The 72,089-nt window shown below is 40.4% G+C and overlaps 1 long non-coding RNA gene across 1 annotated transcript; it reads right to left on the bottom strand.

Annotated features, from left to right (window-relative positions):
* Positions 1-14,666: 14,666 nt before the first annotated feature.
* On the bottom strand, positions 14,667-43,691 carry Gm40736. The gene is made up of 3 exons (XR_871947.1): positions 43,541-43,691; positions 43,091-43,147; positions 14,667-15,047 (listed from the first exon to the last, which is right to left on the bottom strand). It is a non-coding gene; the product is annotated as a predicted gene, 40736 (long non-coding RNA).
* Between the last annotated feature and the right edge of the window lie 28,398 nt (positions 43,692-72,089).

Raw genomic sequence — 72,089 nt, 5'->3', positions numbered from 1 at the left:
AAATCCCATCAAAACATTACTCATAGACAATAAAATTTTAATATGTCATCCCCTATGGAATGAGCTTGGGGATTTTCCGTTCCTGTGTTCTCCTGTTAGTGCAGGCATGTGGGGCAGCACTGGAAAGGCACTCTGACATAACTGATCTGAGACACTCATAGCAGAGTTACCTGCTCTGTTAAATGCTGGCTTTGATGAGATTTGACAGCACTTCTTAAAAAGAGAGGAGCTAACGTTTCCCAAGGTTTTTCTATGTGTCTGACACAAGTTTAATATTGTCTTATTTTTATGCAACAAAAAGCTAGGGTGAAAGCCAAAGTTATACAGACCACTAGAGAATAACCTTGCTGATCTTTGTCCACTATGACACTCCGCTGCTTGGGAACAGAGGCAGGGAGGTTAACTCTCCTCTCTTAGGGGTTTCCAAGCATCCAACACACATTGTGTGCTGTCAAAGGAATGGATTTGAAAAAAATCTTGAAGTAGATGAGGAGATGCTGATGAAGAATAAAACCTGGTCAGGGGTTGGCCCAAAACACTCAGCTGGGACACTTTCTTGAAGGTTTGGTAACTCATAGTCTGAATCTCAGACATGACATAGAAGATATTTTGAGTCCATCATTCTAGAATAAGATATGGTTCTTGAGAGAGAAAACCTTGAGCTAGGGTGACCAGTTGGGAAGTTACACTGTCAGCTGGACAAGATCTGGTAGCAGGAAAACTATACCCAGAAAGCAATGTGGGTAGAACTTAGTAGCCATTTGGATACGAAAAGAAGAGAACAAATGTGTGCATTTTCCCTTTATGTTATCCTTATGTCCCATATACTTTTTAATTCAAAGGAAGCTATTATATTAAAATGGAATGTTTAGAGCCAATCCTCATATTAAATTTATAAATATGTAGGGCTGGCAAAATTATGCCTAACTTGACTGATAACACATTTGGAAAATATAATTTTTGATCAGAAAAATATTGCATCCCACACAATTAAGGTATAATGAATCTCTAAGATAGGGCAAGGATTCTAACTCTCATTTTCTTCTCTCTTTTCCTACCTCTAGAGGTGTTCCTAACAGAGACGGTCTTTGGAGGTCTTGCGTATTTTTACTGCAATTTGATTTAAGCCAGCATTTGAAAGACAAATATTTCCACAGTAAATATTCCCAACTGCCATCTTCGGAAGGGGTAATTTGATCAGTGGTACTATGTTGAATTGCATTACAATCGGTTTCTTCAAATAATGTCTATTACCTAGGCTTTTTTAAAAGGAAAAAGAAATCATAAAGTAATGTTTAGGTAATCTGCTTTGCAAAAAGAGCCCTGATATCAGTCTGCAGTGAAGCTGTGTTTATGGAGACGTACCACGGTATGATGAGTTCCCAAGTTTTGATGTTTATTAAAGAGTTTATTGGAATCTCATAGAGCAATAACAAATGATCTAATAAAATAAATAAGATTAAGCAGTTCCAGTAAACAAAATTATAATAAAACTCCAGAAGAGCAGAAGCAAACCATTTTTATTTGTTTAATTCCCACAAAAAAATCATATTAATATTTCCAAATCTTATAAGAGGTTTTGGGATTCAGAACCCATTTGCGCCTGGGCATAACTGCTGGAGCCATGATTCATGCTGTTCGTGAATTCATTTATTGGACTATTTAGCATGTTAGCAAACTTTTGAAAAGAAAATCACTTTTCCTGGCACAAAATAAAGGGGGAAACAGTGGGATTGAGTGGCTTAATGTGGTACCATTTTATGGGAAATAAAAAGGAAGTGAACAGGAGTCAAGCTAGAGAGAGAAAGCAATGTTTGTTGAGTTGGAAAAAATAATGACATGGAGGCAGAAAGGGAGAGTGCTTATTGAAGGGAGTTATGAGATAAATATGCTCCTAGCACCCTCCTTTTCTCCAGATCCCTTTAAAGGCAGCAAGTGAAGGCAGAGTAGAGAGAGGCAGGCCAAGCCATGGTCAGCCTCAGGAAATCCTCTCTCTAACACAACCCAGGAGCCTTGAAATGATGACTTTGCTAAGACCAAAAACCTGGATTGTGGAGCATCCAGCTTGAAAGAGCCAGAGCCAGGCTGACAGTTCAAGAGGCACTGGAGATTCTTTAAAGGGATGCAGCCGTGTCTGCCAGTAACAGACATCTCAGTGGGCTTCTCTGTGCACAGACAGAATTGCAGACAATGTCCATATATATATATATAGATAGATAGATAGATTTTATGAGATGCTCCCCAGAATCTAGAAATGGGCACTACAATGACAGAGCTTCTACTCCTCTGATACAGTGAAGACTTTGACACTAAACCAAGCTATAAGAAAACAAAGACCACTCTAGTTCTTGCTCTCTGAAACAGTTGACTGGGACTCACACAGGTACAGGAAAAAATGTGAGAAGATGGTTTTGTACCCTGCAGCCAGTTATAGTAGTCTCTTAGACACCACTGCTGATTTGAGAGCAATTTAGAGATTCTAGGGAGATGGAGTTTTAAAGAAGACCACAGAACTCTTTCAGGGGTGTGAATGGGCAGGCTGGTAGGCAAGAAGGGAAGGTGGCCACAGCTAAGTCACAGATGAAGGAAATTTCTTGAGCTCTGAGATAGTGCTGAGAAAAGGTAGTGGTCATAAGAGCAAATTTTTTCTCCCCCACCTCCATCCTCTGGCTCTCACAATATTTCCACTTCCTCTTCCACAATATTCTCTAGGACTCGTGTACAGGAATATTTTATAAAGGTATCCTTATATAAGAACCACAATTCTGCATTTTGACTTGTGGTTTTCTATAATGATCTCTCTAATAACAATCTAAACATTTGTCCTCATACCCACAGGTAAACATGATACCCGTGCCCCATCAAGAGTAATTTTCAAGGTCTTCTCCGTGACCTGGGGTTCCTAAACTTTTTTCTGTATGGTGAAGGGTTTTATGAGTAGCATGTTTGTATGCCCTGAAACATTTAAATATAAAAACTCTCCCAATGAGATGGCATTATGATGGAGGGCCTTGGGAAAATAATTAGGTCTGTATGAGGTTATAAGGATGAAACATCTTGAAGAGAGTAAGGTCCTCTACCATGTAAAGGCACAAGACAGCATCCATCGCTAAAGAAGCCCTCCTGGATACTCAGGCCACACTGACACACTGACCCTAGACTTCCAGTCTCCAGAGCTGTGAGACACAAGGCTTGCTATTAAAACCACTCTTCCACTGGACTACATCCTCAGCTAGACTCAAAGCTTAAAAAAATTTAGCAACACACCCTGAGAATTAAAGAAATACATTATTTTGTCTTTATTCCATGGATATTGCTCCAAAGATACAAATCTTTCAGGATCAGAAAAGCTTCTTTTCTGGGGTTGGTTGGTTGGTTGGTTGGTTGGTTAGTTAGTTGGTTGGTTGGTTGGTTGGTTGGTTGGTTGGTTGGTTGGTTAGTTAGTTGGTTGGTTGGTTGGTTAGTTAGTTGGTTGGTTGGTTGGTTGGTTGGTTGGTTGGTTGGTTAGTTAGTTGGTTGGTTGGTTGGTTGATGTGGGGTGTTTTGGGGTTTTTTGGTTGTTATTTTGCTTCGTTTTGTTTTTCAGAGAATAATGAGAAGAGTTCTGAGAGTTTCTTTTGTTAAAAACCCCTGGTAAAATCTTACATCTTACCATTGCCATCTGTCTCTGCCATGGCTGGGAACACATCCTTTGACTATATCTTCTGAAGAATCTATCACAAGTCTGTAGAGCAGTACATGTGAAGGCTTCACCAACGTGTCTTCAATGGTAAGTGATACGTTGGGATTGCTTATGATGGAGAGAACACGCCAGCCTTAAATAATAAATTCCAGATACATAAACTTGGGTGATCTGTCTTATTCAGTTCTGGCTGCTGTAGCAAAATGCCACAGATTATGTAGCTTAAACCAAAGGCTTTATTTCTCACAGTTCTGAAGTCTGATCTCAATGTGCCTTGAGATTTTCTTGGTAAGAGCCCTCTCTTTGGCTGGTAGGTTACTCTCTTATTGCTGTATCCTCTCATGGTGAATAGGGAAGTCTAGTGTCTTTTCCTCCTCTCCCAAAGGCACTAATCCTATCAAAGAGGTTCCACCCTGGTGACACCATTTATAGCTCATTCCCTTTCAAAGTTCTCACCCAGTAGATCTCGTTAGGGCTTCGGACCTTGATATGTGAATCTGATTTAGTTTCGGTAAGCTTTGTTCTGTTTTATTTTTTGAGACAAACTCTCATGCAACCCAAGTTGGCCTTAAATTCACTACGTGAGTGAGGGCAACCTTGAAAACGCTGATCCTCCTGTCTCTATCCCAGTGCTAGGATTACAGACATGTGATGTAACTACTGGATTTCAACATGTAAATTTGCAGGAGCTACAAAAAGTTATAGCCCATAATAGGATCTAACTTAAGCTACCAATAAAACCTAAAAAGAGGCTTTCTAGATAGATGGCTATTCTGAAACTATTTTTCCCTTTTTGAAATATTACCTGGAAAAGGTGCGCTCTTAAAACTTAGGAAATAAATAAGTCTTAGGAAGCTCCTGAAATTTACAGAACTGACTAGCTTTCTTTCCCCTTCCAAAATAATATAAACAGTAACAATTTCTAGAGCAAGGACACTCTGACTGAAGAAACCAACTGTGATTGTTTCAAAAAGTTCCCTTTTATAAGTACCCCATGAGCTTTTCAGTGGTACAGCTGCTTATAGTTCCTGCGAATAATCTCTCAACCATACTCCTGTAAGGAATCTCAGTTAAACATATTGGTTCACTAGATTAGACTAAATGAACTCATTTTTGGTCTGTTGTGGGTGCCTTATCTGGTATGAGATATGTCTGTCCACGTTATCGCAAAAACAATCACACAACAATAGCTTTTTTAGGACACACTAATCGGGACACATTATACATACAATTTCTCATGAATAGGTGTAGGGATATTCATTAATTTTTCACTAGGCTATGATCTAGAACTATTTCCCTGCATTTTGGGGGGGGGGGTGGATATTCTTCTTCATACAAATCTTGGGCTTGGTTGGCTGTGTGCCAGGGAAATATTTATGGGGTACCTGCAATTTTAGGAAAACCCAAAGTTTTCAAGAGCCATTTGTTTAGTGACACTGAACAAAACACTAGACTATCATCCTATAATATATGTAAGTGGAGGAATTGGATTTGGTTTCATTATTATCATCCTCATCATCATCATTATTGGTTTGGTCTCACTCTTAAAGCCTAGCACAGCCCCTGGTGAGACCTTTTGTAACTAAATCATCTTTGTAGCTCCTAAAATTGTGATTTTTAAAAAAAATCACCTGATTGATCTGCAAACATCATCTGAAAAACATGTAAATAACATTCTCATAAGCTATTTGATTGTAAAGAACTTCAATTCTTGGAGGAAAGAAAGATACTTGAGTCATTTCCGTCATTTGTCAAATTCTAGTAATGGTAAGGAGCAGAGAGCGAATAAATAAACAAATTGTAAAGTTGATTTCATTCTCAAAGAGCTTTCTAGAAGCAGAGCTGTACAATCAGGACTATCTTTGCTCAGGTAGTAATTAATTTTTTAACTATTTACACCACCTAGACAACCAGGGTAGATACACAATTTCATCCAGATTTTCCCAATACAATTAAATGTTGGGAGTAATGAGGCAGTGAAAATATTTCCTTATACAAAAAAATTTTTTTTCAATTATACAGGATAGTAGCACCTAACGACTGCCACCAACACCCAGTCGCTGGGTGGTCAGCTTCTATTTTGTGCAGTGTGGTTAGCAATTATTCTGTAACACTTAATTTCCTGTTCCTAATGCTTTCCCAGAAGCACTTAAGCATGACGGCCTTATGAATATAGTTATTAGTGGAACCTCACTCAGTGTTTGGATCCTTTTGGAAATCTGATAAAGATAATCTTCTTCCAAAGGTTTCTGTCCAGATAAGAAGTCATTTTATCAGCAGGCCTGAGCTTCAGCCGGCTGTCATTAAGAGTGTCTCGTTAGCCAGTGAAGGACTTTGTAGCTGGGTCAGGGCTGCGGAAGTCTGGGGCAAGGTTGCTAAGGTAACGAATCTGTCCGAAGACTTCTCTCAGCATCAGCCTTTCATCTTGTTAAATGTCTATAAGCAAGCACCGTGAGGAGAATGCTAATATAGCAGATGACAGGGACAATTGTGTGGAGGTATTTCCAAGCCTGTTAGGTAGGTATGTGTTTCAGCTCTTTTCTAGGACTACAACAGTATTGTGTGGGCTTAGTGATGTTCACGGAAATGAGTTAAATTATCCTGGGTCCATCTACTGTTTACATTAACATGAAATACATACACAGTGCTACAAAGCAGGCTTTAATTCAACAATACACATTGGTTGAGTGCCTGCTTGGTACCTGAAATCATTTCTCACTATAATATGCAAGCCTGCGAAGAATTAAATTCTAAAGAAGATGAAGCTTAGCCTGCCGTCCAGAGAATCTAGATTCAGTCAGACGGAATAACTTCAGTTTTTGTGTTGGAGGTGGCACCGAGGTGGTATGTATCTCAAAGTACACAGGGCATCAAAGACTAATGAGATTATGTCAAAAAGGCATCACCATCTTGACCAGTTCCCTCTGGTCTGGAATGGGACAATTTGAACATTAAGAATAATAATGACAATAATGTATTGGTGCAAGTTAAATATATAAAATTCCATGAATTCATAACTATACTTAAAAGATAGTTCCTGGCAACTAGCAGAGGTCACTAAGATCATTACTGAAATTTACAAATAATGTCAAAAAAATGACACAAATCTCTTTCTTTTCTTTATGCCTTGCAGTTCTTTATAATCAAATAAAATACAGTTTGTGAGAACAGGCTCTTTTTTTTTTTCAGATTATCTTTACAAAAGAAGTGATGTGACTGAGGAGATGGCTCAGTCTGTAAAATTCTTGATATATAAATGGAAGGATCTGATTTGCTTCCCTGGCACCTGAGTAAAAAGCTGGGTACCATAGCACATGGCTACAATCATAGCAATGAAAGACAAAGACAGGATGGTCCCTGGGGCTTGCTGTTCAGGCAGCAAAGCCAAATCAGTGAGCTTCGGGCACTATGAGAGACCCTGTCTCAAAGTGTGAAGTGAAAAGAGATCAAAAAGGACATCAGCATCCTCCTCTGGGCTCTGAAAACAGGCGCATACCCTCATGTATGTGTGCAGAGGCATGCACACAGGCGCGTGTGCGTGCATGCGCGCATGCGCGCGCGCACACACACACACACACACACACACACATACTCAGGATTTTGTGACTCTTAATGAAATGATGAGTCTTGACAAAATGCATCCACGAATGTCAAAACTGGTAAGAGAAGTACCCATGGGAAATTTGGGGTGGTAAAAAGATAATGTTGACAACCCCAGAACATTCTAATCACTATCATTTAAGATGAAACCATCAGACACAGGATACTTATTGGTGTAACACTTGGTAGAAGTACACACATCATCTGGAAAGTAGTTTTGCTTGTAAATATTGAGCCTGACTTTAACCAGTTCTTTAGTCCTGACTACTAAGAAGAGAATCAAAGCTAGACAACAACAAAATCCAGAAATTGGGACATTTTAAAAACAAATGACCTAGTTTCTCCAATGAATCAGTAGTATTTAAAAAAAAATAACTACTTTGAATCAAACCTTTAAGAGACAGGTATAATGGGTGGAACTTTTTGGATCCTGAGTTGGATAAACCTAATTAAAAACAAAATATGCAAAACAGAGAGAAAATAATATAACAGATTTGTATGATATAAAATCTTCTGTTGTTTGTGTGTTCTATGACTAAATTTATTGATTATGTTTAGTATGCAAACATGCATACTCAAGTGTTTGCACATGAAATTAAATGGTAGCAGTATTTTGCTTTAACATATCAGGGGGGAAACAGAGACATTGACTCAAACAAGATTGGCTACATATTTATAACTGGAGAAATTCTGGAAACAAGACACCTATGGAAAACTGTGTTTGAATTACAGTGTGGAAACAGCCTGGATTACAATTCTGTGGCTTAAATTACAGCGCTGTGAGCTTCGATATTGAGAGAACCAGAGGGTCCTGTCTATTGTTTATGTAAAATGTGTTTGCTTCAAACAAGAGTCTATGTATATGGAACAGCCGAACTGGTGAGTTTAAAAGTTTATATTCATGCTAGTTTTATTCAGTTCTTAAGGAATCTCTAGACTTTAAAACTTGCCTTTATCTAGAAATGGGAACAGAAAAAGAGTTTGGCTTGGTGAAAAACATTGGCCCAATGTAGCATCAATGCTTTGGGATCTCTGTGGACACACAATGTAACTGTGATGAGTAACTCTAATAGTCCCATGCTGTCTACTTCTTTGGCTCCTACCAAGCACTCATGAGTGATACTCAGGCCTCTACAACCAATCAAAAATGTGATAGGCTACAAGACCAGAACCATTCTTCTTATCAAGGTAAAGTGAAATTTCAGAATAAATGCTCATGAGTTGTTTATATAGGAACAAAATTTTGTAAAGAATTAACCTGTGTGTATAATGACTTTGTTAATATATAAGGCTCTAATAAATCAGTAAAAATATGAACACCCTGTTAGCAAAGTAGGCAAAGTACACAAAAGAGAGAGAGATAAAAATAACCAGTTCTGGAAGGCCCCACATGCCCCCAAAAGAGCACAGAATGTTTGCATTGATCTCGGCTGTACACCAGAACTAACCATATTGTTGAAGATATCACAGTTTCTTAAAGAAATTAATCTGAAGTTTAATAAACTGAAAGTGTCCTCCCTGATGGCTAGCTTTTATAGTACAGAAGGTACTACACAAGTAGCTCAGAAAAATAAGTGATAACATGGTATGATAGTGTCATGATTGTCATGGGGACAACCAACAGATCTTGGGTGGATCTGAGAATGGCCCCTCCATGGACTGGAGTTCGTGCCTGGTGCTGTGGACCTGTTAAGTGCCCATGGCTGAGATCATAGGACCCAGGAGGGCTAAACCTGCTGCTTTCATTTTGCTAAGAGAACATGTTATTAAACTACCTTAAAATAATTAGGTGTAGATCCATAAGCATGTGCTGCTCTCCACCTTGATGGGGGAAGATTCCTTTTGCAAAAAAATGATAGCTAACACAAAGACTCATGGCTGCTCAAGGTGCTAAGAATAAGAGACTGTAGAGTGGTCATCTGTAAATGAGACCTCCGAGGTGTAGACAGAAAGAACATAAGAGCTAGATGATGAAGAGAAGAGCTAGGAGATCCTATCTTCTGGGTATGACCACTGTAATCATAGGAGCTGAAATAGCCTACACTAGGTCTGCATAAGACTGAGCCTGTCAACATCCAGTCATGGGAGGGGAAGGGGGCTCACAGACTCTGCAGGAACTATTGGCCACTGGGGATCTGTAGAACAAGAGAGTAATCATGGATGAGTTGACCACACTCCTACACTCATGAAGTTGGCCTTCACAGTGGGTCACAAGAGAAAGAGATATGAACGTGGGGGATAGAATTATGGCATTGTTGGAAGGATGGGGTGATGTCAGAGGAAGGAAAGGGATATGAGGGTGTAAGGGACATGTACGATCCAACTGCATAAAATACATATATAAAACTGACAAAAATAAATTCAATTTAAAAGAAAGTTATAAATGATCAGCAGACTTTTCTTTCAAATGCTGGAGATCAAGCTCAAGTTTCTACTAAATTCAAGTAAGTGCACTACCACGGAGCTACCATTCAGTCCATTCAAATTCGTTCTAATATTGAAAATACCAACCCTGGTAATAATCAATTAATGAAAAACCAAGATAAGCAAATACCATTCATTCTATTTAACTGGCAAATAATTTTAATAACAAACAGTATTTTTCTATAATAATAAAGGGTCTTTCTCCTAAGAAGTAGTTTTAAAATTGGCTCAGCACTTCCAAAGGTCAACTTGTCAGTATGTATGAAAATTATTATCTTGAAAAATGATCATTTGACTTCTCTACGTTGATCCAAGAGAAATAATGAAAGATATTAATGGCTATTTAGATAGAATATAGTCTATCCTAGCATTTCTTACAGTAGTAAAACATGTATGTGTGTATAACATATAACATGTATGTGTACATAACATGTACGTGTGTATGCATATATATATATGCATATATAATAAACTAGATATCCAATAGCTGAATTTAGTTCAATAAATGTTAAGTAAATAGACTACTATGTTGTCACTGAAGATACCCATACAAATAAGTAATTATCCAAAAATATGTTTATATTGTACTGCTTATATTTAAAACAAGGTAATTAGGAATATGTATCAGCTTTGTTATATAAATATATACCAAATATTTATCAAAATTAACTTACTAAAAATGAAAATGTACACCCTCCTTAATTAACATGAATGTAATTATTTTTATTTTCCTATGTATTTGCCAATATCCTTTACAGCTTTTAAAAGCAAACACATAGGACAAGAACTGTGCTTTTAAAATCAAGAAGAACTTTCCAAGCAGTAACTTCTACTATTCCAACTGTGCCCAATTGTTCTTTTACTCTATCTGGGTTTATTGTACCCTATTTCCTCCCTGATGGAGCATAAGCAGGAAGCTTCCACCCTGCAATTTCTACCTGCTGGCGCCACCAAGAGCCCTGGAATGCAGACTTGCTGAGAGCCGGTGACTAAGTGTGGAAAGCCTTTATCACTCAGGTTGCTATACTTAGTGCTTCATTTTACCTCAGGACAATTCCAGCTGTATCAGCCACTCTAGTTTCAGTGCCTGTCTGAAACTAAAACAGCCAACACAGAGCCCTGTGCCCTTTCATTCCCTGCCAGTGGTCCTCTACCAGAAATAGCCTGCCACCAAAAGACTGGTCCACCTAACCTGACTTTCATCCCAATGAATGTTTAACCTACTGGTTACAATTTTTTCATAACCTCAGTGCTTCTATATCCGGGGCAGATCTATATAATCTCTTAAATATATCCATTTGGTCTCTTTTTTTCCATAATTCTTAAGTTTCCTATAAGCCTAAGCGATACTAGATTAAATGAAATTCAACCCATTTCTTTTATTATTTCTTGTTGATTTGTATGTGCATGTGTGTAGCAATGCCCATGTGTGTGAGGGTGCATATATGTATGTCAAAACATGGGGACCACCTGCCATTCCTAAGGAGACATCAACCTTTTCTCTTAATTAAGGTCTCCCATTGGCCTGGGGCTTAACAATGACAGCTAGCCAGCAAGCCCTAAGGATCCACCCAAGTCAGCCTCTACAGAGCCAAGATTACAAAAGCATACCACCATGCCTGGCTCTTTTACACGAGTTGCTCACCTTTTCTACATAGTTTCTGAGGTCTGATGTCATCAGTGAGAGCAAGCACTTACAACTAGGCTATCTTCCTGATGCCCAAATCAGTATCTTACTGTGTTATGTGTAATATCAGAGCTTCTGCTAATGAGTGTTCACTATGAGTTTCCATGGATAAATTTCCAAAGATAGTCAGTATGGCTTTCTCAAGCTTGTTAAGCACAGAACCCTGACTTCACAGGTCACCTTGATGAAGAGTTTTAGAGGCTGGGAGTATAGCTCAGGTAGAACACTCGCCTAGCATGCACAGGGCCCTAGGTTCAATCTCCAGCAATCAGAAACAAAGCCTTCCCATTTACAAGGTGTGTACCTCTGCATTGCTTAATGTTATGCATCTGAGAGTATGAGACTCTTCAGAGGAATCACAGATAACTAAGCTAATTGAATGCAATGATCACCACACAAAGTACTCAGTAAACAGCTGATAAAGCCATGACAGAGGGCATGTTCTTATTTGCCCCTCCACAACATGGTTCAAGCACATAGTATCCTCATGTTACCAGAGAGAAAACACAGACCAGGCACATTAAGTGGCTCAGACAAGATCAGGGTGGGTTAGGGATATAGCTGGGACCAGAAACCAGACTCAAGTTTAATATTTCTATTCTATTTTTTGTTGTTGTTTCTTTATTTCCTTTTTTGAGACAGAGTTTCTATGTGTGTAGCTCTGGCTATCCTGGAACTCGTTCTGTAGACCAGGCTAGCCTCGAACTCAGAGATCCACCTACTTCTGTCTCCCAAGTGCTGGGATTAAAGGCATGAACCACACTCACATGACCACATAGCCCAGGATCCCATCCAAAGTTAACTTCAGATATTCTGTTCCATTTAATCCAGGCAAGGTAAGGTCTTGTTTTGTTCTGTTGGGATTTGGAATCTGGAATTTGAATTTCTCTCTGTGTAAAAATCATCCCCAAAATTTTAATCTTCTGTAATTTATGCTTCTGCTAATGATTACTGAACCATGAATTACAACCATAAGTGAATTCTGCATGGTATCAAGTATGAGTAATTAAGATTTACTTATTTATTTTGTGTGTACGAGTGCTCTATCTGCATGTCAGAAGAGAGCATTAGAGCACATTATAGATGGTTGTGAGCCACCATGTGGTTGCTGGAAATTGAACTCAGGAAGAGCAGCCAGTGGTTTTTATCAATGAGCCAACTCTCTGGCCCCCAAGTATGACAGATCAATAAAGACCTTGGCTATGATTTGCTTATTGAGAGAAGGGTACTGTATTAGTCAGGGTTCTCTAGAGTCACAAAACTTATGGATAGTCTCTATATAGTAAAGGAATTTATTGATGACTTACAGTCTGCAGCCCAATTCCCAACAATTGTTCAGTAGTAGCTGTGAATGGAAGTCCAAAGATCTAGCAGTCTCACACAGCAAGCAGGCGAAGGAGCAAGAGCCAGACTCCCTTTTTCCAATGTCCTTATATTGTTTCCAGCAGAAGGTGTAGCCCAGATAAAAGGTGTGTTCCACCATACCTTAAATCCTGGATGACCTTGAACTCAGAGATTTAATCTTCTGGAATCCATAGCCACTATGCCTCAAGATCTCCATGCCAAGATTCAGATCAGAAACTTCTATCTCCAAGTCTCCATATAAGGGTCACTGGTGAGCCTTCCAATTCTGGATTGTAGTTCATTCCAAATATACTCAAGTTGACAACCAGGAATAGCCACTTCAGGTACTCTAGATGTTGAGAAGGTTTGTTTCAGTGACAATTCCAGGCAGGAAGGGTCACCAGCTGGTAAGAAGGCTGGAGGTTTCCTCCTGAATAGACAACAGCCAGAATGTAAAGATGAAAGCTGGGTGCAGATCCCGCAGGGACACCACAGCCACATTTTTTGCCTCAGCCATAAGCCCATGGTGCTCAAGGCTGCACGTCAGAAAGTTAAATACAAAATGAAAGCAGACTGGCTAATGCCCTAAATCATGAAGTCCCCTAAGAGGCTCAGGCTCCATGGATGAACAACAGAACCTAAAGAATAGCCATTGTCTAGCACTGACTGTTTACTCAGCTGTGTGAGCTTGTAGCTACCACTGGCTTCCAGAAGAGGACAGGGATGGCCATCAGAACGTCCTCAGATCAGAAGTCAGAGACATGAATTAGACCCCTGCTTCTTCTAGGATAGTTCAGTCAAGTAACTTAACCTCTTTGAATCTGCATGTACAAAATGAGATTAAGAATGTCTTAGAGACTGATTTCAAGATGGTGGCAGCTGCTGGCACCCAACGGACCACAGAGCAGCTCCAAGGAGCCTGAAGGACCCTCGGAGGTGTCAGGAAGAGACGCAGAAGCAGAGGGTGAGTCTGAAGAGTGTGCAGTATCTCTGGAATAATTAATTAACTAATTAATTAATAAGAAAATAAAACGTGATCTCATCAAATTGGAAAAAAAAGATGGCAGAGCAGAGCTTCTCAAAAAAAAAAAAAAAAAGCAAGATTGGAGTCACAGTGGAGGTGACAGGTATAGGAATATGACCTCAGAGGACAAAGGAACATGTCATTGCTGAGTAGGGCTAGTCCACTGCCTGCCAGGAGGCTTGGGCAATGAGTCATCGAGCAGAATGGAGCCACTATTGCTGCAGCTCTCAATATTTGTCCCACTGGAGGGAGGAGAATGTGGGGCACTGCCTACGGGCTCCAAGCACAATGGTCCTGCCAAATGAGCTGGCAGGGTGACCATTACCCATGACAAAAGGTGTCCGTCAGCCTGGAGCTAGCTAAGATCCTACCCAGGGACATGCTGCCCAGTGGCAAGATCATCCTGACTCTGGACAACAACTAGATATCTGAGATGAGTCTCAGATGTAGTCCAGTATCTATGGTGCTAAAGAAACCAGGGAACTTGAACCAGACCAATGAGTTGTTGCACCAAGTGTTTTCATGTAAAGCTGTTTGGGCAGTTTGTGTGTGTGTGTGTGTGTGTGTGTACATATACACACTGTATGACACACAGCAGCATGTATTACGACTTTGATGCATGTGCGATAGAGAGGTGGCAATGACAGGTATGGAAGACAAGACTTCTGTGGACAAAGGGGCATGTCACTCACTGCAGGATGATGTGCAGCAGCCTAGAGCTCCTGCAGGGTCTGCCCAGCTGCGTGATCACCCCGGCTCTGAGCAACCACAAGATAGCCAAGATGAAAAACAGTTCATTTTCAGAACTAAGTCTCCTCGAAAGACCTCCATGGGCCATGCTACGACCAGGAGGCCATGCAGGTGTCCGTGGTCTGTGCTGTCACCAGCTGTCATGAATAAGGAAGCTTCTTTTACAGTGGTATTGATGACAGAAGACTAACAACGGAGAACAAGAGATATTGAAGGCTTCTGTGACAACCTCTCTGCCCTCCTCCCTTCCTCATTCCCCATCCAATGAAAAAGAAAAAGAAACAGTCTGGACAGGAAGCCACTGAAGAGAGTTCTTTAGTTTGTGATAAAGCTGGTGAATTGTTGCTCTTTATCATTGATGGTTTCTGGCGGGGGAAGTGTCTGGGGGAGTGGGACTCGGGAATGACTTAGTTCTCTTTAAGGGGCTGGGCACTGGGAGCTGTCGATGCTCCATTGAGTACATGAGCAATGCAAAGTGGACTTGGTGTGTTTTTCTTCTTTTTAAGGAAGGGCATGGTTACCCTGGGAGGACGGACCTAGGAGGAATAGAAAACGCTTGTGAGATCACAGTGCTCTGTATAAAATTCCCAAATAATAAAAATATTATGCCAGGAAAGTAAGAGTCTTTTTAGATTCTTGACAGGATTTTTTTCCTTCAGTTTACATGAGATAAAGGGATCCGGTGTTCACCAATGACCTAGAACACAGTAAATGTTCAGGATCTGACCTGATTCAGTATTGGTTTGACAGATTCCCAATTCTGTTTTCATTGTAACACATATAGACTACATATTCTCTCTCATCACTGAGTGCAGCATGGTCAATCTCAGGAAAGCTCGCTGACCTCTCCATCATGTTCCCTGCTCAAGAACATTTCCATAAATCAATAGAGAAAAGGAAGTAAGTGGGTCTCTGTACAAGTGGTACAGTTGAGAGCCTAGCATGGTGGCCCACATCTGTATTCCCAGCAGGAGGGAGGTCGAGGCTGGAGGACCATAGGTTGGAAAGCAGCCTGTGCTACATAGAGAGCTCCTGACCCAAATGAAAACGAAATAAAATGAATTGGAATGTTATCGTAATAGATCCATAGGGAGTCGAACCTCAGAAGTAGCCAGGAGCCTACAGAACCCAGTATCAATAAGACTTAGCTCTGAGAGGAAATTCTGAATGATTAATCAATGCTAGTCTAGGTCACTGAGCCTGCAAATAGATCAGAGATGGCCTAGCTGGAATAAAGCAAAGGGGCTCTCTGGTAAGTCCCCTCAGCATCTTGCCTGTCAAACAGGGTTGCCATATGAGCAGTCAGACCATTTCTAAGGACAGCTCACTCTTGAGAATCCCTGAACCACGAGGTTCTGTCTTACTTTCATATACCGTGTGTTTTGTTTTTGCCCTCCTTGTTTGGAAAGAAATGCCTGACAAAACAACTTTTTTAAAAAATTTAAGGTAGCAGCCCGAGGAGCATAGCCTTGATCAAACAGCATATAATTCCAGATGGGTCTCTTAAAGCCAAGCCTAGAGTTGACTTGTAAGCGGCCCTGTCACATGCGACGGCTGTGTGCCTCCTGGAGTTATTTGCAAGTTAATATATATTAAAATCACATATGCCCACACACATTACTTCTGCGTGTCAGGAGACCTCAAGAGATCATACATCCATCTTCATTTGTGACAGTGTATGCATCCATAGTTCATAAATGGTGACAAATGAATTGTCATCTCATCCCAGTGGAATAACACTTATCCCCTATTCTTGCCATATTAATGTAAGTTCATTCCAGCACCAGAAAAATCTTTAAGTGAGTGGGCCAACATTTTGCCCCTCGTTGGTAACCACAGAAGAATGCTAATTTCACCTCTCAATCTCTAGCATAATTTATTCAGTATGTAAGCCAACAAGAGAATAGAGGAAGGGGGGAAGGTAATAATAATAATTTCAACTCATTACACCTCTTTGATATACTAAGACATTCGGGGGAAAAATGCTTACTTGACTTATATTTTAATAAATCCTAAAGGAGACAGCCCTGAGCACCTGGCCCGCCCTAATGCATGGACCAACGCAAGAAGAGGGTGGGCATTCCAGAGACCAGTTGATGATGAACATGCCTGTGGGCCACTTATAAGGCAATTTATTTGATGTGTTTATCACGTTAGCATCTGCCTTGTGCTATGAGATAATTCATTAATAATTGTCATCCCTGCCTTGCTCTGTAAGATCAAGTCTCAATTTTTCGGGGGTGATGGGAGATTGTAATTTAACCCTGCCTGTGGCTTTTTCAAGAGTATGATTACCTTCTGGCCATTTCCTGGCCCTTCTGCATCAGGGAGAACAGACAAGAGAGAAAAGTCTATAGCTAGGAATCAAGGGACCCAGGGCCTGGGGAGCTTGTGGCCTTCCCAGCCAGCTGGTTGTCTCTTCCACGTCTCTATCCTCTCTCTCGTGCTCTAAGTCCCCCTTCTCTCTATCCCTCCAAACTTTCTGACTGTGTAACTGGTAAAATGAACTTCAGGAATAAACTAGCATGACAAATGGCTGGAATGAAGGCTTGCACTAAGAGGGACTCTCTTATGAACCAGTTCTCACTAGGAAAGATGGGTCAGCACTAATTTTTTTCCCCATTTTTTTTTCTATTGGTCCATCTATCAGGGTGGGTCACCTGCCCAGACTACCTCCTTCTGGACTTACAGAAACATAAATCAAGTATGCATTTTTGTCTTAGCCTATCAAAGAGGAATAATGAATTCTAATTATGATTAGTTTTTTTTTCATTCTTCTACTCTGCCATTGATTGGCAAGCCATGCATTTCACGATTTAAAAAAAAAAAAAAAAGCAAAGTATATGCCAGATAGACTGATAAACTCTATGTAATGTCCCAATATTGTATCTATTTAAGCAAACAGCAAAAATTTAAGAAAATAAATTATTTTTTTCTTTTGTAAATACACAGGTTAGAGAGCACTGGCCTCGGTTAGCCACTCCAGGTGTTTTGTGAGGAAGACCTTTGACGAATCCTCCTTGGCCAAGCCCTGCAGACCCTACAATGCATGTGGTTTAAGTCTTTGTTTATCCTGGGTTTTCACTCCACAGCAATATTCTGTTTCCTGTGGAGGTTGGAGTGAAACATATTCAGAGTTGAACCTTCTAAAACTCAACACACATTAAATATGAATGCTTTCTCAATCACCTCTCTGTGCGGGACTAACAGGTGGCCCTGGGACACTGCCAGGGCTGGCTTCAAGCTTCAGTCAAAACCAAACAAAGAACAGGTGAGGCTCCTCAAGGGGGAGGTCTCTGGGGTCGCTGTCTGCACAGCTCTCTGAGAATAGAACGCTGGAGGAAAACACAGAGCTGACAAAAGTCAGTGATTTATAATCTCTCATTCCCATAAAATGACTCTCGTTATTCTTGGGAGCTTAGATCTAAAGCGTGCTGTAATGGGCCACTGGGCTAAAAATGAAGTGCAGATTTATTTCCGTAATCACTACCAGCCAAGCCCTTCCCTGGGAAATAACTAACTTGGCTTTTAAAGTGCCGAGATACCTTTGGAAGGCTGGAGATTTATCTCTGGAATTGAGCACTCGTGTTGCTCCGGGAGATGCTAACTATTTGAGTTGTAGATGCTCTGTCAGTGTACTGGGGAGTGTTGGAAAGACAACAGGAGAGCGAAGCTCTGCCTCCCCTTTCATACTCGCTTCTAAGAAAATTCTTGAGCCTAAGAGATGGGAAGTAAACAGCAATTGCAAACACATCAAACGCTGGACTCCAGGATGCCTAGGTGCCATCCAAGAGACCGGGGAGGCTCAATGTCAATGCCAATTTAATTTTTGAAATAAAATGTTCCTCAGGATGGTCAGAGAGCAAGCACCACACACAATACTGTATCTACTCAGGCTGGAAATAGGGAACCTCTCTTGCTCTTCTGAGCACTGTCAGGCCCAGGAAATATTCTGATATAATTGCAGAACTGCAAATATCTAGGGTTAAAGAAAAAAGAAAAAGCATGTTGTGATGTTGTAAAGTAAAACAACTAAATTAATATGAACCATGGGATTTTTAATATAATTCTGGCTGGCTGCATAATCTAGAATACTACCCCTGCTTCCCACACAGAGGTGACTAAGCAGCCATATCTGTCCTTGCTGGGGTCTCTTGGCAAAGGTCTTTGCTTGAAATATGTCTGTTTATTGTATGCATGGGAATTTCTCTTCTGACTTCTGTCATAAGTCTTCCAGGTTCTTGGTTTTGAACACTAGTGAAGGCAAGCTTACTTAGGCTCTGGGACTGAAAACACCCAGGCCCATTTATGGGGCTGCTATTACATTCAGAGCCTCCCGAAAAACTCAGAGAATTCCTAACTAAAAGGATTCTCAGGGAACTTTGACGGCCCGTTCTTTGACACTAACATTGAACCCTGGTGAAGAAGGAAAAAAAAAAAAAAAAAAAACTGAGTTGTTCAAGGTCACTGAGACAGTTGCCAGCAGGGTTAAGAGTAAAACAGGGTTCTTCCAGCTTTCCCATGACACCTCCTTAAAATAAAAGATTAAAGTCCCTGAGGAATAAGACAAGAAGAAAGATATTTCTTCGCTTTGAAGGCACCAAAGGTCCACATAGGTCAAAATGCTCCTAACAGCTAGAGCGTTCGCCTCTAATAAGATAGACTGCCAGTATTTGCTCTAAAATGGCCCCTTCTTGCACCAGCCAATTAATTTTTTTTAATGATTTATGGAGATTCTCGAAGAAAATGTTCTTCCTGCAAGAAGAATTAATATGCTGAACTTAAAATATTTGCACTAATTACTAAAGGTCAAAGTGGGATTGTGCAGAGATATTTATCAGGGAGGGCCCAAGGGAATGGCAGGCAGACATTGGACAAATTGTCTGAAATGCTAATCAAAATGTTGAAGGAGATTCACTCTGTTTCTTATGCAGTTACAAACTAATGCAAGGACATACAAAAGCCTTTAAAACTAAGCCATTTGCCACCCATAAGTGGCAGACAAATACCATAACATTAAAACCTTCAATGGCTGCGGAGGCCCTTCCAGGAACCTCCAGAGCTTCTAACATGCTACCTGAGGTCCCTACTGAGCCTGTCTGGTACACTCCTTCCCTTCACCATCCTATTTATTCTATCCCTCTGTTAGATCTCAGTGGGTGACCATGCTCTGTGGTGGGAAGCTACGGCTCGCATCTCTGCCCTTCCTCCTGTCCTTGTGTCTACAAACTCCTGAGACAAGGTAGTTTCTCCCACTGATGGATGATGGATTCATTCCCCTACCTTTACACTGGAGTCCATTCATGTGATTCGCTTCAACCCACAGGACTCTCTCCTCTTTACTAAAGAGTAACTGATAACCCTGAATTTGTGTGACTAAGCAGATATTTCTAAGGCTGGAAACTCATGCTGCCATTGTCCCTGTGAGGCCTGTACTGCTTAGGGGACTTCTCACTGCAGGACACATGTTGTCATTTGTTGTTGAACTTGCTTGAGATGCTTTCCTGGGTGTCAGTGATGACTGGACAGCTCTAGGAGGAGGATGAGCAGGCAGAACCATTTGAAGAAGCTTCATCACTGTTCAATTATTTCCCTAGGTGACCCAGAAAAGATCTGCAGAATCACACAGCCTGGGTCATCCAACCTACGGACACCTGAGAAATGACAAATGATTGCTGTTTCAAACCATTGAATGTGGGATGACTGGCTATGCAACAACAGTACTTTTCACACAGTAGAAGTTACCAAACCTTATTTAAAAATCCTTGGCTTAACTGCCTCTCCCCTGAGGTTTCTGTATCCTGCTACAATGCCCCTCTTATTCACCGTATTATTTAAGTGTGAACACAATCTATAGCGCACAGCAGATACCTACTAAATAAGTGATTATTGAGCGATTACCTTATCGCTGAAACACACTTTTTCTTCATCTCTCTCTCTAGCTCTGACAGCAAGCTGCCCACCTACTCTTTTCAAAACCTCTCATGTAGGTATGGCACGCTAACCTGACAACCATCCCACAACGTAGATTATGCTTATCTGATCGCGTGCCAGACAGAATGAGTGTGAAACAAGGCCCAGTTTCAAGAGGCTCTCGTTGCGGATCTCATTGTGGTTTCACAGTCAGTACTAAACAGATGGGTGAGCATTTACAAATAAAGCTTATTCTTGGGTTTGGCACCGTCTTTTCTGCTCTCCAAATCTCCCCAACCTGGATAAATTAAATCCAAAGCTGGTGTTTGAATACATGCAAACCTGTTAGGAATTAAAACCCTGCTCTGCTAAAAATGACTGTTGGAAACCAGAGTACAGTGGGGCACGTTGCCCTTAAATAGTCAGCAAAGATCTCATATAATGCACCTGTTTCCCCGTGGTACTTTGGAAGAAAGAGAGAATGACAGAGAGAGAGAGAGAGAGAGAGAGAGAGAGAGAGAGAGAGAGAGAGGCAGAGAATTTTACAATCCTTGCTAAGTCCTTCTATTTCATCCAAACTATTCATTTGCTCTGACAATGCCTAATTCTAAGTGTTTGGCATTCATTGTTAAGGGCTCTGATATGTAATCCATTTAGCCCATCTTTTAAACATCATCATCATTATTATTGAAACATTGTGGTTGTGTGTGATGCTGCTGTTTGACTGCACACTCACTGAGCTTGTCCTTGCTACTCAGTTGCTTCCAGTCCTTCCTCCATCCCATTGTTAAGTCAAGAGAAACTTCATTGTTCTTAACAAACACTTCTGAGCCCAACCAGTGGAGAAGGCAGGTGGTTTTTCTTTCTCTTCCATAATCTTTACTCTATAGCCTGCCTCCCACAGGACAGGGCAGTGGGAAGCAGACTTTGTGATAGAATATTCTAGCAAACTTTAATGGTTACATCCTCTTGATACAACCACCAACACCAGATACAAGGCACAAGGCAATGTGAGGGCTAATCTTCGTTGTCCTCTTGACTAAATTAAGAGACATCTAGATGACTGGCAAACTCTGTGTGCTTCTAAATGGAGTTATCCCTAGGTGGATTCATAATATAATTTAAAATAGAGGTGGGGCCTAATTAAGGAAAATAAGTCAACTCCTCCACCTTCCATCTCCCACCAAAATTCTTATGTGTACCTGGGAAGAGCACTGATAACTGTGTCATCATAAGAATATAAGAGTAAGACTACATAATATATATATAAACACTCAGAAACTTGCCTGGCATGTGGAAGCTCTTCATATATATTATTGTCGTGTGGGATTTTTATACATGGTCAAATGCTGAGGCATAAACAAGTCACCAACCTCTTCCAATCATGTGTGTGAGAAGGGAAAAGAAAAAAAAAAAATGGGCATCAGATCTGTTTTCCCCTTTAGGTGAATACCTCTTCTCCTTCACTTGCCTTGGGTATTGATTTTTCAAACTCCTTTCCACATAAGCCTCCTCTAAGCAGTGTCCCACTTCCCCACAGCAGGTCCTCCTCCCTCTGTGGTTGTCTGAGCACTCACACTTACTCTGCCATGAGCTCATTACTCTCTGCTGGAACACCCTGTGGATTTGTCTCTCTCCCTCCTTGATTGTGACCGGCTCCAAGCAAGGCTCATTATTTCTTTAAGCAAATACTCCCGGGTATTGACCTGTACATCCCAATTGCCCAGTACTGCACCTGGGACCCAAAGGTGCTCGGTAAATGTTTGAGGAACGGTGAAGAAACAAGAAAGGGCACTTACACGAAAGAGGCTTGGCGTCAGAATGGATGTAGCACGGGAAAGGATACAGGAAACTTGAAAATACTAAGTAGCAAGTCCAAAGTCTGTGTCCATAACCCAAAGGAGGACATAGATCAAGGCAGTATCTCTGATGTGGCATGGTGGTTTAAAAGTGGGGGCCTGGAACTAGTCTATCTGAGCTTAGCGATAGGCTCCGCCCCTTATCAGCTGTGTGATCTTGGCCTGCTCAGTTACATCTCTGAGCCTCAATGTCCCCATTTGTGAAGTGAGATTAAAACGTGGCCACACGGATAGGATTCAGGATAAGGCTAAGTTAATTAAATAGAATTAGCACATAGTTGAGCCTTCAGTAAAGGTGACCTGTTATAATTTCTGTTACCAAATGACCTAAATTACAAGGTTTAGAGTCAGACAGGCTTCAACATTTACTAATTTGTATGTTCCTGGAAGAGTTGGCTACATTTTGTTAGTCTCAGTTCCCTCATCAATAATTTAGTAACCATACCAGTGCTGGGACAATAGTATGTTTAAAAACTGCTTAGCATCACAGCCTGGTACCCTCCTTAAAGGGATACTATTAAGACCGTCACCGCAAAGTCAATCTGAGAATGGGGCAGAAAACAGAATCCAGACCGAAGCAAGGGCACGTGTTCACTGAGTGTCCTGATCTCCTTCATCCTGCTAAGCACACGGGGACAAGAATGGGTGGTGACTATTAACTACCACAGTGAGGTAGCACTGTGGGGACCTGACACCCAGCCCTGCTCCCTGGTGTGTTGTTTGTAGCCCCTCTCCCCCCACCAGCTCCTCCTGTCTGTCATAATCTATCTCTATCATAATCTCTTGGAAGCATTTTCATGGGTCAGTTTCCAGCCTCAGTTCTTGGGCACTCCAACTGCATGGCAGACTTAAAGAGCTCCACAGTAGCTGCCTGTCAGGTTGACTCTGATGGCTGAGTGGCCCTAAGCAGCCCTCAAGCCCAGCGCTTGAAGTCTTAGCCCTCTGTCTAACTCTTAGACTGCACTTGCATCGTTTCTTTGTCTTTAAGAATTTCAGAATGATCTCACAGAGTTTCAAGTCATCAGTCATGGACTATGTAAAACATCTCAGGTCTCTAAATCCAAGGGGGGAAAAACGACCACTATCACCTTCTCGCCTCCATTCCTCGTCTCCAAACCAAAGAGCTCTGCATGATCTCTTGTTAGCCAATTGATTATCAAAATGATGATGCAGTTTTGTTTTGTTTTGTTTTTTGTCTTGTCTTCAAGGTGGCTTTTTTTTTTTTTTTTAGACCAAATCTTACCATGTCACTCAAGCTGCCTTCAGGGTTCTGGGATTATAGGCAGGCCTCTGCCATCACATCCAGCTTTTAAAAGGATTACTTCTTTTATAAAGGATTCAAACCCATTTTTCCAAAGAATGGGGGAGGGGAAGAGACAGCCCTATGCTTCACAGCCATCTATGCATATATACATACAGGGAGAAGGAACTTAGCTCCTGTTAGGCAAGCCAATCTCTGTGTATTCTCGAAAACTCAATTTGCAGCTGAGGAAAGTGATATTTATTTGAAGGAGCTTATTGCCGAGAGTGAATCATGAGCCTGCCGGCTGTGGAGACTTTGAGGCAGGAAGAACGGGGGCAGTGATTAGTCTGAATGTTCCACGGACAATATGAAATCTTTGTCTTTCAAAGCATTTGTTTAAGTAAGAAAAAGTTTACCCAGCCTGGAGAGTATTCCAGTGTGGGAAATGAAACTTCAGAAGCCTTCAAAGCTTATTTATATATTTGCTAGGCTTCTTTCTGCCAACTTTCTCCTCTCCCAGAGCGTCCGTTAATGCTAAGAAAAGCCTCGGAAAAGTACACATTATAAGCAGGGAAAAATCTTAATGAATGTAATATATTTGGCAAATCTGTTTTATCTACTGAGATTTTCTTTCCTTCTTCATTTCCTCTCTCTCTCTCTCTCCCCACCTTCCCTCTTTCTCCTCTCTTCTTGCTTTGTCCTATGTTTATGTTTCTCTCCTCTCAAAGAATTAAAAATAGAAACTCTATCTCCTGACCTTCCTTTCCCTTGAAGTTATTTCTATTTCCTCCTCCTAACTCTTTTGGGAAATGCAAGGGACAGGAAAGGACCTTGAGAGCCCTGTCTTAATGTCCCTTCTCAAGTCTAACCAGAGAAGAGACATTCAATGCAAAACCAGCTCCCGACCATGCAGACGAGGGCCCTGGAAGGTAGAGATGACCCTTGGTCAGTCAGATGCCCGGCTCCTTTCCCCTGCTATCCAGAGTGCCCCTTTCTTCCACTGATGTGTTCTCAGGAATGATTAAGCCATCTGAACAGCCTGACATCAGCTCTCTGAGGGAGAAAGAAAAAAAATCGCAATCACACAAAGCATTCCAAATGCAGATCCAACAGATTAGGAGTTACCTGGACCATTTCCTCCTGATACTCGTGAGGTTAAATGAGAGCCGGGTAGCTTTGTATATCCCGGTACATAATTGTTCTCCTTGTGACCTAAGATTCTCCTAACGCCTTCCTAATCAGGGAAGCCTTAACATCACCTGAAGAACTCTAGCCCCAGACCTATTGAATCAGAAACCTCATTTTAACATCTCCAGGTGGCCCATATGCACATCCGTTGGCAAAGCTCTGTTAACAGCCAGTGCATAGAGGCACCTGGCGTCTGGGCTGAGGAAGAAAGGGCTGCACCTGCTAAGCCTACTTTGTGTACTTTCTGCAGGGGAGGTTTCTACCTCTAGGGTGTCACCAGGTTTCCTGTGTGCACACTCTTCCTCCTCTCTAATGGGCTTTTTCTCTCCATCTGTTTGCTTCTCTGAGCCAGGGGGCCTTAGTCTAGGTAACCACAGGTGAGACTCATGCGCGCCCCACCCCCACCCCGCCATCTCTAGCTTCCTGCCATGAGCATCAACCTGTGCCCCTGTGGGGTGGTTGCAGAGACTGATGGCTTGACATTTACAGTTCCTTGCCCAGAGAGGAACACATGACATTTCACCAAAGCTATACATAATCCCCCTTGATTCCTTATAGGATGCCGAGTGGAAGCACATTTTAAAATAATTCCATTTTACCCATCCCAACCCCATGATATTCACCATTGTGCTCAGTGGTAGGTAAACAAATAGCTAAAATACACTGTTCCCAAAGGAGTGTGTGTGTGTGTGTGTGTGTGTGTGTGTGTGTGTGTGTGTGCACAAACACACTCAGTATTTTTGCACTTAAGAAAAAGCTTGTAGTGGAAGCAACTGGGTTTCTTTTGACTGGCTGCGCATAAGCACAGTGAGGGGATTCCTTTCATCTGCATCTCAAGACCAGACGCCTCCCAAGAGCCCAGTGTCTACAATCAGGCATATTCCCAGAAACACTAAGACTGGAGACCACGTATGGTGGTGAACAGGTCTCTTGAGCAAGGTTGTCTCAACCATGCATTGAAAACACAAGCAGAAGCTGCCGTTAGCCTTTTAGCTACTACTGCGCCTGTTCTGAGCCCTTGCCCACACGCACAATTTCTATTCACTTTCCCACTCCTACCCCTCACGTTCCCAGCCCGTCGCCCACACGAGGAGTTGCGTTGGAATCCTGAGTTGCCCCTTTATCTTCTCTTGTGTTACACTTATTTCTTTGAGGTTGAGGGCACATGTGTGCCACTACGGAGGTCAGAGAACAATTTGCCCGGCTCAGTTCTTCTCCTTCTACCATGTGGGTTCTTACAATCAAACTCGGGTCACCAAGCTTGACAGCGCATGCATTTACCTGCTGAGCCCGCTCACCGCCATCTTCCTTTTCTTTTAGATAGTCAGGAATCCAGCAGGGGCAGCCGCTTCACTTGTGGTCAGGTTTCGGGAAGCTTGCTGTGGTTTTGTTCTCCTGAATAACCTCACCCATTCCTCAGAGGCCACAGCTCAACGGCAGGACAGGACGATGAACATTCTGCCTACCTCAATGAGCACAGCTGGATTTACCTCCTGTTAGGCCATGGTTAAACATCTGTACCTCCTCCTCGTGGCACTTATAAGTTATGTCGGAGTGTGTGTCTTCCCACCTAGGACTCTATAAATGCTTCCAAAATCAAAATCAGAGCTCTGTACACTCTTTCTACCTTAGCCCCATTCTGGGCTAGTGTCATCCTCGCAGAAGTAGGAAAACTGTAGGGTGGTACTGGGCATCACAGACATGGGTATTGCCAAAACTCCTTCTCAGGGAAAGATGTAAGCAATATCTATCCCTTCTCCTAAGGTCTCAGTGACAAAACAAGGCATGATGCGCCAAAGCTCACTCTAAAGAACCAATGGGTTTATCAGGCTTCTTTACAAAGCATAGGTTTTACAAAGCATAGATTACTTGCAGGGTTATTAATGCTACACACACACACACACACACACACACGAGAGAGAGAGACAGAGACAGAGAGACAGAAAGAAAGCACATCTGAAAATTGTTACCCAGCAGGGATGACAGTTCCCTATAGCCATAGGCCCACATGGAGGCCTTACACCCCAGCTTCTGAACCTATGTATGTAGAGTTATATACAACAAATGGGAGGACACAGCTGGATAATCAGTGAAGATCTCTGCCCCTCTATGGGGACTGTAAACAGTTGACATTCCGAGCTGAGGTCTTTTGCAAGGGAGTATAGCTGAATGTGTTTGCTTGGTCCTAAAACCGTCATTCATGACCATTTTCAGTTCCTTGAAAGAAGCTTTTGGAACTTCAAAGAACACAGCAACTCAGAGATGAGCTATTCAACATTTGCAGAAGTCTGGATTCCTGCCCCAGCTTCCCATAGGAAACACCCCCCCCCCCCCCGCCACAACCTCCATTCATAGTTCTCAAATGTCCTCTTTACCATTGTATTCTTTAGTCCATCCTTTAGGCCTGCTGAAGAGAAGAGCAAATCTAGGCAAATGCTTTATTTCACTCATTTTATTCATCATCAGTTCCACAGTTAGATGCTCTCAGACCAGATGGGATATAGTCTTCGATCACTAGTATGACAGTTCAGGGTGGCAGATATTTGCCACTCCTCTTACGTATCCCCTCTTGAGGACACTTGAATACCAAAGTTTAAGACTCGGGCTGCCACATATGTGAAGCTAAGCAGACCTTCTCTCACCTAGAAGGTAGCCCGTGCCTGGGATCTTATTCAAAGAGATTCAACCAAAGATTACTGTGGTCATTTAAATATGCCTGGCACCATTAGGAGGTGTGGCCTTGTTGGAGGAAGTGTGTCACTGTGGAGGGTGGACTTTGAGACCTCCCTCCTAGCTGCCTGCAAACAGTCTGCTCCCGGCTTCCTTTGTATGAAGATATAGAACTCTCAGCTCCTCCAGTGCCATGCCTGCCTGGACTATGCAGTGCTTCCTGCCAGGATGATAATAAACTGAACCTCTGGATCTGTAAACCAGCCCCAATTAAATGTTGACCTCTATAAAAGTTGCCTTGGTCATAGTGTCTGTTCATAGTAGTAAAACCCAAACTAAGACAATTACCATGAAGCAACATATATTCTTACTAAACTCTTCTGAAAATCATCCAGAGATATCTCATTCACAAAACCCAACATAACTGGCTTATAAAAACAGCTTTTCCTGACACTTTTCATCTACATAAATACCTTATTTGTGAATGCATATGAGCATCCATATGCGTCGCGTTCTCCCTAAAAGATTTGCCTCTCTCTCCTCAAGCTTCTAAATGCTTTCAAGCTCAACTCATGCAAGGTTTGGTCTGTCTCCCTTCCCTGTGTGCACCTATCTTTGATCTCTTGACTGTGGCTGCTACGTCCACTCCAGTGCAGTCTGCTTGGTAGGCCTAAGGGCCTGAAAGAAGTCACGAAGCGAAGAGTTTCAAGGAAACTTTGCCTCCTGGAACCTTGGCATTCCCATAGCCCATATACACAAACCCTGTCCCCGAGTTAGTCTGGAGTATGCCCTCTTTCAAAATTGTTTTATTATAAGTGCCTTTAAGGATTGATTTTTGACATATAACTAAGCCTCCACCAGTGTTCCAATGGCTCCTAGAAAATCCTTGAAGCCAATGGTGAGCTTGGAATTCAGTAAGAATGTTACCTATTCAGTAACATTCAAATTCACTTCTAGTAGAGACAGTGAAAATAATCAGGCATTACAAAGTACAGAGCTAGAAAAGCTCAGGACTAGTCTGCATAGTAATTACTTAGGACAATAGCTGAGTCTTGCCCAAACACAGGAATGCACAATGGCCTAGCAAATGGGTGGGTTGTCGAATGAAAGAGTTAGTGGAAGGGAATTTCCCTGATACAGGCTTCTTCACTAGGCCCAGAGGAATAGCATAATCAGGTATTTACTAAAGATCCCCTGGTGGTGGGTTTAACAATAGACGAGCACCTCGATCCATTTTCAGTGGTAAAAGTGGCCTGGTCCCTGCCATCTTTTGACATAAGCATTCCTTTTGTTTTGTGTCACTGTAACTTGGTGGATGTGTTCGCCTGGTTTTTTTGTTTTTCTTCTGTATAAAAAAGTCTGGTGTTTGTTTGGACAATACATTCAGCTCCAACACACTCTCTCATGTCGTGTCTGTTTGCCACCCCATTCTCTCCGACTCAATGCCCATCTGTCTGAGACCCTGATTCCCACGGATTGAGAGGGGCTGACTGCTCCCAGTCTGTGGCTTGTGGCCCCTGATATTTTTAATCTAGTCCTAGATGGCCTCTCCCAGCTTCTTGTCTCCCTATGCCAAAGTCAGTTCCTCATTGATTAAAAGAAAATCTCCTGGGAGAAGTGTAAGGTGCTTCTCTTTGACATGCAGAGAATTAACACAAATAGTTATTAGTCCTCCCCTGTCCAAAGGACTTGCCTAATAAACATGAACTGAATTGTTATTTCTAAATACCTCCCAATACGAACTTTATCAAGAAAGCATGGATGGCTCCACTATCAAGAAACAGTATCCAAACAAAGGAATAATTTTTACTCTGATGAGTCCTGCAGACACCTTAAAATGACAGTTGCAGAGGCTAAATTCTGTTCCACAGCCAGCAGTAAGTCCGGAGTCTCCCCCCACCCCCACCCCCAGGATCCCAGCAAAATTCCTGAGTCCTCCCCAAGATCCCAGCAAAATTCCTGAGAGGAAGGTGGAGCACGGACTCCATCTTCCGAGCTCTGCTGAGCCCTCTCTCGCTTCCTGCTTCTGCTGCATCTCTGTTCTCTGCTCTCTCAGTTCATGCCTTGAGGTCAACCCTTTATCTTCTCAGATTCCCCACTTAGGTGTCAAGGGAGCAAAGCCTGTGATGTACTGTAAAACTTTTGCTGGAGTTTTCTAGGTCACCACCAAGAAGTTATATTCCTGCATAAGACAGCAAAAGCTTCATCGCATCTCCTCTTGAAAGTCCCTTGGCCACTGTCACACAGGGGATCTCCCACTCTTCCTCCCTACTCTGGGCTCACACCAGTATCTGGACAACTTGTTATTTCATATACATGCATATGATCAATCCCTCAGTACCCAAATGAGACTGGTTCTTAGACTCCAGCATCCCCAGACAGCAGAATCTATCAAGTACAAGTTCCTTATATATAAAATAATGTAGGCTTTACATATAATTTATACACATCCTCCCAAATAATTTTAAACACCCCTATCTGCATATTCTACATGGCTAATAGAGTATTAATGTTCTGTAGATTAATATTGTTTAAGAAATAATGGTCAAAAAATAAGTATGGCATGTTCAATTGCAGGTGAAACCTTTGCAAATATTGTGCATTCACTGTTGGTTAGATAGATCTGAGTTGACCTGTGTCAATGGGTGTGGAAAACCCATTGCAATTTCAAATGCTTCTCCCTGTCATGCACAAAAATTCGGCTCTCTGAGTAGCCAAAACCTTCAGGTCCTCAACAGGCAAAGAAGCAAGTTGCAGCTTAACAGCAAAAATAATCTCACATGCCATCACTCTTCAAACAAAAGCCTTCCTCTCTTTTCACACACACACACACACACACAAATATGCCCATATGGAAAGATCTAAAAGTTTTCCCTGCCTGTATAATAATAAGGTGGAACCAAATATTCTCTCTACTCCACTAGACTCTTAGGTTCAAAATGAGCAGGGACAATCTCTTTTGTTTTCTGCTACTTCTAGAATCTTAAGTACAATGCTGACTTTCTCAGCAAATAAGTGGTTTTTGAATAATTTAAAATCCCTTTCAGGCTAGTGTTCTACAATCCTTTAATATTTGCATTTTTGTTTTCACAAAGACAATTTATTAACAGAAGGAAAAAAAAAACAGTACGTGAGAGGTACTGTTCACTGATGGTGACCATGGCAACCCCCACTTTCTACAGGTACTGTTGAAGGAGACAGAATGATATTCTCAACTCCCTAATCTTCACAGCCCGCAGGCAAGAGCTCTGAGTACTGAATGTACCCCAAGTCTAAGAGTTTGGGTCCAGTTCCCTCCTGTGGCCCAGAGTCTGATATTGAGGGCAGGATCACTCATCTCCTTGAACTTGTGAAGAGCAGTCAGACAGCCAGCATGAAGCCTGTGGCAAGGACTCATCTCAGCATACTGTGTCTTTATCCCATGACAGGTTCCGACTTTGCTGTAAACAGCAGTACCATAAATAAATGAGTCACTGAAGGATGCAGAGATGTAGCAGATGCCAAGAACATTCTTTCCTTCCACTACCTGGGGTCTGTACTAAGGACCTGTCAGGTTCCCATTTCACAGACCTCTCCCTGAAGCAAGATATATCAATATATGATATTGATCCTGGTGGGTCAGGGCCATGGTTGACCAGCTGAATATCTATTACCTAGCACTTCGCTCACCTTCTGTAGAGACTCCCATCCTGTGCCAAATCTCCATGGGGCCTTCCTACCCCCAGAATACCCTATAGTTCATTTATCTAGTTTCATTTTTCATATCAAACTTTTCTCATGTTTAAAGAAAGTTCAAGAGAAAAATCTTTTCATAAAAAGTCAAAGCATTAAAATAGACAAGTGGCACTTAGCCCCACTTGTCTGGAGAATCTAAGGCAACCTCATCTTAAAGAGATTGACAGTTGAATGGCGGTTGCTTGGGAGAGTGGAGAAGGAAATAGAAAAGTTCAATCGATAGGTGCTGTCTCAGTTAGGGTTCTATTGCTGTGAAGAGACACCATGACCATGGCAACTCTTATAAAGAAAAACATTTAATTGGGGCCAGCTCACAGTTTGAGAGGTTTAATTCATTATCATCATGGTGAGGAGAATGGCAGTGTGTAGGCAAACAGAGTGCTGGAGAAGGAGCTAAGATTTCTACATCTTAACCCGCAGGCAGCAGAAAAAGGCTGTGTGCCACACTGGGTACACCTTGAGGATCTGCTAAGCCAACCCCAACAGTGACACACTTTCTCCAATAAAGCCACACCTACTCCAAACAAGGTCACACTTCCTAATAGTGCCATTCCCTATGGGCCAAGCATTCAAACACATACGTCTATGGTTGTCATTCCTATTCAAACCACCACAGGTACTAAATTATAGTTACATAGAAGTGTGAGGTTCTGGTGTGCTGTAGTATACAATAGGGTGACCATGGATAGGAATAAAAAACGATAATTTTCAAAGAGTTTAAAAACCAGGGATTTAAAAAAATATTTTTAACATAAAAATGATAAATATTTGAAGACATTAATATGTTTTAACTTGATTTAAATGTTACATATTGTCCACATGTATCAGAACATTACATGGTACTCTATGGACATATATCACTTTTATGTTTCTCTGGTTCATTGACTAAAAATATAAATTAAAAAGCTAAGAATAGGATCATTTTAGCTATAAAGATCTGAAAAGCTAACTCAAAAGGATGACACAAAGAAGAAATTTGCTGTCCCTTAGAACACAAATCCCAAGGTGGGGTCATCCCCAGGGTTAAACAATTCAGCAGCTTAGAGACATTCTGAGTCCCAGGTTCACTTCATTTTCTCTGACATCTTCATCAAGACTCAAGAATGTGATACAAAAATGGATGCAGCTGTGCCAGTTATGGTCAAAGCCACATACAGCAAAGCCTCCTGCTGGATGCTTCCTCCAGAACAAACTTTAGCTCTCCCAAAGCAACCCCAAGCCTTTCCCTCTCATTTTGCCAATCCAAACCACATTCACGCTCTGCTCAAAGCCCATTGCTGGCAAAGGAAGTGAACTGATCATGGTTGCTTATGGCTATTCAGAAGTCAGCTCTTAAAGTTGGGAGCCCAAGTTTTCAACGGCTGAGCAAAATTAGGATTGTGGAAGGAGAGCCTGAGAAGCAGTTAATCAACAATATTAGGCAATGATTATAGCCATGTTTTAAAAATAGCCATTCCAAACAGGTTACATATCCTTAAATAGAGAACTAATTCCAAATGAAAGGGATGTTTATCAAAATGATGTTAATGTGGGACAAGGACTTAGGGGAAGTGATAATAGATAGTGATTGGCAAGAGATAAGATGGGGTTGGGTGGCAATATTTAGAAAGCACTATACACCACATATGGAATTATCAAAAACACAAAATCAGTCAAGTGTTTTTAAGAGTTAGCCACCACTTATCCTAAGGTTGTCAAATAATTGATTCAGTTCATTGCTTTCTCTTCAAATATTTAATAAGCTTCATTGATTATTTTAGGATTCCTGATTTAATGAACAATTTTTCAAAGGAATCTATTGTTGTCTCTTCACGTGACCTTGAGACAACAAATACCACATGCAATGGACATCATCAAACTCTGAGAGTATTGGATATTGGAATATTTTAATATTTAATATTTTAAATATTGTTAAGCCCGCCATCTTCTACAGTCATTATTTCATGGAAGCTTGCCAAAAGAGAACACATGTGAGTTATTCATTAACAACAGGAATCGTGACTGGGTCAAACTCTGGGAGTGTATATGTAAAATGTTAAGCCATGTCATAGCTCCTCAGAGAGAAACACAGTGTGTCTCTTTCTCCCTGTCCACTACCTAAATGCATCAAAGGCCTCTGAAGACAAGGGATAACCGACAGCCTCCATTATCATGTTAGTCAGATTGCTCTCACTGAGAAAAACACCAGGAGTAAACAACTTCCAGGGAGGGAAGTTCCATTGAGTTCACAGTTTCAGAGATTCCCATCCAAGGTCTGCAGGTCCCATCTGTTTGGACCTGGGGCAGAGTGGGGAATCAAGGCAGAGGTCCTAGCAGCATCTTCATAGCTCTAGAAACAAACAAAAGAGGGAAAAGGGATGGAGCCTCAAAATCCACTTCAAGTACACACCTGCAGCGACCTTCCATTAGGTCCTACCTTTTAAAAGGTCTGCTATATGCCAGTAGCACCCAGCATGGCCACCACCTACCTAGTGTAAGTGCCTTTGGGGGACATTTAAGGTCAAACCACAAGAAACACCTTAACCAACATGATTTTAATGACTGAGACCATTCTTTTTGATTCACCACAACAAAACTTCTGTCTAATTTCAATATTGCTGTCATCTTCCTTTTGAAAAAAAAAAAATCCAGAAAGAGCAAATGTTGAAAGGCTTCTTTTCGTCTGACAAAGAACACAGCATGATAAGTGTTGTGGTACCCAAATTACCATCAGCCGAGTCCCAGTAGCTCACATCTGCTTGTGGCGTTCCTTTTACAATCCATCAGGTGCATTGAAAAGGTCTTTGTGCTGCGGAGGCGAACAAAAGTCACCTGTGTTTCTGAGTTTACTCTAATTTGTACACAAGATATAATTTGCTACGCTGCGGGTCTCTCGCTCGAAAAGATTCAAAACAACAAAAGCAAAAATAATCACTACTATTCTGAGAGTGAGATAAACGATAGAGAACAGGGCTGTGATCAGCTGGGAATTACATTAAATCTAAACTACAGACAGGAGCAAAGTAAAGACTTTCTGAAGAGAAAAATGCCTGAGTTTATTTGCTGTAACCCCTCATTTCATGCACAAGAAATGGGGCCAGTGCCCTTGTAGTTAACATGGCCGGTTGTATATATGAGTTAATTTCCTTCCCTCCTCAAATGTAGCCAGGAATAGTAAAGGAGTAGGAAAAAGACAAATAACCTAGTAAAGGAGTAGGAAAAAGACAAATCTTCAAAGCGAAGCAGAATAGAAGAGGAGATGAAAGACAAGTCAGAAGAGCAGTGGTCATTCACAAAGAAATCTGGAAACAAAGTATCTACAGGTACATAGATGATACAGATACAGATACAGATACAGATACAGATACAGATAGAGATGAAGATAGAGATAGAGATAGAGATAGAGATACAGATACAGATACAGATACAGATACAGATACAGATACAGATACAGATACAGATACAGATACAGATACAGATACAGATACAGAGAAATACAATGAGAACAACACTTGCCTTGCCTCTAAATCCAGAAAGGCTAAGGAATCTCTGAACCCACTTTATTCTGAAGGAGTAAGAGGTATGGATGAAGCCTCAGAAGGTTTACAAAAATCAGGATACTGAGCTAGGAAATCCCTAGGTGCTCTTCCCCACTCTGCTCAGCCTGGAGACTGTTCATCCTTCAATCTGCAGAAGGTTGGCAACTTCTTCAGTAGACACACCAAACCAGAGGAACTCCATACTGGGACAATGATGGAGGACTAAGGCCCTGCTGGGAAATTACTGATGAAATAATTGATGATGATGATGATTAAAAATAGGTTATGTGTTGGATGTTGTGTCACACTTTAAGCATTCTGTATTACTTTATTAAATTCTAATAACAGTCCTACAGAATAGGTCCTGGTGAATGTTCACTCTACAGATGAAGGGACACAGTATGTTACGAGAGACAGAGCACTTCTTTAAAATGAGCCATTCTGACTTTTAACTACTGTGCAGGATTCCACCAGGCCCTGACAATGATTTTCAGAAAGCAGACTTTGAGATACACAGCTCCAAAGCAGTACATTCAAGCACTCATTTTTACAGACATTAAGAAGCCAACCAGAAAAGGATCTGCCTGTTGGAGACACCAGTTGGTCAGAACCACCAGGTACCCAGAGCTGTCACACAAATTTTTATAGGACCTTATAACTAAATAGGAACAGACAGCCAAAAAGACAATATATTGGTAGAAAGTGTATAACATGCCTGTAATATGTCTGTAACATGTCTATAACATGTCTATAATATATCTGTAACATGCCTGTAACGTGCCTGTAACATGCCTGTAACATGTCTGTAATATGTCTGTAACATGTCTGTAACATCTATAACATGTCTGTAACATGTCTATAACATGTCTGTATCATGTCTGTAATATATCTGTAACATGCCTGTAATATGGCTATAACATGTCTGTAACATGTCTGTAACATGTCTGTAACATGTCTGTAACATGCCTAAGGGAGTTGAACCCAAAGTGAGAAGGGGGAAGGTTGAGGAGATAGAGTAAATGAATATGAAAAAAAGAAAGAAAAAGCAAACTCAAATATCCTTAGAGAAACATAAGACAGTGAATTCAAGGAGCAAGGACGCATTGCTATTTAGAATAAAGAAGCCCATGCAGTAAAAAAAAGATGTTTTCTTTTCAAAATGACATCAGAAACTTTAAAAGTTGAATAGAAAGATTAGAAGTTAGTCTTGAAGAAATTAAAAACAAAATAGTTAAGAAATAAAATTAAGTAATTAATGTAAGAATTCAACATCTAATTTAATAGGGGCATCCCAAATTAAAAAACAGAAAAGAGGGGTAGGCTGAAATTATCAAAGATAATAATAATAATTAATGGAAAATTCTCAGAGCTGAAAAATGTAAAACAAGGGACCCTTTTGGGAAGCAGCACAGTGAAAAACAAAAAGAGTTCTGAAGTATACCTTTCTACAAGTTCAGGTTATCAGGGTTCAAGAGAAGCTCCCCACAACTTCAAAACTAGAAAGAAACCATGCCTAAAGAAGTGACTCGGTAGGACTCAGGACAAGACAGGACATTTCCAGAGAAGTCAGGAATTAACAGGGAAATGTAAGAATTCAGAGATTAAAAACCCAAATTCCAAACTAGTTCTCTGAGTGCACTGCCATCCCCGACCCTGAACAAATCTAACTTGCAACCTGCTTCAAATCATGGAGACTCCTGGGGATGCAGAGACAGGTCCCTCTGTCTTCGTTGGGACAACAGCTTCAGCAGTACTGTGATCTCTCCACTGTTGGGATATTGTTCCAAGGAAGCCAGCCTGGGGGACTCCTTCAGGGCTTCCTGTCTAGGGATTCTCACGTGCTCTTATAGATCTATTCTTTTACATCTTTCTGACAGGTTTCCAAAATTCTAATCTTTTGAAGGTAGAAAATTAATGTGTGTGTTTGTCACTACAATTTTAGTGTCTCTGACACAAAAATTTTGACGGCTGCAAATTTAATGTCTCTGGCAGTGCAGATTCATCATCTCACTGTTCAAGTTGACAAAGCCGGTTCCTTTGTCTACAGGCTTCCTACGACTGAAATAAAGACACCAACCAACAGAGTCTCTTGTCTACAGGCTCTGTGAAGACTCTTCTGGGCTCATTCGCACACTTGATAGATTCTTCTCCTGGTAGATGTAGGACTAAAGTTTCCACTTTCCTCAGGATAGTCAGAAAGGAACTTCGGAGCTCCCTATTCATTCCTGATACATAGCCCTCCATATCTCAGGCGACAGAGAGCAATCAAGTACCTCCCTGACTGTAAACTGTGTTGATGTCGTCTTCTGCATCCAGCCAGAGACACCTGTTTCTGGAGAGTTTAAGTGATTACATCAGACCCACTCAGATAATGCCGTATCATCTCCCTTTTTCAGATCTTTTATCCAGCAAAGTCCCTTTCACCGTGTTATACAACACAGAGGCAATATCACGGCATGAACATGTTAGGAAAACCATTCTGCCTACTGCAACGTCTAAAGAAAATGTCACCTTAGTACAGCAATAGACGCATCTAATGGGAGCCCAGTCCCTATTTTAATATAGGGACAGTTTCATTTTCGTATGTAGGCATTGTTAATGCATCAAAATTTATTGAGGTCCTTTTAAAGTTAAAAATGTTTTTGTAGACTCTAAGTCAAAAACTCTTAAGAATAAGTTTACTCTCAAGGTGTGTAAAATATAGTAGAAAAATAAAAGAAGACCAAAAAAAGCACAACCTGAGAATAAACACAAGGTTTTTTATTTATAAGAGGTCTAAGAGAGGCAGCAACTCCTCATTGTATATGGAGGGGAGCTTCTTGAAGAAGGTGTGCCGGTTTTAAAGAAAATGGTTCCCATAAGCCCATTGGGAGTGAAATGGCACTATTAGGAGGTGTGGCCTTGTTGGAGTGGGTGTGGCATTCTAGGAGTGGGTGTGGCCTTGTTGGAGGAAGTGTGTCGCTGAGGGTTGGCTTTGAAGTTTAAAATGCACAAGCCAGGCTCAGTGTTGCTCTCTCTTCCAGCTGCCTGCTGATCTGGATATGGAACCCTCAACTGCCTCTCCAGCACTATATCTGTTTGAATATAGCCATGCTTCCTGCCATGATAAAAATGGACAAAACCTCTGAACTCAAAGCCAGCCCCAATTAAGTATTTGCCTTTATAAGAGATGTCATGGTCATGGTGTCTCTTCACAGTGATAGAACACTCACTAAGACAGAGGGTAACTCTGAGTTCAGTTCTCAAGTGAGAATTAGCCTGGGGGAGACACAGGGTAATATTAAGAGCAAGGAAAAGGAAAAAACATAAATATTCACACAAATACCTAGAACTGTGCATGCACACGTATTCTACACCAAGAAATGAACAACTGGAAAGTAGGAATTCTTTTAATTGCAGATACTGTAGGATTTTCTGGACGTAATTCCCAGACTGTTTTGCACATTGAAGAAATCTATCTCTACTCTAATAATTTGATAACAAATTACAGGTTAGGTATCTCTAACCAAAAATGGTCCAAAAGCTAGAACATTTTGAGCACTCATGTGACACTTCAAGTAGAAACTTCCATACGTGACCTCAGCTGGCAAGAGACAGCTTGAAGGTGTGTATGAAATTACCTTCCAATATTTCAGGTGTAGCAAATGCAAAACTAGCTGAGCTTTGTGTTTGTCCTTGGATACCATTCCCCGGTACCTGAAATACCTCTAGTCCCAAGCACTTCGGAGAAGGAATATTACTCTTGTATACTTGTGCATCGTTCTAACACTGTGGTGTGCACACATTTCATTTTCTATTTTATCCACCTTGAAAGGTCAGAAGAACAAGGATCCTTAGTCTCGTTTGACAGATGTGACATGCAGAATTCAAGGAAATTAGGGACTCAGGCAGGGATGACCCATTTGTCTCCTGATGATGCTTAGATGAGAATCAGAGCTCTCCATCCACCAGCCACACAGGCCATTACTTATCCACTACAGTTTGCCACCTCTGTCCCTATTCATTGCCCCCTCTGCTTCCTTTTTAAATGCATGCTACATCACTATGGATTTATGAAATCCCAGAAGAGAGACTGATTCTTTTTTCGATGCCTTCTGGTTGACCACACAGAACAGGGGAACAAAATTAGACTCTTACTCAGACATCATTGTTTTGTTGGTTTCCATGCTTCCCAAAATGAATAATTTCTGCTGTTTTACCCCAGTCATTAAAAGAAATAAAGGCATCTGAAGGGAGGAAACATTATGATTGTCCCGGGGATGCTTCCTAGAGGACGTGTGAGTTATTGATATTCTCTACTCAATCCGGAAACTGTCTCGGGAGATGCGGGAGAAACGTGAAATCCTAGCAATGACTGAGAAACAAATTGACGGAATGAGAGACGGCTGCGACCGCAAATAGCTTTTCACAATGCTGCCTGCTCGGTTTGAACTCAGACTTTGGTTCTGCAAATTGATAAGGGGCAAAAAATTAGTTTCTATCTCAGCATTTTACCTTGCGGTTAAAGACCAAAGAGGAGGTTTTAAACTCAAAATGGTTCCTTTAGGTTGCTTTGTTTAAAAAAAAAAAATCACAAAGTGCTTTGATTTATACACACACACACACAAAGACCCACACATTGCATTGTGATGTTGGAAACAGACTCCGAAGAGGGCATGTGACTGCTTTCTATAGAGGTTTTAATATTTTCATAGAGATCTTCACTTCGGCTCCTCAAGCATTTGCTTTCATTTTGTCTTATTGAATTAGGCTGCAAAGCACTCAACCAAGAAGCTCTTTGTCATCTCTAACCAGACTAACATTGATTCTGCATATCCATACGCCTAGTCTGGGTTTATTAATCTATACATCTATCCCTCTGTAAAAAAAAAGAAAAAAGAAAAGAACTCTCTAATTTATTATGTAAAAGGCCCAGCCGCCTCTGCAGCCCATTTGCATGCAGGTATACTTAAAAGAATATTTGTTTCTTTCACTTAGAGCTGGCTTCTGGAGCGCTAAGCCCAGGGGAAATGAAATTATACTATGATTTTTCATGGTGGATTAGGTGACAACCATGACAAAAGCAGGCCAATATTTTGAGTTTTTTTTTTTTAATATAAACAAGTTTTAATGTAAAGCAGTCTAGGCCGGTTTAAGCACAATTCGACATGAACACATGCATATGCACGCTCTCCAAAGGGCAAGTGCCACCTGATTCACCGGCTGTTGTTCCTCATTTGAGTGAGATCACCCACAGCCTGAAGACCCACTGGGGTAGGGAACTGTTTCATCATAGTGGTGACAAAACTTGTTTTTTCCCTAAATATCCCTGATTCCAAATACTGAAGACATTGATATATGAATTATGTAATAATAATAATAATAATAATAATAATAATAATAATAATAATAATAATTGGGAACTTCAAGGGACCTTAACTGTCATTAATTACACATTTTCTGCTTCATCTTTTTTCGAGCTTCTTGCATTTGAAGCAAGACAACTAATATTGTCCTTGCCTTGGTCACGTAAGATGCTTGTGAGTCTCTTTCAGTCTCTCCACCTTATTTTGATTCAGAGTTGTTTTCTGTACAAAGAAGAAAGGTTACCTGGCTCATCCAACCTACAAATGCTCATTAAAATGAACTAAAATTCTGTCTTCCAAAAGTTCGTAGTTCAAAATCCCAGCCAATCCTAAGGTACCAAAAAAGTGGTATGAAGATGTGAAGCCACCATCCACATTCACTGCTGCTCTATCCATAATAGTCCAGACTGATGGACGTCAGTCTAGATGTCCATCAACCGATGAATGCCTGATGAAGATGTAGTACATCAACACCCATGGTTCTCAGCCTTCCTAATGCTGTGACCTTTTAATACAGTTCCTGATGTTGTGGTAAGCCTCAACTATTTTGTTGCTACTTCATAACTATAATTTGCTACTGTTAAGAACCATAATGTAAATATCTGTGCTTTCTAATGGTCATAGGTGACCCTTGGGAAAAGGTAGTTGGACCCTCAAAGGGGTCATGACCCACAGTTTGAGAGCCACTGAGCCACACAATGTTATATTTGGGTGAAAGGAGGAACATCCACACAGAAGCAGGGGGAGGGAGGATGGGATAGGGGGTTTCTGGGAGTGGGGAAAATGAGGAAAGGGGATAATATTTGAAATGTAAATAAAGAAAATATTCAATAAAAATAAATAAATATATTTTTAAAAGAAAAATGAAATTATGACATTTGTAAGTAAGTCAATGAAACAATAATCCTGAGTGGGGTAATTCAGAGCCAGAAGGACAAACACAGCACAAGTCTTTTATATGTGAATGTTAGCTCTTATGCTTTAGATACATGTGTTCCATTTAGAGTGTCTACAGAGGTTAGGTAGTGAGTAAGGGACCATGCATGGGGGAGGGTAATCTTTCCAGGAAGAGAAAATAGAATATAGTTCTAGGAAGTGTTAGTGGGGAAATCAGAATGGGAGACTTAAATGGATTTGGAGTAGGAAAGCAGGGCAGAAGAAGAAATATCAAGAGGGATAACTAGTATAAAATCCCTTTGAAAAGCCATCTGGAAACCTATTCCACTGATAGAAGCTGCCCAAAATATATATGTCTTAAAAGGAGTTTAAATGGAACTATCATATAATGAGGAGATAGTGTTTCAACTAGATGTCAGACGCTAACAAATAAAACCCCCAGTACCGTGGATGGGTTACATCTTTTTGAGACATTGTGCAGAGTGATTCAATAGACTTTCACAAACAGTACAGGCTATTGCCAAATCTATTGGTTGCCATCCACAACTTAGTACCAGGACCCTATTGCTGAAGTTACTACAGACTTATATGTCATAGATCATGGGGAGGTCTAGCTGGTACTCAGCCAGAAGCTCCATCCCCACTGGCTAGCATTCATACTACTGAAGAGTGTTATATATGTAACCAGAGGAGAAAAGTGATAAGTCTTACTCCTCTATGAATCCTGAACTCTACACTAACAACCTACCCGCAAAATGTGCCCACTGTTACAATAGTGGTACAAGTGTTATGAGAGGAACTAATCACTTTTTTTTTCTTGTATTTAAAGTCACCTCCATGAGCTAGAACCCATACATGGCACTGTTGAGTCCAAGAACCTGATACCAGATAGGTCATAAATCCGAGGGGAAAACCTACTACCATTAATCAACTGAATGATCATAGCGATGGACCAATTCCTAATGACATATTGCTAAACCCAGAAATCAGTGCATTGTTCAGCCCTCATCAGAATCTTCTTCTTGCAGTGTATGGTAAATAACACAAAGGCACACAACTGAACAGTGTATAGAAAGTGAGAGACTTTGGAGTGTCCAGTCTTGATAGGGTATCTTTATCACACCCCTCCTCTCAAAAGTCGGGGATTTGTGTGGAAGAGAAGGCATAAGGGTTATGAAAGCTAGATGTGGTGGATTATTTCAAGGAAACAAGTGTTTTCCAGACACAACCGGGCAGATACACATATTAATCCACAGAGAGTGTGTCAGTATGCAAAAGACCTGAATAAGCTCAAGCCAGACAAAATCCCAGAATGGAGGAGGAATAGTGGACATAAAGTTCCACCCCAAGCCAAGAAGCCATGTGACAACTGATAGCTACTGAAAGGAGAAAAAAAATCACTTTTCTTCAATGGCATGACACTAAGTACATTAACCACACTCCAGGACAGGCTCCATAGTTAGGAATAATTAGCCAACACAAGTTAAACTCCATGGTGTGTGTGTGTGTGTGTGTGTGTGTCTGTGTGTCTGTGTGTCTGTGTGTCTGTGTATTTGTGTGTCTGTGTCTGTGTGTCTGTGTGTCTGTGTATCTGTGTATGTGTACTCTTGTGGGTAGTTTCAGGGTATTTTAAAAGAGATAAAGAACATGAAGCTGGGTGTGTAAGTGAGTAGGGAAGGATTTGGGAGGAGTCAAGGGAGGGAAAGAATACAAACAAAATAGACAAGGAAATTCGCAAAGAGTAAATAAAAGTATTTGTTGAGTGGATTCTTTTGAATGTTAGTGAGTTTATAAAAAGAGTCTCCAGGAAGCTTTGGTCTTCTCCCTACCATGAAAAGATACAAGCAGATCTGTAAGCCAGAAAAAAAGTAGACATCAAAACTTCTGGCCCCTCTGTCTTTCTTTATATGTCCCACCTCTATCTATTATCACTTGTCCTTGGTCTATGGAAAGAAGGCTCCATATGACTCACATCCTTCCAACTTAAGAGCCAGCGGAGAAAGAAATTCTCCCTTTCCAATTCCAACAAACGTCCTCATAGTCAGAGTACTAGAACCATTGCTGTTGTTCTGGCTGAACATGGTGTAGTCATTTCTTACTCTGGAGCTCAGAAATCCAGTCAACCAACCTGAATCAGAAGAACTGAACTAATGGAAAAGTGAAATCTTCCAAAATGTCGATTATAAGACCAGGAACAGTGTAAGAACTTACCATGAAAACACAAATGTTGACACGGGACACTCATCTCTGAATCAAACCTGATAGCACCTAGGGGGAAAAAAATCACAAGGCAACTGTTATGTTGTCCTAGTGTCTGTAAATGCCAAGGTCTATATGATGTTTGTTGGTTTGTGTTTTTGTTTTTGTTTTAAGAACATCCATCCCTGTAGAACACATACCTCGGATTCTTTTCACATGTTCACTGGAACCCTACCTTCCAAGGCTCCTTCTCTAACTAGCCTTCCTCTATCCCATTACTATAACTGTACTTTTGGGCTACTTTATTGGGTTCTTTTATCTACCAATCTTCTCTGCCCCAATCCCTTACAACCCCCCAATTCTTGGTAGTAGAAAAAAAAGGTTAGACTACTTTTTGCTTAGGAAAGTTCTATGGGGCAAATCCAATTTTCATCCTCAGGATAGCCAATTTCTTCTTCTCACCTCTTTGCTCAGGACCCCTTCCTTGGCAAACTGCAGCAACAGGAACCAGCAGCAAAAGGGGTAGCAATAGCTTCTGCAGCCTCTTGGGGCTCTGGACTTTTTATACCCTCTCAAGAGTCCCCCAAATTCCAAACAGAAACTATCTTCAGCTGGCAGAATCACACTCCAGCCAGAGCATGAGACAAATCATAGTCAGCTGCTGTGGACGATCTGAAGCAGCTCCACATCCCACACCTGGAATTAAAAAACATTCACGTAACATAACTGGGTTGTTGGTCTTTTTAAGAAACCAAAATTCTCACTACACACTACTTTCCCTGTCTTCTCACTCCTTCTCTGGGTCCAAAATCAAGAAATTTATACTCCTTTGTGAATTTTTTTAGGAAACCAGACTTAACTAACAATCACATGACCTTGATCCACCGTTACAAACTTAAACTACAGCTTTGGATTCTTTTGTCCTGCTTTCCCCTCGTTTTATATCGATGAGAACTTTTACTGCCCATGGTATCTAGCGACCATTCTCAAGCTCAGAAATACGAGGCTGTGGCCTCCCAACTACATGTGCATTTTACATACAATTCGCTTTACAGATGTCCCATCTCTTGCTTTGATTTCTCTGATTGGCTCCACATCTTAAAGGATCTCTGTTCACCATTTGATGTTTGATAGATCCCATAGGTCTTTGTAGTTAATGGTCATGCTACGATCATGCTACAACCTCTAAACCTTATCTAAGGAGGAATGTGTGTATAGCCTACCTGCTTTTATTTTTAATGGGAATTGATAAGGAAAGTTCTCATACTTTCTAAAAGCATTCATCATAAAATAAGTTCCTGTCTCAGAATTGTGCTCAAAACCTTATGTAAGTCATTTGAAGATGGGTAGGCTAGAGTATGAGTCTTGTCCATCCTCATAATGGTTGACTATAAAAATCAATATCACCACCGCTCTGTACATTTATCTAATGTAATAATCAATATCAATGTCTTTACTGATATTTACTTAATATAATAATCAATAATAATACTGTTTGTTTATTTGATGCTATTGACCAGGATAGAACAAATCCTTGCGCTTTATCTGTCCTGTATATATATAGGCTAGGCCATTTACCGCTAACATCTCCTTGCTTTTTCTATTTCTCACTCTTCAAACAAGAGGAAAAGAATGAGCTAAAAGGATACTCAATATGTTACCACATTGGAGAGGCAGTTAGCATTACTGTACCCTAACCTCCCTTTGCATTATTCTAGGTATTGTAAACAAAGAAAAATAGAATTATAGAATTATATACGAGGACATAATATTATTTAGCCCTCTGTTTTCCAGGGAAAATCTAGCTGATGCAATAGAGAAGTTCCAAGATCCTGGTACCTTAAAACCTGTTAAATTATAATGTGTTTGTTTCTGGTTAGCTAAATACTTCCATACAATACTTCAGAGATATAAACTCCTCCTGATACATAGACCTACACTCTCTTAGAGACTCAACAATTCTATGCACTTAGCTGGTGTCTTGCTTACTTTTCTACTGCTGTAGAAAAGTACCATGAGCAATGCAGCTTTTAGAAGAAAACATTTAATGGGGCCTTAGAGATTCAAAGGGTAAGTACATGATCATCGTGGTGAGAAGCATGGCAACAGACTGGCAGACATGGTGACAGAGCAGTGTCTGAGAGCTTACATCTGATCCACAATCGAGAAAGAGAGAGACAGACGACAGACAGAGACAGAGACAGAGACAGAGACAGAGAGAACTGGGAATATTATATGCTTTTGAAACCTCAAAGCCTACCATAAGTGACACACTACCTCCAACAAAGCTACACCCCCTAATCCTTGCCAAACAGTTCCACCAAATGGTTAAAAAAAAGCATTTAAACATATAAACCTATGGGGGCCATCATCATTTAAACCACTATAGCTGGTGTGTATGGAAAGTGAGCAAGCATGACCACAGGTTATACAAGTCAAAGCTGGAAACAGAGTTCATCATTTCTTCCTGTATTTCTGTTGGTAAAATTTGGTCTTGTGGTCATATCTAACAACATGGAAGGCAAACAGAGAATATGGTTCAGATTATATATAGATAGATGATATAGATATAGATATAAATATAAATAGTAGTGACTTTAAAGAGTTAACATTATCACTATCCAATCATTAAATTGCTTAGGGCTCAAAGAGGAAGACAAGATAGAGTATCTATGAATCAAGAAGTGAGAGCTCACTGGGGACTGAAGTGGTCAGGGATGACAAGGGTACACAGATTTTTGAAAATGGATAGATTATAGAGAATATAAAGAGCCATCTCAAGAGGTGAAACAGCATAGCAAAAGTAGGGTTAAAGAGAAGACAGAATCATGAAGTGGAATGTAAACATGTCATTCTGTCAACTGCAGCCTATGCCTAGAAGTTGAGAATAGCCTATATGGCTAAGAAGCCTGGAGTGAAACCACCCGACTATGAGATCAGTCTCTGCCACCACCGTGAGTACATATTTATTTTGCATTCAAATTCTTAAGTCCTAAGAGCCCACTGTACTATGCTGCCATTTTCTTAGAAATCTCTAAGTCGAGGCTGAAGCTCTCAATTTGAGTAGAAAATGGTAACATTCCCCAGAGGAAGTCCCTCATTAGCTTTGACTTGCTCAAAGAACAAATAAAAATCTAGTGACAAATTCCCATAGACAAGTATTAATCTCATTAATTCTTTCATTTTTAAGTGAAGCCACAAGACTGTAAAAGAACAAATCTAAGACGTCAATGAAGAGCCATATCAAGAGGTGATGTCATCTACATCGTGTCAGATGCTCCAGTTCACGGACACTGAGATGTAGATAATTAAATGCCTTGGACAGAAGCCTAGCTTTATAGCAAAATAAAAGTAGAAATAAAAGCCAATAATTCTCTCTTTGATCCCACCTCTAAATACCATCAGTGTTCGGGGATACTACAGCTCTGATCAAATCTGCCTGATAAATTAGGACATTCCTAAAGTTAACTCGCACATGGTCCCAATAGACGTTCTAATGGATGTGTGTTTCTAAACCACTTTGGAAAAACTCTTTGGTTGTCATGGGAACACATCTCCACTCCTACCTGTTCTGGTGTCCCAATGTGTTTCAAGTGTAAAGCTGGTATTTATACTCCTTCACATAGAGCATCAATCATGATCCCACTGTCCCATTGTGGAAATTCTGGGGCAACGGTTACTTACCACTAGGGGATTTTGAATCCAAAGGAAACTATGCTACCTGTCACTTGCCTCTCCAGAAAACTTTGCACAGATATACAGGGAGTATTTTAGTTGTAAGTAAGGGCATATTCTTGAGAACCTCTTATAATTTAAGTACTTTTACCATCAGTTTATCTTAGGAACACCATGTCTAAGTAACATACAAATGAAAACAATTTGCTTTTTATACCAAGTTGAATTTCCTAATTTTAGGGGGAAGAAAACAGTGGATAGAAAGTTTAAGCAACTTGTTACCATCACCCATCCCTAGAAACTGGAAGAAGCCACGTCATCTGCCTTCAATGAACTTGAATACATGTAGAACAGTGATAAGATATTGTTTTCACTCCTGTTCTAGTTAATATAGTATACACACACACACACACACACACACACACACATCTCTTTATCTACTTTCAGATACATGAGAAAATGCTGTGCCTCCTGTCTCCTAAACCCATATCATCTTCTTGGTCTCTTCTGCTACTAGTCATTAAATCATCAGTATGGAATCTCATTAATCCTCTACTTTTAAATTCTCCAGGTTTCAGACCATGCGTCTTGACAAAGTCCTTCTGGACCTATGTATTTTATAGCCTCTGGACACTGTTACAGGAATAGCAGCCTTCTCTTAATTCATCTCTAGGGTTTGCCATGGATATCTGTTCTGCTTTCATTTCTGCTGCTGTAATAAAAATACTCTGACAAATGACAATTTACCAGGAAAGGGATTAATTTGACACTCAATTCCAGGTTCCCAAGTCATCATTTTGATGAAGTCAAGATGGAACCTTGAAGAAACTGGTTAGATCTACAGTAAGAGCAGAGAGGTGATAAATAACATGTGTGCTTGCTGCTCTGATCACTTTCTCTACTCTTAGGCAATTCAGGAACCAAACCCAAGGAATGGTGCCACCCACAGTGGGTTGAGTCTTCCCACATCTATTGACATAATTAAGAGAATTCCCTACATACACTCCCACAAGACAACCTGATCTTGAAAACCCATTCTTGAGAACTTCTTCCAAGATAATTCTATATTTTGCCAAGTTGATGATTAAAACTAACCATGACAATATCCTACATGTTGCTGAGAGGAGGGATATAATAGAAATTCTTTAGTTTAAGCTAATATATACCTACAGTATCGTTCTATTTAAATGTCCCTATCTGGGCTTTTTATAAGACTGAAAATCAAGTTAATATCAAACTTAATTGGAAGACAAATATTTTCATTGGTTTGATTACTGGATAAAATCTTAATCTAATACCTCTTGATTAAACCAGCTGTCCTGTAATTCACAATAGACCGAAGTATCATTTAACAGTTTTGAAATTGTTTTAGTGTTATTTAAGAGTTCCTCTTCTCAGGTGACTCTAGGTGCAGATTTAGGTTTGTTAAGATCATTGCAAAGAGGGAGACACTGGCTGGTAGCAGGATTACATAATTCCAGACTATATAACTAGCTCCAATTTCAAGGGGGAATTTGAGCCCATTTCACCCCAACATTTCTACCCTTCTCACTCTCCAACCAACTCAAAATAAGTCCACTTTGTAAATAAAAATAACTAATTGCATTTTAAAGATAATGTCAAAATCTAACAGCTTATCATCAAGCTATTTCAAATAAACATGCAAATATAGTTATACTTATACATTATAAATAGTAAATATTATATACATTAAAACTAACCATGGCAATATCCTACATACTGTTGAGATCAGAGATATAATAGAAATTCTTTAGTTTAAGTTAAAAAAAAATACCTTGGTATTTTTCATATCCCTATTTTGGTTTTCTACAAAACTAAAGGTTAAGTTCATATCACATATGATCTATATGAATATATTTTAATATAATAATACATATTAAATATATGATAATATAGTGTTTACTATGAAATTATAATTACAACCTTAAGACAGATTTTTTAACAAGCTGCCCACTTTCCAAACAGATGTTCCAAAGTTACCATTTGAACCTGGTGCTCTCAGCATCAACTCTATGTTAATTACATGTTTTACTAACCTGAATGTATTGAATGGTGGACCAGAATTTACATTATTTAATGGAAGTAAAATTCTTTTAGCCATACTAGTAAAACTAAAACTAAATGCTTAGGTAAATACCACAGTCATTGAAAAACATGGATCCCGAGAAAGGATATGTAGAAAGAATATCTGATGCTGAGAAGGCTGGGCTGACTCCATGACAGGCTTCAAATTGGCAGTTTAGGAGACTAGGCCTAAATCTCTGTTTCCAAGAACTGGGCAAGTCCAGGCAAGTCCAGGCCTCAGAAGCTGTCCTGCCACCCGGCCTGAGGCAAGGACGTGGATCAGCAGCAGTTTCTAGACTTTCTCAGCAACCATTTCCAGACATCTCGAGCAACAGTTTCTAGCCCCACCCTCCACCCCCCAGGCCCCAGCAATGGTTCTGGAATGTCCCTCGAGATAGAGCCAATACTAAGATAGAGGTCAACCTTCACCTCCCCAGAATTCCCCTAAAAAACCGGGCCTGCAAGCTCACTTTGGGGTCCCTCCATCTTTGTAGATGGTAGACCCCAGCATGCTGGACTGCTGCAGATTAAAACACTCTTTGCATTTACATACTATTTGAGTCCTGGGTATCATTTTTCAGCCAATTATGGACCCTTACAATGCTTGTATGGCTGTGCCACCTCTCAGTAATAAATCTGATGGTCTATGGCTCAGGCAGGAAATGGAAGGTAGGACATCTGGGAAGCAGGAAGGAGTCTGGAATAGAGCCAGCCAGGGGAGAATCGCCTGGGAAGATGTGAAGGGATGGACACACAGTACCTGAGCACAAGGCAGAATGTAAATTAGAATAAATGGATTATATTAAGTTATGATTTTAGTCAGAGAAAAGCCTAGCAATACAGTCAAGGTATTTGTAAATATATTTTTAGTCTGAGTCTTATTTCTGGAAGCGTGGCACTGGGAGGAAGAACCAGGCCAAACTTATAAATGGAGCCCAACTTACAGCAGCTAGAGCCCAGACTTACAGCCTGAACAAGCCCAGGTAAAAGGCAGGGGGCAATGGAGGGAGTCAGGTGAGCTGAACAAGAGGCCTGCCTACTCTAGTAAAAAGAATGGAGCAGACCAAAGCCTGGGGGCACAATGGCTGCAACTTCTCCCCAAGTGCATCATGGTTAAACACAGTGGAGAGAGCTAGGCCAGATGCTTGCAGCCTAAACACACTCAGAAGCTTGGAAAGGCCTCCCGATGGCCAGCATAAAGCCAAACCCAGGAGTCCTGAGCTATCTGAATGGCTAGGGCTGAGCTAGCAACAACACAAGGTACAAAATAAAAAGCCCCAGGCATCTGATCCGGTAAGGTATTAAAATTAAAATTGGTAAAATAACGTCTTTTGGGAGAAATTTTGAGATTTAAAAATATATATATTTTCTATACTTGGGGTGGAGAGAGGCATAAGAACACGCTGCACCTGGATTCCGTATGATCTCGCCTCACTTCTCAGCATACAAATGTCTGCTTTTTCAATGATTACAGTTGTGTATGTCCTCTTTGGGAGAGATCAGAATAAGACAGACTTGGAAAAAGAAGAGACTGAGAAATTAGATACTATATTAGAGACCACTAAACATAGGCTGAAAGAATCTTTAAATCAAAATAGGAAACCCTCAGAGAAAGCCAATCTGGAACCTTCAATACTATTTTTAAAATGTAGTTCCAGATGGGAACGGTTCCATTGAGAAATTAGGATGGCAGACCATAGAGATACAGTGTACTGAGTTAAGAATCCAGAGTCTGCTTATTGATGCTAACTTAAAGCAATGCCACCCATACACAATGGATTGTGTGTTTCATTCCATAGTTTGGAGAATTAAGGTATATACACAGATTGACATATCATCCAGTTGATATATTTCGCTTTTTGCCTTGAGTTCAGAGGGGGGTGATTCTGAGACTGCACCTTTGTTAGAGATTATGGCTGTCTTTAAAATGCCTTTACAAATTAAATCTGATGGTGCTCAGGCATCCTCCATTAGAATACAACAATATTTTAGACATTATGACACAAAACCCATTACAGATATACATTATAGTCCTAGAGGTCAAGACTTTATAAAAAGATCTAACTGCACTTTGAAGGAAATGCTCATAGAACAGATGGGGTTATGGTATCTCCCAAAATATGATTTTAAAAATATGCCTTGTTGACTTTAAAATTTTTTAAGTCAATGAGACAAATAGCAAAACTTCTAAGATACACTGGATTTTAGAAAGGACTGATGAATTAGATCAGGCTATAGAAGTTTTAATTCTAAAATGGAAGAAAAGGAGTATGTTATATTGGAGAGGAGATTTTACAATTCTTTCAACAGAAATGAAAAAGCTATGGATTCTATCCAAACTGATAAAAAAAAAAATCAGACTTGACAGGGAAAGACCTCTGAAGATCTCTGCTGCAGACAAGAAGAAAATCAAAAGGAGCAAGATAGATAACGTATATGCTGGTCCCCTTAAATGTAGCAAGACTGAAACTGACTGGCACATATAAACATCTCCATCCAAAACTTCAGCTTGCATGGCCAATAAACCTTGTTGGCTACAGAGATTTCATAACATTATTGCATGCAATTCTTTCATAATGCATGAATGAAGATTTATATTGCAATTTGGTTATGAGATCAAACTAACTTCTAAAGAAATACAGTTGTCTTTCACCTGCTCAAACAAGGAGCAGAAAATCATCTTTACTTCATCTGTGCACACTGCACACACTATACGAATGTCTTTTTTTTTCTTACTTTTTTTTTTTACAGTCCAGCCATTGCCCCCCCTCCTGATCCCCTCTCCCACAGTTCCTTATCCCATTCCTCCTCCCCGGTATCTCCAAGAGAATGTTACCCTCCCCCCTGCCAGGCCTCTCCACTTCCTGGAGCCTCAAGTCTCTCAAGGGTTAGGTTAGGTGAGTCTTCTCCCACTGAAGCTAGAACAGGCAGTCCTCTGCTATATTTGTGTTCGAGCCACAGACCAGCTCGTGTATGCTGCCTGGTTGGTGGCTCAGTGTCTGAGAGATCTCAGGGGTCCAAGTAAGTTGAGACTGCTGGTCTTCCTATAGAGTTGCCCTCCTCCTCAGCTTCTTCCAGCCTTTTCCTAATTCAACCACAGAGGTCCCAGACTTCTGTCTATTGGCTGGGTGTAAGTATCTGCATCTGTCTCAGTCAGCTGCTCACTGGGCCTCTCAGAGGGCAGCCATGTTAGGCTCCTGTCTGTAAGCACACCATAGCATCAGTAACAGGGTCAGGCCTTGGAGCCTCCCCTTGAGATGGATCCCAAGTTGGGCCAGTCACTGGACCTCCTTTCCCTCAATCTCTTCTCCATTTTTGTCCCTACGGTTCTTTTAGGCAAGAACAATTCTGGGTCAGAATTTTTGACTATGGGATGGCAACCCCATCTCTCCGCTTGATTCCCCATCTTTCTAATGGAGGTAGACTCTATGAGTTCCCTCTCCCCACTGTTGGGCATTTCATCTAGGGTCCCTCCCTTTGAGTCCTGAGAGTCTCTCACCTCCAAGTCTCTGGTACTTTCTAGAGGGTTCCACACTCCCACCCACCCCCACCAGGTTTCATTTTTCCATTCATTCTGCTGGCCTTCAGGACTTCTCTCCTGTCTCCCACACCCCACCCCATACCTAATCATGTTCCACTTTTCCCCTCCCCCTTCCCTCTTCCACCCATGTCCCTCCTTCCCTCTGCCTCCCATGATTATAGAACTATATATTGCTTGTAAAAGTTTGTATGTTACAGAATGGAAGGCTAAGAAAGCAGTCCTAACAAGAGCCATCCTTGAGGATGCTGGAATACCTGATCCTGCTCAGACTGTTTCAATGCCATTCCTCAGCAGACTTGCTTTCAGAAAAGCTTCAAAAAGCTACTGATCCCAGATGATCTCAATTCCTCCAGCCTTACAGACTGATCCAGTCAGAACCTCACTTAAGCCTGAACTTTCACAGCACCCAGAGACTAGATAACAAATGCTACAGCTAGCTTTCTTAAGACTAACCATTTTTCTAATTTTCTTGGGTCCTCATAAATGAATTCTATGTCCAACATCAACAGGAATCAATTATAAGAAGACTATGATCCTAGTTCCTTAAACTGAGACGGATGGTCATTTTATGAGTTATAAATATATTTTTTTTAGGAAATGATTACAAATAATTATGGTCTTGCACAGGGAGAAAAGAGAATAGGGAGTGTTCCTCTTTCTTTCTTTCTTTCCTTCTTTCTTTCTCTCTCTCTTTCTGTCTGTCTTTCGTTCATTCGTTCATTCGTTCGTTCTTAAAGAGAAGAGGGTTGAGGAAGAAAGGGGATATAGAATTATCAGATAGAAATAATAGAATAAAAGAGTAGGTTATTGAATCTACTCTTCAACTTAGAGCTATTGCTATTCTCAAGTGAAAATATTTTTGTTTACATTGATATGATTATTGTATATTGATACAAGATTAAGGTTTTCATCAGTATAAATCTTTGTATATTGATATGAAATATAAGGTAAATTTTGTTACAGTATGATGCATATATATTTCAATTTTGTATAGGCATTATGCCTATGCAACTCATTTAAAATACAAAGTTTAGTGCCAGTCCATTTGTTTGTTTGTTTGTTTGTTTGTTTTTTGACAGGATCTCTCTACATAGTCTGGCTGTCCTAGAACTCAATGTGTAGACCGGAATGGCCTCATATTCACAGAGATGCACCTACCTCTGCCTCCCAAGTGCTGGTTAATAAAGGCATGAGCCACCACACCTGCCTTCACTGAATCTTGGATTTTGTTTTGTTTGTTTTATAATATATGAGTGCTCTGCTAAAGTACACCCACATGCCATAAGAGGGCATCAGATTCCCTTATAGGTGGTCATGAGCCACCATGTGGATGCGGAGAATTGAACTCAAGGCTTCTGGAAGAATAACCAGTACTCTTAACCCTGAGCCATCTTACCAGCCTGCTGTCCCCCAGTCCTTTTAATGGCTTCTATTGAAAACTGTTAGAAAAATTAAGAAATACAAGTTAATAGTCAGACAGTCAAACTCATAGTCATGTCACATACTGGTCTAGATCATCATAGAAATATGCATACCGAGTTGAACAGATCGTAGGTAGCTGAAGACAGGCAACCTTTGCTTGTTCAGATATGCTATGAATGGATAGATGGTCTTCAAAACCCTCAGAGATTCATGGAATGTGACATTTAAAGATGGTTTTTATTAATTTAAAACTTTTTTTTTACATTGAGACGTGTCAACTCCTGACGGTAACCCATTCAGCTTGGAAGAAGATGGTAAGCATTGAAGGACCTCCATTTGGAGATGGCTTCATCTATGGCAAGCTAGCCACCAGGTTAAAAAAAATGCCCTAGCTTCATCTGCAGACAAAATTCTGTCCAGAAAGGACAACCAGATGTAGAGAAGTTGATCACCAAGCTCTGCCAAAACAGGGTAATCAAGTCCTTTATAATTTCTGTTTCACAAAAGGCCTGTCAGATGTACTGAACCAGAAGACTGAAGATAGATGCTCCAACTTTATAGAGTTGATTTAACTCTACTCAGTCACTGTCCAGGCAGACTGCTGTCTGTCAATTCTTAGTCTTAGAAGCTTCTGCCTGCACTTCCTACTTACTCGGGTAATATTTGTCCTTCTCGGGTCTCTGATATGATTGAAGACTAGATAGTTATAGTCTCACAACTAAGGTTAAGTTGTGTAAGATTTAAGAAAACATTTTTAAGTCTAAAATGTTTTAAGGTTAATAAAATGATATGGTAAAAAATAATTTAGGTACAAAACTCTGAACTCACCAATATAGAATAGATAATAGAATATTTTCTAAAATTGTCAAATACTATGGACTGAACATTATGAATGTAAATCTTACCTAATAACTTTCATAACTGTTTCATAATTGTTGTTATTGTATTGAATTTATATTTGAAAAAAGCCTTTTATGAGACTAAAAAGGGGAATTGTAGAGAGAATAAATACCTTATGTCTATACAGATGTGGCATCTGTCAATAATAAATCTAATGGCTTATGATTGAGGCAAGAAATAAAAGGTGGGACAAGTGGGAAGCAGAAAGGATTCTGGAATAGAGCCAAACAGGGAAGATTCACCCAGGGAAGATGTGACAAGATGAACTCATGATACCTGAGCACAAGCAGTCAGCAGAAAACAGATTAGGATGAATGGAATAATTTAGATTATGTTCTAATAAGAGAAAAATCTAGCTATATGATTAAGGTACTTATAAATATATTTTGAGTCTGTGCTTACTTCTGGGAACATGGGGCTGGGAGGAAGAACCATACCAAACTTTCACAAAGATACAAAATAAGTATGTATTCAGATCAAAATACAGCCAAAGCTTTCCCCCGGTATAAATCCAACTGAAGACAAGTTCACAATCCAAAATTATAAAAACTCACAGCTCTGAAAAAGGAAGCATCATCGAGAAGGGATTTATATCTATGAAGAGTTAAGGTAATAGAATGGTCTAAGTTCAAAATTTTAAACTATCAATGTCATCAATATACAAAAACCATTGTTCTAGTCTACTGCCTGTTGCTGTGATAAAAACTAGTACCAAAAGCAACTTGGGGAGAAAATGATTTGATTTGTGGGTTACTCAAGCCAAGGCAAGAACTTAGGGTCAGCAACTGAAGAGAACCCATGGAGAATTGTTGCTTGCTGGTTTGCTCTCTGACACACATTCAGCTACTTTTCTTATACAGCCAGGCCCATCTACCTATGTATAGTACCTCCCACAGTAGATGCATTAATTAGCTATCATGACAATGCCCACACACCTGCCCACAGGCCAATCTGATGGGAGCAAGTCTTCAATGGATGTTTCCTCTTCCCACATGACTCTAGGTTTGTATCTAGTTGACAACTAAATCTAACAATGAAGAATGTAAAAAGAAAGGAAAGGATTAATAAGACCAAGCTATTATGGAAAAGGTCACAGGTAGGAGGGAGGGGAAAAATTACAAAAGAGCATGTTTTTAAATCAAAACTACTATGATTGAATGAATATTTTTTCTTCTAAAATTCTAATGCTGAAATCTTAACATCCAATGATGGTACCAGTAGGTGAAACAAATAGATCATATAGTAGGTCAAACCTATCAATAGTTGGTGAGACAAGTACATCATAAGTTAATTAGTGAACTATGAATGCCCATAAAAATCCCCTAGTGGGGGATACAGCAAAAACAACATCTGCCAACATCTTAATTCTGGACCTCCAAGACTATGATGACAGATCTATGGGAAATAATCTCCTGGTGACAAATGACTTTCTTTATGACATTTTTCTAGAGCAAACTAAACAGGCCAAAATCCATAGTCAATGAAATAATTTGTTGACAGCTTAAATAAGCAATAGACAATGACAGTAGCTACAAATAAAATTACTTATTTGAACAGTTAAGTGCTAAGGTAGTCACCTCTGTCACGGAAGAAGAATAGCTAGGAAACATAAAGGGGAGAATCAGGTGCCTTATCATATTATAAAGGGGCTTCAGAACAGGAAAAGGGTAATTTAAAAGAGACAATACTCAGAGAGATAATGATGAAATTTTCTGGAAATAAATAAAAGCATGAGTCATCCTGTTTTAAAGGACAGGAGTTCTGAGAACTTCACAAAAGAAAAATGTCATATATCAGAGAGAACCTAGAGAAGCAAAAGTAGACATGAGTTTTGAAGCTACCAAGAAGAAATGACTTTACCACGAAACAGCAATCAGAATGATGGAAAACTTGTAATTGGGGAAAACAGATGCCACAAACAGTCGAAAAATACGTGAAATGTTCTAACTAAAATAGCTTTCAGACTAGAATTGCCTGCTGTGCCAAGCTAATATTCAAAGCATGAGAGTGAACTACAGACTTTTAAACATACAGAGACTAAGAGTTTGCTCTCCATGGATCACTCCCCTTCTGCCCATTGAGAGAGCCACCAAAAAAGTGAACATTAGCAGAAAATCAAAACAAGAAAGATGAACTGGAAAGCAGAAGTCATGTTGAGAGAAAATTTGATTTCCATTTATTCCATAAATAAATGTGGTCTCTGTAAAATAATAAGCATAAGTGACTAATTTTGAAGCATTTTTAAATAACAGTGCACAGCCAACATAACCAAATAACCGCAACATAAAGGATGGGATGTGTTCAGAAAAGAACTAAAGCCATCTAAGCTGCTTTTATGAGTTTAGAAAAATCATAAGGAGAAAATGAATTAAATGGAGTTAAAAATGGAGAAATAAATACAGTTAAAATATTTTATGAAGATTTAACAATAAGATTATGCTCTTAAACAAGATTAACATTAATTATTTTAAATGCATTTTTCAAATATCTTCCTCATAAACGTCTCAAGAACTCAAAAAGAGATATGTCCGGAAATGAAGAAAGTTAATCTATTTCTTTATCACATGTTTATGAGTTGGTTCACACAGAGCAATCATATGTAGCATCCAAGGTTAATATTTACTTTTATTAGCACATGTTAACTGTACAAAATAATGTGCTTTTAAAATGATATTTTTATACATTTCATATAATGTATTTTCTCATATTCACCTCCCAGTACCCTCTCTTTTTCCCAAACTCTAAAGTCTTTCATCAGAATAATCTCAGTAACAGGGATGAGTAAGATGGCTCAGTGGGTAAAGGCCTTTGCCACCAAGCCTGCAAGTTTGGTCCCTGGAATCACATAGTGAAAGGGAGAAGCAACTCCCACAAGTTGTATTCTGAACTTTAAATGTGTGCCTTGAAACATAAGGACACACACATACAAAAGAAAGATTTTTTTTAACTAAAGTAATAATAAAGATCTTAGTAACTTTTGAAACTTTACAAATTAAAAGTAAATGCATAACCCAACACAAAAGAGGAGAGGGGGAAGGGAAAAGGGTATATTTTCCCTACAAATTCAAAGCTTTAAAAACCCCTCAAGAACAGCACTTCTGGGGCTGCTGTGATGGCTCAGTGGTTAAGAGCACCGGCTGCTCATCCTGAAGACCTGAGTTCAATTCCCAGCCCCTACACAGCAGCTCATAATATTCTGTAACTCCAGTTCTAGGGACTCCCATACCCTCACATAAACATACAAGCAGGCTCATAAAATTTTAAATTATTTTCTAAAAAATTCTAAAATCTTAAAAAAAGAATAGCACTTCTTTGGAAGGCTGCATCCATATCAACTGAGCTAAAGAGTTTAAGGCCAGCTTGGGCTACTTAATAAGACCCTGTCTCAAGAAAATTTATATGGTATCTATTTGTGTCACTCGTCACAAGTTTTTAGAGTCTACTAAAATGATAATTATTAATTAAACAAGTCATTGATACCATCATTTCCCTACCATTAGGAAAGCCATTTGCAATGTGTATTCTCACCTGACAATGCATATCTATCAAATGATATTCAAATGTTTTCTAGCACTGACTGGTCACTATTGACACAAAAGAATCTCTTCTGCATAGCTACAAGTTGCTAACATTCTAACTTCGTTTTTCTTTTGGGAGACTTAATTGCTACTTGCAGAAGCCATTACTAAGATCTGAATAGAGAATGTTTAAATTAAAAAATACCATGATCATATTCAAGAATCACTGTAATTGGTCTATTAAGCAGCAGCTTTGCAGCAGGGCCTACATTTTTATTTGCTTCATTACTTAAAAAGAAATGGCAATTATTAGCTATACTGCAGCGACTAAACATTCAATTGTTTACATTGTTGGTGCTAACAGCTTTGCATCGACTCATTGACAATTTATTCTATCCATTTACTATTAAGTGATAGAAAGTTGTTTGGCTGAAATTTCTGCTTTTTATAATGATTTTGGGGGGGGGGAATACAATGAGAGAGTTGACTGCATCTGTCAAGGTAGAATGGGGCTATGAATAATAACAATGTCCATGGCTTTTTCTCTCTCCAAATATGTCTACTGCTGGTGACTATGAATCACCCCCACATAACCTTCACTAGAGAACTTAGATGATGGGAGAACTCTACCTGGGACTATGCAAGTCTCTTTGGCTCAGAGACAAACATCATGGAGAATCATAAATCACCCTACTACTATCTGTTGGGAGTATTGTGCACAGAAATTCTTATTTTCTTGATCAAGGCAAGCCACATAAGCAGTCTTTTTTTAATATTTTTTATTATTATGTATTCTCCTCAATTACATTTCCAATGCTATCCCAAAAGTCCCCCATACCCCCCCCACTTCCCTACCCACCCATTCCCATTTTTTTGGCCCTGGCGTTCCCCTGTACTGGGGCATATAAAGTTTGCCTGTCCAATGGGCCTCTCTTTCCAGTGATGGCTGACTAGGCCATCTTTTGATACATATGCAGCTAGAGTCAAGAGCTCCGGGGTACTGGTTAGTTCATAATGTTGTTGCACCTACAGGGTTGCAGATCTCTTTAGCTCCTTGGATAATTTCTCTAGCTCCTCCATTGGGGGCCCTGTGATCCATCCAATAGCTGACTGTGAGCATCCACTTCTGTGTTTGCTAGGCCCCGGCCTAGTCTCACAAGACACAGCTATATCAGGGTCCTTTCAGCCAATGCTTGCTAGTGTATGCAATGGTGTCATCGTTTGGAGGCTAATTATGGGATGGATCCCTGGATATGGCAGTCTCTAGATGGTCCATCCTTTTGTCTCAGCTCCAAACTTTGTCTCTCTAACTCCTTCCATGGGTGATTGTTTCCAATTCTAAGAAGGGGCAAAGTGTCCACACTTTGGTCTTAAAAGGTTTCATGTGAACAAGGAAAGGATCATTTCCACGTATGATTTTTCACATTTATTTGTTTATGGAAGAGGAAAGGTGATTCTTGTTTAAGAAAAAAAGTAAGCCAGATGTGGTAGCACACGCCTTTAATCCCAGCACTCAGGAGGCAGAGGCAGGCAGATTTCTGAGTTTGAGGCCAGCTTGGTCTACAAAGTGAGTTCCAGGACAGCCAGGACTATACAGAGAAACCCTGTCTCAAAAAAAAAAAAAAAAAAATGTGTGATGGTGAGGAAATGGTTCCACACGTTAAGAAGCTTGCCAATGAGCCTGGTGGTCTGAGTTGGATTCCTGGGATCCACATGGTGGAAGGAAAAAAACAACTCCCAGAAGTTGCCCCATAACCTCAATGCTCATCAGCCATGCCATGGCATGCATACACACATATGCACAAACACACACACAAATAAATAAATAACTTAACATAACATAATAGTAAAATAAATAAAATGCTAAACTGGACTAATATTAGCCACTGTTTGAAAAAATATACTTGAGAAAATAAGCATAAAGAAGGAATGATTTATATTGGCTCACAGTTTCTAAGGTGTCAGTCCGAGACCAGCTGGATCCAACGTTCTGAGCATGATGATAATCAAAATGTCTTAGTGTCAAGAGCTGTTCTATTTGTAATGGCCTTAGAAAGCAGGAAGGAGCAACAGAAAGAATGCAAAGATAACATACACCACGAAAGACACACTCACACCTCCTCCAATAGTTCCGACCGCTGAAATTCCTTCTCCCCAGTCATGCTATAAGGTTCCATCAAGGGATTAACAACTGATGATGTCAGAGCCATCACTATCCAATCACGTCTCAGTATCTCAGTACCTCAGTATCTCAACATCTAAAGACCAATCCTTTAACAAATGAGTCTTTTTAGGCAATACTTCATACCCAAACTGTAGCAAAGGCAGAAGCTTTAAAATTAAAGTTTTAACTAATTTTGACAGTCTAGTACTGACAGTTTAATACTGCTAAAATCAACATGTTGGCCAGTCTTATGATTTGCATTCCAAACTCTTGGGAGAAATATAATAAGCTAATATTATTTAAGTCCTTAAAAAAGTTTTAACGTTGTGAAATATAGTAAGGAATCCCTGAATTCCTAGACCACCACTACTTGACTTATTTTTCTTGTTTTTATTCAAGGAAGGAAAATGATTAATTTTTTTCACATTCATTTGTTTACTGGAAGCAGAGACTGAATGTGCTGTCCATCAGCGCGCATAAGGAAGGCAAATGACTTGCAGAAGTAAGTTCTCACTACCACATGGGTTTCAAGGATCAAACTCAGGTCAGTGGGTTTAGCAGTCAGAACCTTGACTGGATGAGCCATCTCATGAACCCTCGAGGAAGCAAATGTTGTCTTAGCAAGTCTAGTGATAGTGCAGGGTCACAAATGAGAAGCCCCACACTCCTTAGGTTTTTTTCCATATGTCAATGATGCTTGGGTACAAGTAGCTTTGTAAGTGTAGGGGCTGTAAAGACCCCAAATAGTTTGGCATGCCAATTTCAAAGCTAGAAATACATGACTTCAAAACTTTTTTGGAAGTATGCACAGGAATTTTAGTACCATGATCTCAAGGAAGATCAGGAATTTAAATAAGTTCCAGTCTAGGAAATTGTCTCAATAGGAAAAGTGTTTTCTGTGTAATCATGAGAACCTGGGTTTTATCCCAACTGTAAAGAGTGGTGCAGCTGGTATACACTTGTAAACTCATTATTGGGGAACACAGAATCAGATTATAGGGAAAGATTATGGAGCATTTTTTTGGTCAGTCACTCTACTCAATAGATGAGCTCCAGGTTCAATGAGAAATATTAGCTTAAAACGTAACTTCTCAGTTGAAGACACCCGAATGTCAAATTCTAGACTAAATGCACGCATACACATATACACACACACACAAAAAAAATTAAAATGGTCCACACTCAGGCAACATATTTCAAGGTCCAACATTCACTTCTCCATTGAAAGAACTCTTGATGGTCATTCAATAACCACCACTGAATCCCATTGATAAGCCACCCTCTTTATTCTTCTATGAAATTTGACATTAGCTTTTCTCAAAGAATTTCCTGTAAATCAGTTGCTCTATGGGAGTTAATTGTTGGTTATATGACATATCAAATACATTTGAAAAGCACTCAGTTAGAATGAGATTACTTACTGAAAAGTTCCCAAAGCTACAAAAAAAAAAAAAAAAAAAAAAAAAAACCCTCAAGAATCTCTAAGAAAGACATGCAACATTCACGACTTCCAAGACTTACTTGACTACTGACTCATTTTCATTTTTAGGACAGGTGAGACTATTGTTCCACAGAAGACACTTTGGATCTCTTGCTCATGCCTTCCTGCTCCTACTCTGTCCTCTTATCCCTTCCCTCCTCTCTCCATGTGCTCATAGCTGGCCTCTACTTCTCCTCTCCTCTCCTCTCTTCTCCTCTCCTCCTTTCCCCTCCCCCCTCCCCCCTCCCCTCTCCTTCCTCCCCTGTCCCCTCCCTCTCCTCTCTCTCTCTCTCTCTCTCTCTCTCTCTCTCTCTCTCTCTCTCTCTCTCTCTCTCTCTCTCTCTCTCTTCCTTTCTCTGCCCCTACTACCCTCTTAACCCCTCCCCATGCCCTGAATAAACTCTATTCTATACTTTAAAAATAAAGACACTTTGAAATGTGATAAACTGGACTTTCCGGGGAAGCAGGGAAGCTAACTGCAGATCTTCCCCTCTCCCTCCACTCCTCCACATCTAACCCCCAGTCTCATCTGCAGTTCTGCAGCAGACCACTCGCTCAGCCTTGCTCTCTTTTGCTCCTATCTCTAGTGTATTGAACTGATCTTCCTGTCCAACCATTGCCATACTCACTGATTTAGCCCAGCCCCAATTCTAACAGACATTCCCTGGGAACCGGCAGGCCACTTCAATCAGGGAATCGGGTAGGCTAACTGCAGATCTACACAACTCCCTGTATTCCTCCAAATCCAGTCCCCTAGTCTCATGCTCTGCTGTACTGTGTCTCCACTCTCTACCCCCATTCCCAGGGAACTAAGCATATCCTGGTGGAGCACCCTGCTTTCCTCCCTCCTGTGAACCCCCTCGACCCCCAATCCCTAACAACTCATCCTCATTCCTAACTGTCCACTCCCAATACCTAGAAACACATGTAACCTGGAACCCCCAGTACTCACATCTAACAGGACCCCAGAAGAATTTTCTACCAGGCAACACCTAGTCACAAAATCTCCTAAGAACTAGAGAGGGTAGCAGAAACCAAGGAACAAAATACCCACTCACCAGAAACAAGACCACGTATCAGCACCTAGACTTACAATGTTCCCAAACCCAGATGCCTAGACACAATAACAGCCAAGACAATATGTCTTCAGTGGAGCCCAGCAACCATACACCATAAGCCCTGAGTATTGCAACATGGCTGAAACACAAGGAAAAGACCTTAGAATAGAATAGGTATGTATTCCTAAATCTATAAATACAACTGCACAGTCTGTATAATGTTACTTATATACATGCTAGCACAGCCTCCCATCCTGTTTCCCCCTCCTTTATTCTAGACAATGTCACCTCTACTTTCATTTAATACATACAGGCATGAGTTTAGGTATCAATATAAAAATCTGGGAATCACAAGTGAGAAAATTTATATTTGTCTTATGGACACCCCTTTATTTTGATTAATGCGATTATCTCCAGTTGCATCCATTTTCCTGCAAACGACATAATGTTATTCTTCTTACAACTGGGAAAAATTCCACTATGAACATAACCCACACTTTCCCTACCCATTCTCCTGCTGTTGGGTACCTATGCTGGTACTGTAACTTAGCTATTCTGAATGGTACTGGAGTAAAGGTTGATATGCAAATGTCTGTGGTATGTAGACTTGAACCAGGAGTATTATAGTAGACCATACTGTACAACTATTTCTACTTTTGGTAGAAACTGCCATGCTGATTTCCACAGAGGCTGGACCAGTTTACACTCCCAGCTGCTGTGCACACACCACACCAGCACTTGCTGTTGTTTGTTTTCTTATTGGCTATCATTTTGACTGATGTAAGATCAAAATCTCAATGTAGTTTTGATGTGCATTTCTCTGATGGGTAGTAAGGTTGAATGTCTTCTCATGTTTCCTGGCTGTCCATAGTCCATCTGTTGTGAACTGCATTCATTTTAAGCCAGTTTATTGACTGAGTTGCTTATTTTCTTGTTTAGTTTTCTAAGTTCTTTTTATGCTCTAGATAATAATCTATTAATCCTCTGTCACATGTAGAACTTCCAGAGGAACTTTCATGTAGTCCCAGGTCTAGAAGTCTATAAAGTAGGCATACAAACCAAACAATTAGTGATAATAAATCATAAAGAAATTTACTTTAAAACAATTTTAGTCCATATATAATTTTCCTACTCATTAAATATTATAGCTGTGCTTGTTTGTTTTTACATAAAGAATTAAATCTTGGCTGAATATTTGGTACTGCAGAATGCAAAGCATCTTTAATATTTTCCAAGGTTGATCAGTATCTTTAATAATTATCAATGCTGAGAGTGTGGCTATGTGCAAATATGTAGTAAAAAAAATTCAAAAGCGAATTTAAGACCATTGTAAAAATAGTTGGAAATTCTATCTTAATTCTAAGCCAAATGCATTTAATGACTTTTTATGAAATTCAAGTCAGCAACTCAAACAACACTTATTTAAATCAAATATTTCAACATAACACAATCCAAGGATTACTAATTTGGAATTTACATGCTGAGGGTGACAGTAGGAAAATATTGAAAGTTTTTATTTCCATAATTAAACCATTATTTTAAGATCTGAGAATTTTGTTACACATGAGTGCACACACACACACACACACATACCTCCATTCATTGCATACAATAGTGTTGATTCTGAGTCAAGGTATTAGCATTGTGTAGCATGAAGCCATGCTCAGTGCAAAGTGTTCATGTTAGGTCTTCTCAACCAAGACTACTGTTAAGTCATAGGATATAACGTAGTTGACTTTTACCAGAAACACATTGGATTCATTATGCGTTTGATTTGGGATTAATTTTTGGTCATTTCACACCCTGAATCTTTTAATGGTTGCCAAATTGTTCATAAGCCCCGCATTAGGTTGTGGCACCTCATGTGTAACACAACCCATATTTTAAGTGCTACATTCGGATCACAGCATTGCTGTGGAATCCTCTAATTGGAGTCCTTTCAGCTAGACCATTCGTTTTCAACCTGTGGGTTGTGACCCCTTTAGAGTCACATATCAGATATTTACACTATAATTCATAACAGTAGCAAAATTACAGTTATGAAGTGGCAATGAAAATAATTTTAGGGTTGGGGACACCACACCATGAGGAACTGAGTTAAAGGAGCACAGTGTTAGCAAGGTTGAGAACCACTGCTCTCACCCTTTCCTGAATTCCACCTCAATATAGAACCCAGGGTGACTATGAGACATACGCAAAGATTACTTCCCCTTTCAACCCTGGCAGCCTTATATTTTCCTTTATATACTAGAAACACAGTATAGCCCCAAGACTTCATCATCATCTGCCAGACGATGTGTGATCTGCCTTCTATGGTCTCTTAATTGTCTCTGATTTCAGTTACCACCCCTGCTTTCCTCATACCATTTCAGACTCTTTACAATTTCTCAAATATGTCAACTATACTCCCACTCTAGAGCCTCTGCACTCATTGTACCTCCATTTGTGGATCATCTCTTCTCAGCCTACTTTTTTATGAGCTCGCGCCCATGTGATTTCTCACCCTTCAAGTCTGTGTTCAAGTCCACAGTCAATCTTCCCGATCACCACACTGAATCCTGCAGCCTTGCTCTAGTCTTGTCCATATTGTGCCTGCTGTCTCTTCCCTGATCTATGATTTTATTACTTTTTTACTCAACTTGCTTGTGTTACAACTTATTCACTTACTGTACTTATTGGGTGTCTTCCCCCTGTAAATTTGTATGTGCACATGTGTGTTTTTTCATCTGTGTGCAGGCGCATGTAAGTCTTCATGTGAACATGTGGTTAGTGGCCAGAGGTTAACCACACATGCTTTCCATCAGGGTGGCCATTCTCTTTGTTTTTAAAGACAGAGTGTCTCTACCTGTGACCTGGGTCTCACTCAATTAGGCTAAACTGGCTGGCCAGTGATCATGAGAGATCTACCTGTTTCTACCCCTCAGCACTGAGATTATAAGTGTATGCTACTCCACCTAGCTTTTTATATGAGTTCTAGGAAGAATGATTAAAACAATAAATTTTGGGGTCAATTGAGAGTGCTCAGTGGGTAAAAATACTAATAGAATAATTCTGATGATCTGAGTTTGATCTCTGGAACTAACACATGAAAAAACTGACTCACAGAAATTTTCCTCTGAATTCCATATGCACAGTATCACACACATACCACATACATGCAAGTGCATGCACACTTGAGTGTACACACACACACACTCACACACACATACCAATAATAATGATGGTGGTGGTAATAATGATAGTGATAATTTTTTAATAAAACAATCAACTTTGTATACACAGGCTGAATTTTAATCATGGTTCTACCATTTATTACCATCTCTCTGAGCCCCTATTTCTGCATCTTAGAAATAAGAATCCCTATATCTAATTCACAAAGTGTAGTGCCTTGTCTAACAATAAAAGGAGGCCACTATTATAGATACAGGACTTCTGGAAGCAAGATATGGGATATGATGATCTCCTGTATAATTTGAGAGTGTGTTAATGTCACGTTATACAACAGAAAATAGAGAAAGAAGCTGGCTTAAGCTCCCATACATAACTAAATGTGGGGCTTGCAAACTATTTGGTAACAGCATATTAAGAAGTTTAAAATGGATAGAATGTGACCTTCTTCTACACAGTTGAATTGGTGAATAGCACAGATAACAATCATTATAGCAGCTGACCACCCTGATGGTTTGAAAGTGAGGGTTTGGCTCTATAGAATGTACAAAATATATCCATGTGTACTGTAAAGTGCTTTGTGAAGAATGCTTCAGCATCAGTACCTCTGGTATCTCAAGGTCGTTCTGACTGTCTCCAGTTCATGCGTTCCAGAATGTCATCATTGACTTTGCACTTGACATTCTTCCCTGAGTCTGTTAAACTGTCCTTGGCAGCAAGGAGAGGCCATATGGTGCCCATCCATATGGATGGGCTGGCTGCATTTTAGAATCTTATTCCCTACTGATTCTCCTGTTGTGTGAATAGAATAACTTCTGTTTAAGAGGGAAGATACAAGATTCCAGACTTCCATAGTATGTCCGTTAGAAAAGAGCAGAGACCTAAAGATGGGGTTTAAACAAAGAAGTTATGGTAAATGCCTCCAAAGCATTGCTCACATTTCATATGCTCTCTCTCTCTCTCTCTCTCTCTCTCTCTTTCTCTCTCTCTCTCTCTCTCTCTCTCTCTCTCTCTCTCTCTCTCTCTCTGTGTGTGTGTGTGTGTGTGTGTGTGTGTGTGTGTGTGTGTGTGTGTGTCCATCCCACCCACCATCTTTGAGATATGGCTTCCTTTCTCAAGGCTGCTTTATATGCACAAAGTGACTACCACAACTTCAGCATTTCCTCATTTTAAATAGCAGAACAGAAAAGATAAGGAACAAAGGACTCTTGCCAGTTAATTTGTTAGCCCATTTAAAGAATAATATCCAAAGATTCACCTAATAACTTCTCTTTGAATTTCATTAGATAGAATTTAGCAATTAATAATACTTCTCATCTCCCAAGCAGGCTGAGAAATCACATATATTTCAGCTAAACATGTGCTGCCCCAATAAAATCAGGGTTCTCTACAAGGAAATAAGGAGATAGTGGATATTGAAAGTTTTCTAGCTTTCTCCTCTTAAGAAAGATTCTTAATTTCTTCATTAGATGGAGGATTCAAAAAAGATGACTGTTGCTAAGCAGTGGTGGTACACACCTTTATCCCAGAATTTGGGAGGCAGATGCAGGTGGATTTCTGAATTTGAGGCCAGCCTGGTCTACAAAGTGAGTTCCAGGACAGTCAGAGCTACACAGAGAAACCCTGTCTTAAAGAGAGAGACAGAGACAGAGACAGAGGCAGAGACAGAGACAGAGACAGAGACAGAGAGGGAGAGGACTGTCACATTTTCTAATGATTTTCCAGTTACCTTAGCATCAACATAGAAACCAAAATCCTTCTATTACTACTTGTTGAGTAGCTATTTGATACTAATTAAAACATTCCTGTCGGAAGGCTTGTTGTGACACAGAATGAACAACTCCCAAGTCTAAGAAGTTCCTGAAATTTACAAGACTCACAGGATCCCCTCCCCAAAGTTTATATGAGCAGTAAGGAATGATAGGGAGAGACAACTCTCCAATTTGACTAACTGCCTGCAGCTTACCTGAGAGCTGTGCAAACATCTCCAAAGATGCAGGGTTTTTTTAAAGTCATCACCCAGGCTAGGATAGAATTTTCTGTGATGAAATTGCTCTTCAGTCACATATGTTCCTGTAAGTAACACCTCATCCATATTGCTGTAAATAATCTCAGTTAACTTACTGCTTCACCAAATTGGACTCTATTGAAATTACTTTGGTCTGTCATTGGTTCCCTATCTAGGATAAGTAAAGTATCTGTTAATCCTTCCCAAGAGAAGTCACAAACTCAAGGTGGTGCTGTCAAGAAGTTATTTCTAAGGCATCCTTCACATTGATGCCTACAGTACTGCTGCTCTACACCACCTCTTGCTGACCAGATCTCCATTATCATAACTGTTATCTCTCCCTGGACATTGTGGGAGGAAATGTTTCACAGACCCCATCATGACAAGACATCATTGTTGCAATGTCCCCTTGTGTGACCAAAGACCTTGACTGCCTCTTACACTCACACAATACATGCTGTAAACTGGTACTTGGGGAGTTATATTTGTTTTTGCGCTTCGAAAACTCTTTAAGAATGCTTTGAGCACTCATTAGCTCTTTTGTGTCACCAGAGAGATGTTTGGGTACATTTTACCCTTGCTAACAACTTCTAAGGATGCCATTCTAATTTACTAAATGATTCCCCAGTTGCCTGAGTGAGTTATACAGTTTCAGAAAGTACCTTACTCTCATCCAGTGCTCCATCCACTCAGAAGATCTGGCTTCAGAAACGCATTATAAAATTCCTGGTGTTGCTAATTCTTTCCTCATCCTACCTGAGGAATGTAAACATTTCAAAGGCAGCAATTTGTCCTCAAGACCAGTGCCAAATGCTTGGGAAAAAGCTACTAGAAGTATGCATGCATGTGAACTCACACCCCTCCCGAAGAACATCTTTCTTTGTCTTTCATTTCCAGTGCTGCAATCTTGTTCTCTGAACACAACAGAATCCACCCCAATTTCATGCAAGACGAGCCCTTAATTTTTGGTCTGACTTCCTTTCCTTCTTTGTGGAGATGGCCCTACAGAGCCTTCAACCTGCCAAATATAATCCATTTTGGCCACAGAATCTTGAAAAGACAACTGCTACAGAACCCATGCTGTCAGATGAAAAAGCCATAGAATGCAAATGCAAAACCTTGCAGAGGTGATGAGCAGGAAGTTCTGCCTCCCCAGGATGGAAAGAGTACGAGGCTGAAAATGAAAGGACCAATACAACAAATGACACAGGCTCTGTGGACACAGCCTTAGCTGGTCATAAGGGATGACCCCCCAAAGGCTCTGTGTCTTCACGTCTCCACTGTCACCCCCGCTGACACATTTTCAGGAGGGGGAAAAAAGGCCAAATCACCCTTCATGAGGATATGCTGATTCCAACAGACAGCTAAGCCGGGGTGCCTTTGTTGAAAACACTCTCTGGAACGAAATGAGTTCCCCTGTGGTCTGCTGCCCTGGTGCTGTTAAACTGAAACTAGAGAATCTCAGAGTTGCTAAGAGATTGTCACATTGCTGCAGGAAGAATTTACACAATTGGCACCCTCGGGCAAGCAGGGCTGAAACTGTCAGTATTCAAGACTGTGTAATTTTTTCAGCTACTTCTTCATTCTGGTCTAAGTGGAGCACAGCCTGCTCTCCACACTTGCACAGTCAGCATCGACAGCATGGCCAATTCTAAAGAAAGGCTAAGCCCAGGGCAACTCTAGGAAGCAGCCAGACTGTCAGCACTAAAGCTGTGGACAGCTCCAGGGATAGATGGACCACACTTGGAAGGCAAGCCCAGACAATGCAGGAATGTGGGGAGAGAGCTCTAGAAACTGTGAGTCACCATAGAACAGGGGAGAGGGACTCACTGAGCACCCCAAGAGTGGGTTGGTAATAGAAAAACAGATTAAAACAGAAGCAAGGACTAAGATGGATGCTACTCATTTTCCCTGCTAATCAGAGGACTTGCATTCAGCATCCCCAACTGAGGGGGCAAAGGAATCATATGACATAACATTGCCATAGTTCATCATCACGTTGAAAAACCATGTGACTCACTCAAGCACAGTAGTCTTTCATCTGATTTCCATATCTCCCCTCCTCTCGCTCCTCCTCCTCTTCATCGTCCTTCTCCTTCCTCTCCTTTCCCCTCCCTTTTATTTCCTTTCCTCCATTCTTCTGTTAAAAGGACTCACGGACTGGTGAGTGCTGGACACTAGACATCCAAAGGCATAGAGAATGGGGCCAGTTAATGTCCCGACAACTCAAAGACACATGCTATCCAGGGTTAAGAGAGAGCATAAAGTGTGTCTTAAAAGGAAACCAGTGAGGAAAAGAACAAAGAGGATATACAGAGGCAGTGTAGAGGAGATGTCAGGTGAACTCAGGAGGGACAGGAAAACAGGGTAGCTGCTTGACACCTTTCCAAGTCCTAGACAGACCTATGATTATGCCTGCACGTGGGTTCTCTGAGGGCCCTGCACACTTACACTCTTACCTGGAAGGCCTGACCCAGCAAGTCCCCTGTATTCCACATACACTTCATTGCTTTAATGAGCCAGTTGCTCCAGACACATTCTTTGCAGTGAAATAACAAAGTGAATTAGGCCAGCAAGACGGCTCAGTGGATTAAAGCACTTGCTATACAAGCTTGGCAACAGGAGGTTGATCTCCATCAGCCATAGTGGAAGGAGAAAAATGATCCCTGAAAGATGTCCTCCAACTTCATACCAAGGCACACATGCACCTACAAACACACACATACATGCACGCACACTGACACATGCACATCATACACACATTAGTAATATTTTTTACAAGAATGAGTATCATAAATATACCCATGCACTGGGTCCAGAACCAGAGGGCCATCTGAGAATGAGCATCCATTGGAGAAGAGCAGCCCATACAGGTCTCTCTATTTCAATCAAAGCCCTCAAAATCTCTTGTGCTGTTGCTGCCTTACTGTGCCTCAGGCTCCCTCCTGCACTCCAGCTAGACTGTCTAGCTTTTTCTATTCTTCCACTCTGCGTAGTGTTCCTCCACTTCGAAGACTCTGCTTCCTCATGTCAGTCACTTTCTTATAATGCCAGCCTGCTGGGACCTGTCCTGGCCTCACCTCACCTTACCTCATAGCTTCTTGATATAGAATCCTCCTATTCCAGACCCCACTGCTAACCGTACTTTCTAGTTCAGCTTTAAAAGAGAGAATAAGATTAGCCCTCTTCATTCTTTAGCACCAGCTCAGAGGCTGCTGGGAAGCCTCTGATTTGACTATTCTTGGATCAAAGCCCACCTGTTATACAACCAACTCCAGCCAATAGGGCAGGGCCACATAGCATAAAACTCAGCGACACAGGCCTGTCTGATCAGCATGTGGTAGACACTTTAACTGATACATTTCATATGACAACCCCTCTTTGCCATTCCTGTTGTTCCCAGACAATTATATGCTAAGGTCATCTATCTTGCAATATTAGCAATTATACTTTTATTAATTTTAGTAATTTTCTAAATTTTTCCTAAGTAAGATTTCTAGTTTTTATAATCATAAATATTCCACTAAGTATTAAGAAAAAAAAAAAAGCATCCTTTCATTGGTATTCTTAGTTAGGGTTTCTATTGCTATAAAGACACTCCATGACCATGACAACTCTTATAAAGGACAAGAGTTAATTGGGACTGGCTTATAGTTTCAGAGGTTTAGTTCATTGTCATCATGGTAGGAAGCATGGTAGCATACAGGCAGTCACAGTGGTGGAGAAGGTGCAGAGAGTTCTACAACTTGATCCACAGGTAGCAGGATCTACTGTGTGCCACTGAGCCTGGGCATCTACTCCAACAAAGCCATACCTTCTAGTAGTGTTATCCACTATGGACCAACCATTCAAACACATGAGTCTGTGGGGGACATTCCTATTTAAACCATCACAATAGGATAAATGAATATTGAGCAATTATCATCTCCATGCTAAACACTGTAAATACAGAAACAAATAAAAGAGACTATCTCTTTTATTTGCGGGGGGAA

This window comes from Mus musculus, chromosome 10 (assembly GCF_000001635.26).
Source record: "Mus musculus strain C57BL/6J chromosome 10, GRCm38.p6 C57BL/6J".
Taxonomy (NCBI): domain Eukaryota; kingdom Metazoa; phylum Chordata; class Mammalia; order Rodentia; family Muridae; genus Mus; species Mus musculus.
Note: the sequence above shows the minus strand (reverse complement) of the source record. Positions and strands in the feature narration are given on the sequence as shown.